Below are 72,089 nucleotides of genomic sequence, written 5' to 3' on the forward strand. Positions count from 1 at the left end.
GACTGGAGTGGGTGGAGTGCAATGCAATGGAATGGAGTGTAATGGAGTGTTGAGGAATGGAGTGGAGTTGAGTGGAATGGAATTGAGTGGAGTGAAATGGTATGGAATGGAGTGGAATAGAGTGGAGTGGAGTGGAGTAGAGTGGAGTGCAAAGGAGTGGCGTGGAGTGGAATGGAGTGGAGTGGAGTGGAATGTAGTGGAGTGCAATGGAGTGGAGTGGAATGGACTGAAATGGAGTGGAGTGGAATGGAATGGAGTGCAGAGGAATTGAGTGGAATGGAGACGAATTGAATGGATTGGTGAGGAATGGAATGGAGTGGAGTGGAATGGAGTGTAGTGGAGTGGAATGGAGTGGAGAGGAGTGGAATGGAGTGGAGTGGAGAAGAGTGCAGTGGATTGCAATGGAATGGAGTGTAGTCGAATGGAATGGAGTGGAGAGGAATGTAATGGAGTGGAGTGGAATGGAGTGTAGTGGATTGGAAATGAGTGGAATTGAATGGAGCAGAGTGGAATGGAATACAATGGAGTGGAATGGAGTGGAGTAGAGTGGAATGGAGTGGAATGGAGTGGAGTAGAGTGGAATGGAGTGGAATGGGGTGTAGGGGAGTGGAATGGAATGAAGTGAAGTGGAATGGAATGGAATGGAGTGGAATGCAATGGAGTGGAGTGGAGTGGAGTGGAGATGAGTGGAGTGCAATAAAATGGAATGGATTCGAATGGAGTGGAATGGAATAGAGTGGAGTGGAATGGAATGGAGTGGAGTGGAGTAGAGGGGAATGGAGTGAAGTGGAATGGAGTGGAATGCTGTGGAGTGGAATGGAATGGAATGGAGGGAAAAGGAATTTAATGGAATGGAATGGAATAGAATGGAATGGAATGGAATTGGCTGGATTGAAGTACAGTGGAGTGGATTAGAGTGGAGTGGAGTTTAATGGAGTGGAATGGAGCGGAGTGGAAAGGAATGGAATAGAGTGAAGTGAAGTGTAATGGGATGGAATGGAACGGTATGGTTTGTAGTGTGGTGGAGTGGAAAGGAATGGAGTGGAGTGGAATGGAATGGAGTGGAATGGAGTGCAATGGAGTTCAGTGGAATGGACTGGAGTGGACTGGAATGGAGTGGAGTGTAGTGGAGTGGAATGGAGTGGAGTGAAGTGGAAGGAAGTGGAATGGAGTCGAATTGAAAGAAGAAATGTGTGCTGAGATTGTGCTACCGCGCTTACACCTGTGTGACAGAATGAGATCCTGTAGAAAGAAAGGAGTGGAATGGAAAAGATTGGAATGGAATGGAATGGAACAGATTGGAGAGGAGTGGAGTGGAATTGAATGGAGTGGAGAGGAGTGCAGTGGAATGAAATGGAATGGAATGGTGAAATGAAATGTGAGCTGAGATTGTGCCACTGCACACCAAGATGGGTGACAGAGAGAGATCCTATCAAAAGAAAGGAATGGAATGGAATGGAGTGGCATGGAATGGAATGGAGTGACATGGAATTAAATGGAGTGGAGTAAGGTGGAGTGGAAAGGAGTGGAGTGGAATTGACTTTAGAGGAGTGAGAAGGAATGGACTGGAATGTAGAGGAATGGAATGGAGTGGAATGGAGTGGAGTGGAGTGTATTGGAATGAAATGGAGTGCAGTGGAATGCAATGGAGTGGATTGGAATTTAATGGAATGTGATGCAATGGAAAAGAGTGGAGTGGATTGGAATGGAGTGGAGAAGAGGGAGTGAAATTGAATGAAGTGGAGTGAAGTAGAATGGAATGGAGTGGGACGGAGTGGAGTGGAGTGGACTGGAATGGAATGGAAAAGAGTGGAATGGAATGGAGTGGAATGGAATGAAATGGAGTGGAGTGGAATGGAATGTAGTGGAGTGGCATGGAGTGGAGATGAGTGTAATGGAATTGAGTAGTGAGGAATGGAGTGGAGTGGAAAAGAGTGTAGTGGGGTGGAGTGGAATGGAGTGGAGTGGAGTGGAGTGGAATGGAGTGGAGTGAGTGGAGTGGAGTGGAGTGGAATGAAGTGGAAAGGATCTGAATGGAGTGGAATAATGAAATGTGAGCTTTAATTGTGCCACTGCACTCCAGGCTGGGTGACAGAGTGAGATAGTATAGAAAGAAAGGTTTGGAATGGAATGCAGTGGAATGCAATGAAACGGAGTAGACTGGAGTGGAGTGGAGTGGAGTGAAGTGCAGTGGAGTGGAATGGAGAGGAATGGAATGCTACGGAATTGGATGGCCTGAAATGGAATGAAGTGGAGTGGAGTGGGGCGGAGTGGCAGGCAGTGGAATGGAGCAGAATGGAATGGGATAGAGTGGAATGGAGTGGAGTGGAGTGCAGTGGAGTGGAGAGGAGTTGAATGTAGATAAATGGAATCAGATGTTATGGAATGAAGTGAGTGGAGTGGAGTGGAGTGGAACGCAGAGGAACAGAATGGAATGGAAAAGAATTGAATGGAATTGACCAAAACGAAATGGAGAAATCTGCATTGGGATTTGCCACAGAGCTACAGCCTGTGTGACAGAAGGAGATCCTGTCAAAAGAAACGAGTGGAATGGAATGGAATGGATTGTAGTGGAATGAAGTGGAATTCAGTGGAATGAAATGGAATGGAAATGAATGGAATGCAGCGGATGGAGCAGAGTGGAGTGGAGTGGAATGGAACGGAATGGAATGTGAGATGAGATTGTGCCACTGCACTCCAGGCTGGGTGACAGAGTGAGATACTCTCGAAAGAAAGGAATGGAATGGAGTGCAGTGAAATGGAATGCATTGGAGTGGAGTGGAGTGGAGTGGATTGGAATGGAATGGATTGGAGTGGAATGGAGTGGAGTGGAATGGAATGGAGCGGTATCGAATGGAAAGGAGTGGAATGAAATGGAGTGGATTGGAATGGAATGCATTGGAATGGAATGGAATGAAGTGGAATGGAGTGGAATGGAATAGCATGGAGTGGAGTGGAGTGGAATGGAATTTAGTGGAATGGAGTGGAGTGGAGTGGAATGGATTAGATTGGATTGGAATGGATTGGATTGGATTGGAATGGAAAGCAGTGGAGTGGAATGTAGTGGAGTGAAATGGAATGGAGTGGAGTGGAATGGAGTGGAGTGAAATGGAATGGAGTGAAGTGGAATGGAATGGAATGGAGAAGAATGGAATGGAGTGGAGTGGAATGGAATGGAGTGGAGTGGAGTACAATGGAATGGATTGGAAAGGAGAGGACTGGAGTGTCATGGAGTGGAGTGGAGTGGACTTGAATGGAGTTGAGTGGAGTGGAACGAAATGGAATGGAATGGAAGGAAGAAATTTGTGCTGAGGTTGTGCCACTGCGCTTCAGGCTGTGTGACAGAGGGAGATCTTGTCAAAGAAAGGAGTGTAATGGGAAAGACTGGAAAGGTACGGAATGGAATGGATTGGAGTGGAGTAGAGTGGAATTGAGTGGAGTGGAGAGGAGTGCAGTGGAATGGAATGAAATGGAATGGTGAAATGAAATGTGAGCTGAGATTGTATATCTCCACACCAGCATGGGTGACAGAGTGAGATCCTGTCAAAAGAAAGTAATGGAACGGAATGGAGTGGAATGGAATGAAATGGAGTGGAATGTACTGAAGAGGAATGGAAGGGAGTGGAATGGAGTGGATTGGAATGGAAAGGAATGGAGTTTCATGGAATGGAAAGGAGTAGAGTGGAATGGAATGGAGTGGAGTGGTATGCAGTGGAGTGGAAACGACTGGAGTGGAGTGGAATGAAATGGAGTGGAGTGGAATTGAATGGAGTGGAGTGGAATGGTATGGAAAGGAGTGGAATGGAGTGGGGTGGACTGGAGTGGAGTGGTGTGGAGTGGAAAGCAGTGGAGCAGAATAGAACGCAGTGGAGTGGCATGGAGTGGAGTGGCATGGAGTGGAGTGGAATGGAAAGGAGTGGAGTGGAATGGAGTGGAGAAGAATAAAGAGAAGTTGAGTGGCATGGGACGGGGTCAAGAGGAATGGTGTGGAATGGAGTGGAATTGAGTGGAGTGGAGTAGAGTGGACTGGAAAGGAGTGGAGTGAAATGGAATGGAACGGAGTGGAATGGAGCAGAGTGGAACGGATTGGAGTGGAATGGAGCAGAGTGGAACGGATTGGAGTGGAATGGAATGGAGTGGAGTGGATTGGAATGCAGTAGAATGGAATGGAGTGGATTGGAATGGAATAGAGTTGACTGTAATGAAGTGGAGTGGAGTGGAATGGAATATGACAGAATGGAATGGAATGGAGTGGAGAGGAATGGAGTGAAATCAAGTGGAATGGAATAGAATGGAGTGGAATGGAATAGAATGGAGTGGAATGGAATAGAATGGAGTGGAATGGAGTTGAGTGGAGTGCAGTGGAATGGAGCTGTATGGAATGGAGTGGAGTAGAATGGAATGGATTGTAGTGGAATGGAGTGGAGTGGAACAGAGTGGATTGGAGTGGAATGGAGTGGAGTAGAATGGAATGGATTGTACTGGAATGGAGTGGAGTGGAACAGAGTGGATTGGAGTGGAATGGAGTGGAGTGGAATGGAATGGAGTGGAGGGGAATGGAATGGAGTTGAGTGTAACGTAATGGAGTGGAGTGGAATGCTATGGAATGGAGGGGAATGGAGTGGAGTGGAGTGGAATGGAATGGAGTTGAATAAAATGTAGTGAAATTTATTGGAATGGAATGGAGTGGAGTGGAATGGAATGGAGTGGAGTGGAATGGAGTGGGGTGCAGTGGAATTGAGTGGAATCAAAAGGACTGGATTGGAATGGAGTGGAGAGGAATGGAATGGAATAGAATGGAGTGGAATGGAGTATAGTGGAATGGAAAAGAATGGAACAGAATGGAAAAGAGTGGAGTGCAGTGGAGAGGAGTGGATTGGAATGGAGTGGAGTAGATTGGAGTGGAATGGATTGGAGTGAAATGGAATGGAGTTAAGTGGAATGGAGTGGAGTGGAGTGCAGTCTAATGGAGTGGAGTTGAGTGGAATGGAATGGAGTGGAGTGGAAAGGAGTGGACAGCAGTGAAATGGATTGGAGTGGAAGGCAGTGTAATGGAATGGAACAGAGTGGTGTGGAATGGAATGGAGTGGAGTGGAAAGGAATGTAGCGGAGTGGAATGGAATGGACAGGAGTGGAATGGAGTGGAGTGGAGTGGAGTGGAATGGAATGGATTGGAATGGAATGGAATAGAGTGGATACAAATGGAATGGAGTGGAGGGGAATGGAAAGGAGTGGAGGGTAATGGAGTGGAGCGTAGTGGAATTAAGTGTAATGGAATGGAGTGCAGTGGAATGGATTGGAGTGGAGTGGAACGGAATAGAATATAGTGGAAGGGAGTGGAGTGAAGTGTAGTGGAATGGAGTGGAGTGGAATGGTAGGGAATGGAGTGGAATGGAGAGGAGTGTAGTGGAGTGCAGTGGATTGGAGGGGAAGGGAATGGAGTGAAGTGTTTTGGAATGGAGTGGAGTGGAGTGGAATGGAATGCAGTGGAGTGGAATGGAGTGGAGTGTAGTGGAATTGAGTGGAATTGAATGGAGTGGTTAGGAATGGAATGAAGTGGAGTGGAACGGAATAGAATGGAGTAGAATGGAGTGAAGTGAAGCGGAGTTGAATGGAGTGGAGTGCAATGGAATAGAATGGAGTGGAATGGAGTGGAGTGGAATTGAATGGAGTGGAGTGGAGTTGAGTGGAGTGGAGTGGAAGGGAATAGAGTGGAGTGAAGTGGAGTGGAATGCAGTGGAGTGGAATGGAAGAGAATGGAGTGGAATGTAGTGGAGTGGAATGGAATGGAATGGAATGGAATGGAGTGGAGGGGAGGGCAGAGGAGTGAAATGGAGTGGAGTGTGGTGGAGTGGAGTGGAATGGAATGGAATGGAGTGGAGTGTAATGAAGAGGAGCAGAGTGGAATTGACTGGAATCGAATGGAGTGGAGTGGAGTGGAATGGAATAGAATAGAGTGGAATGGAGTGGAGTGGAGTGGAATGGAGTGGAGAAGAATAAAGGGAAGTTGAGTGGAATGGGATGGGGTCAAGAGGAATGGTGTGCAATGGAGTGGAATTGAGTGGAGTGGGGTAGAGTGGACTGGAAAGGAGTGGAGTGAAATGGAATGGAATGGAGTGGAATGGAGTGGAGTGGAACGGATTGGAGTGGAATGGAATGGAGTGGAGTGGAATGGAATGCAGTAGAATGGAATGGAGTGGATTGGAATGGAATGGAGTGAAGTGTAATGAAGTGGAGTGGAGTGGAATGGAAGTGGAGTGGAGTGCAGTGGAATAGAATGGATTGGAATGGAATGGAGTGTAGTGGAATGGAGTGGAGTGTAGTGGAATGGAAGGGAGTGTAGTGGAATGGAGTGGAGTGGAAAGGAGTGGAGTGGAGTGCAGAGGAATGGAATGGAGTGGAGTGGAATGGTAAATTGTGGAATGGAATGGAATGGAATGGAGTGGAGTGGAATGGAGTGGAGCAGAGTGGAATTGGGTGGAATTGAATGGAGTGGAGTGGAATGGAGTGGATTCGAGTGGAATGGAATAGAATGGAGCGGAATGGAGTTGAGTGGAGTTCAGTGGAATGGAACAGTATGGAATGGAGTGGAGTAGAATGGAATGGATTGTAGTGGAATGGAGTGAAGTGGAACAGAGTGGATTGGAGTGGAATGGAGTGGAATACAATGGAGTGCAGAAAAGTTGAGTGGAGTGGAACGGAATAAAATGAAATGGAGTGGAATGGAGTGGAATGTTATGGAGTAGAGTGGAATGAATTGTAGTGGAGCAGAATAGAGTGGAGTGGAGGAGAATGGAGTAGAGTGAAGTGCACTGGAATGGAGTGTAGAGGAATGGAATTCTATGGAGTGGAAAGGAGTGGAGTGGAATGAAGTTAAATGGAATGGAGAAGAGTGGAGTGGAGTGGAGTGGAGTGGAGCCGCATGGAATGGAGTGGAGTGGAGTGTAATGGAATGGATTGGATTGGAACGGAGTGAAATGGAATGGAATGGAAGGGAGTGGAGTGGAGGGGAATGGAGCAGAGTTGAGTGGAATGGAACGGGGTGGAGTGAAAAGGAATGTATAGGAGGGGAATGGAGTGGAGTGGAGTGGAATGTAATGGAGTGGAATGGAATGGAGTAGAGTGGAGTGGAATGGAATGGAGTGGAGTGCAATGGAATGCAGTGGAGAGGAATGGAGTGGAGTGGAGTGGAATTGAGTGTAATGGAATGGAGTTGAGTGGAATGGAGTGGAGTGGAGTGCAAAGAAATGAAATGGAGTAGAATGGAATGGAGTGGAATGGAGTGGAATGGAGTGGATTGGAAAGGGTTGGAGTTTAATGGAATGGAGTGGAGTGGAGTAGAGTGGGGTGGGAAGGAATGGACTAGAATGTAGTGGAGTAGTAGAGTGAAGTAGAGTGGAGTGGAGAATATTGGTGCAAAAAATTGCAAAACGCCTAGCAAACTGAATTGAAAAATACATAAATAGGTAATTCATAACGACCAAGTGGGATTTATTCCAGGGATGCAAGGATAGTTCAATATGCAAATCAATGAATGTGATAGGTCACATAAAGAGAATGAAGGGGCCAGGAACAGTGGTTCACACCTGTAATCCCAGCAATTTGGGAAGCCGAGGTGGGTGGATCACCTGAGGTCAGGAGTTTGAAACCAGTCTAGCCAACGTGGCGAAGCTACGTCTCTACTAAAAATACAAAAATTAGCCAGGCATGGTGGTGAGCACCTGTAATCCCAGCTACTCAGGAGGCTGAAGAAGGAGAATCACTTGAAACCGGGAGGCAGAGGTTGCATTGAGCTGAGATCATGCCATTACACTCCAGCCTGGGTGACAGAGGGAGACTACATCTCAAAAAAAAAAAAAGAAAAAAAAAACAAGGACAAAATACATATAATCATTTCAATTATGCTAAAAAATTTTGATAAAATTTAATATTCTTTAGTAATAAAAAGCCCTTTGAAAACTGGGTATGGAATGAACATACCTCAACATAATAAAGTCATATATGACCGACCCACAGCTAGTATCACACTAAGTGCAGAAAAACTAAAAGCCTTTTCTCTAAAATCTGGAAGATGACAAGAATGTCCACTTTTACCACTGTTATTCAACATAATGCTGAAAGTCCTATCTGGAGCAATCAGACAGGAGAAAGCAATAAAACGCATCCCAATTGGAAAAGAAGTCAAATTACCTTTTTTTTTTTTTTTTTTTTTGCCAATGTTATAATGTTATATTGGAAAAGGCATAAATACTCCTCTGATAGGGTTTGAATGTTTGTTCCCTCCCGAATCTCATATTTAAATGTAATTCTCAATGTTGGAGATGGGGCTGTTGAAAGGTGATTTAACCATTGGGGTAGATTACTATAAACGGCTTAGCACCATCACATTTGGTGCTATCCTCATGATAGTGAGTGAGTTCCCATAAAATTTGGTTATTTAAAACTGTGTAACAACTCGCCCCTCTGTTTTTTGCTTCTGCTTTTTGCCCTGTGTTGTGCAAGATTCTGCTTCAACTTCTGCCATGACTGTAAGCTTCCAGAGACCTCCCCAGAAGCATATACCAGTACTATGTTTCCTCTACAGCCTGTAGAATCATAAGCCACTTAAACCTACTTTGTAAAAAATAAATTATCCAGTCCTACTCTCATAGTGTTGCAAAAGCATATTCCAGTACTACGTTTTCTCAACAGCCTGCAGAATCATAAGCCACTTAAACCTACTTTGTAAAAAATTAATTATCCAGTCCCACTCTCATAGTGTTGCAAAAATAACTTAATACAAAAAATTGGCACCAAGGAATGGAAAATAGTTATAAGAATACCCCACAATGTGGAATCAGCTTTGTAACTGGGTAAACAGGCAGAAGTTGGAAGAATTTGTGGGATTCAGAAGACAGAAAAATGAGGGAAAGTTGAGATTTTCTTAGAGACTGGTTGAATGTCTGTGATCAAAATGCTGATAGTGATCTGGACAGTGAAGGCCGGGCTGAGAAGGTCTCAGATGAAAACTAGAAACTTATTGGGACTGAAACAAAGGTCATGCATGTTGTCTTAGCAAAGTGGTTGGCTGAATTTCTGTCATGCACTAGGGATATAAAAAAGTTTGAATTTGAAATTGATGATTTAGGGTTTCTGTTGGAAAAATGTCTAAGCAGCAAAGCATTTGAGATGTGACCTGGCTGCCTCTAACAACCTATGCTCACATGTTCTAGCAAAAAAATAAAAATAAAATAAGCAGTAACTTATACTTACAAAAGAAGCGTAGTGTAAAAGCTTGAAAATTTTGCAGCCTAGTCATGTGGCTGAAATATAAAAAGCTTTTATAAGAGAGGAACTCAAGCAGCATATGGGTCAACCACTTGTTAGAGATATTTGTATAACCTAAAAAAAGCAAGTGTTGATAGCCAAGACAATGGGAAAGAGGAATTGAGGGCATTTTAGAAATCTGAAAGGCAGCAACCTATCACAGGCCCTGAGGCCTAAAAGAAGAGAATAGTTTCTGGGATCAGGTCTAGGACCTGCTGCCTTGGGTAGCTTTGGAACAAGGCTCACTGCATCCTTGCCACTGCTTCAGCTCCAGGTGTAGCTCATATTGACCCAGTTGCAACTCCAGTCACTGCTTCAGAGGGTGCAAGCCATAACCTTGGTAGCGTCCATGTGGGGTTAGGGCTGTGTGTTTACCAAATGCGAGTAGTTGAGACTTGGGAGCCTCCAACTTTATTTCAAAGGATGTATGAAAAAGACAGGGTGTGCAGGCAGAAGCATGTTGCAGGTGTCGAGCCCTCATGGAGATCCTCTACTAAAACAATGCAGAAAAGAAACGTGGGGTGACAGTCCCCAGGAAGGCTCCCCACTGGGTCATGGCCTAGTAGATCTGTGAGGAGAGGATCTCTGTCCTCCAGACCTCAGACCCCAGAATGGTAGATCTAGCTACAGCCTGCACCTTGCACCTTGAAAAGCCAGAGGCATAGTATGCCAGCCCATGAGAGCAGCTGTGGTGGCTGAACCATGCAAAGTCACAAGGTAGAACCTTCCCAAGGCATTAGCATGCCCTGGAAATGGGACACAGAGTCAAAAATAATTATTTTGGAGCCTTACAATTCAATAACTGCCCTTCTGGGTTTCAGACTTTCATAGATCCTGTGACTGCTTTCTTTTGGCTGATTTCTTCCTTTTAGAATAGGAGTATTTACCCAGTGTCTCTGCCTCATTTGTATCTTGGAAGAAACTAATTTGTTTCTTTATGTTACAGGCTTATAGGAGGAAGAAATTAGCTTTGTCTGAGATGGGACTTTTGACTTGTGAGTTAAGGCTGAAATTAGTTAAGACTTTGTGGATTATTGCGAAGTCATGATTGTATTTTGAAATATGAGAAGGATTTGAGATTTGGAACGGCCAAAGGCAAAATGATACAGTTTGGATGTGTATTCCCACCAAAATCTTATATTGAAATATAATCCTCAATGTTGGAAGTGGGCCTAGAGGGGAGGTGATTGAATCATGAGGACAAGATATCCACAGACAGTTTGGCATCATTTCCTTTGGTGCCATTCCCACAATAGTAACTCTTTATCAGAGCTGGTTATCTATAAGTGTGTGTAACACTTCCCCCCTGCCCTCACACTTACCATGTGATGTGCAAGCACTGGATTTATTTTTCACCTTGTCAGTTGTCAGAGGCTTCCCCAGAAGCAGAAGCCAGTGCTATGCTTTCTGTACAGCCTGTAGAAACATGAACCAATTAAACCTATTTTCTTTATAAATTAACAAATCACTGATTACTTTTTATAGCAATATGAGAATGGCCTAATACATCCACCAAAATCTATTAGAGGTAATAACTTGAGTAAATTTGCAGAATACAAAATCAACACATACAAATCAGTAGGGTTTCTATATGCCAACAGTCAACAAACTGAAAAAGAATTCAAAAATGTAATACTATTTGCAGTAGCCACAAATAAAACAAAATATGTGGGAATTTACCAAGGAAATAAAAGTTCTCAACAATTAAAACTGTAAAACACTGATAAAAGAAATGAAAAAGGACCCAAAAATTGGAAAGATATTTTTATTTTCACAGATTGGAAGAATCAGTATTTTTTTAAAAATGTCCATACGACCCATAGCAATCTATACATTTCATGAAATCTCTATCAAAATAACAGGCCAGGGGCAGTGGCTCATGCCTGTAATCCCAGCACTTTGGGAGGCCAAAGTTGGTGGATCATGAAGTCAGGAGTTCAAGACCAGCCTGGCCAACTTGGTGAAACCCCACCTCTACTAATAATACAAAAAATTAGCCAGGTATGATGGTGGGTGCCTGCAATCCCAGCTCTTCAGGAGGCTGAGACAAAGAATTGCTTGGACCCAGGAGGTGGAGGTTGCACTGTGCCCAGATCACATCACTGCACTCCAGTCTATGTGACAGAGCAAGATGCCACCAAAAAAAAAAAAAAAAAAAAAGAAGAAGAAGACATTCCTCACAGATATAGAAAAAAAATTCTGAAATTTATATGGAAACATCACAAAACACCATAATAGTCAAAGCTATGCTGAGTATATAAAACAAAACTGGAGGAATTCCATTACCTGGTTTTAAATTATACAACTAAGTTGTAGTAATTAAAACAACATGACACTAGCATAAAAACAGACATAAAGACAGATGGAACGAAATAGAGACCTGAGAAACAAACCCATACAGGTAAATTAATTTTCAACAAAAGTGCCAAGAACATACAATAAAAAATAAGACAGTTTTTGTAATAAATATGGCTGGTAAAACTGGCATTCTGTGTGGGGGACAAACATTCAGACGCTCATAGCAGTGTTCTGGAATCCTATGTGAGGGACAAACATTCAGACCACAGCAGGAGTGTTCTGGAATCCCCTGTGAGGAACAAACATTCAGACCCTCGTAGCAGTGTTCTGGAATCTTATGTGACAAACGTTTGGAACCCAGCAGCAGTGTTCTGGAATCCTATGAGAGAGACAAACATTCAGACCCTCATAGCAGTGTTCTGGAATCCTACGGGAGGGGCAGCTAAATTAATTTTCAACAAAAGTGCCAAGAACATACAATAAAAAATGAGACAGCTTTTGTAATAAATAGGGCTGGGAAAACTGGCAAGCCATAGGCAGAAGAATAAAACTAGAACCCTATTTCTTGCCACTTACAAAAATCAAATTAAAATGAATTAACGACTTAAACCTAACACCTCAAACCATCAAACTTTTGCAAGAAAACATTGGGGAAACTCTTTAGGGCATTGGTTTGGGCAAAAATTCCTTAAATAATGCCCCAGAAGCACAGACAACTAAAACAAACATGGACAAATCGGATTACAGAAAGTCAGAAAGCCTTTTTAAAGTGAAAGAAACAAGAAACAAAGTGAAGAGAAAATCCACAGAATGGGAGAAAATATTTGTAAATTATCCATCTGAAAAGCAATTAACAGCTACATGATATGGTTAGGATTTGTGTCCCCACCCAAATCTCATATTGAATTGTAATCCCCAGATGTTGAGGGAGAGGTTGGTAGAAGGCGATTGGATCATGGGGGTGGTTTCCCCCATGCTGTTCTTCTGATAATGATTGATTTCTCATGAAATCTGATGGTTTTATAAGGGACTCTTCCGCCTTTGCTTCACATACATGCTCTCTCTCCTGCTGTCATGTAAGAGGTGCCTGCTTCCCCATCTGCCATTATTGGAAGTTTCCTGAGTCCTCCTCGGCCATGTGGAACTGTGAGTCAATTAAACCCATTTCCTTTATAAATTAACCAGTCTTGCCAGGTGCCAAGGCTCATGCCTGTAATCTCACCACTTTGGGAGGCTGAGGAGGGTGGATCACGAGGTCAGGAGTTCAAGACCAGCCTGGCCAAGATGGTGAAACCCTGTCTCCACTAAAAATAAAAAAATTAGCCAGGCATGGTTGCAGGTGCCAGTAATCCCAGCTATTCAGGAGATGAGGCAGAGAATTGCTTGAATCAGAAGGTGGAGGTTGCAGTGAGCCGAGATTGCACCACTGCACTTCAGTCTGGGCAACAGATCAAGACTACATCTCAGTAAATAAATAGATAACACAGTCTCACGTATTTTTTTATAGCAGTGCAGGAAAAGACTAATACACTACAATATATTGAGTTCAAAAAATTCCATAGAAAAAAACAATAACCCAAATAAAGAGTGGACAAAAAATTTAAATAGACATTTATGAAAAGAAGACATACAAATGTGAAACAGGCAAATGAAAGGGTGCTCCAGATTACTGATCATCATGGAAATGCAAATCAAACCCAAAATGAGATATCATTTCACCCCAGTTAAGGTGGCTTTTATCCAGAAGTCAGTCAAAAACAAATGCTGGTGAGTATGTCGAGTGAAAGTAACCCTTGTACACTGCTGTTGGGAGCACATTTAAGGACAGTTTGGATGTTCCCGATATAACTAAAACTAGAGCTACTATATGGTCCAGCTATCCCACTGCTCATTATATGCCTACAAGAAAAAAAATTAGTAAATCAAAGACCTATTGGCACTCTCATGTTTGCTACAGCAAGGTTTCTTATAACCAAGATTTGGAAGGAACCTAAATGTCCATCAACAGATGACTGGATAGAGAAAATGTGGTACGTATACACAATGGAGTGCTATTCAGCTGTAAGAAAGAATGAGAGCCTTCCATTTGCAATAACATAAATGGAACTGAAAGTCTTTATGTTAAGTGAAATGTCAGGCAGAGAAAGACAAATGTCACATGTTCTCACTATTTGTGGGTGCTAAAATTCAAAACAATTGGTGTCATAGAGGTAGAGAGTATAAGGATGGTTACCAGAGGATGGGAAGGGCAGGGAGGGAACAAGGGGATAGTGGGGATGCTAAATGGGTAAAAAAACAATTGTTAGAAAGAATGAATAAGACAGCATTTGATAGGACAACACGGTGATTATAGTAAAAAATAATTTAATTCCACATTTAAAAAAACTATAATAGTATAATTGAATTGTTTATAACACAAGCTATAAATGCTTGAGGGGACAGATACCCCATTTTTTATTATGTATTACTCATTGCATGACTGCATCAAATTGTGTCATGTACCCCCATGAATATATACACCAACTATGTACCCACAAAAATAAATTAAAAATTGAAATTGAAATTAAAATTAAAACAAAAGGGAGGAGAGTATAATGAGGCATGTGTGACCCGTGGCTTGAACTAGCTTTTCAGGTTAACTTTGGAAAGTCCTTATCCAAGACGAGAGGTCCATTTAATCAACAGGGGATTAGAAATTTATTTTTAGTTTATAAATGGAAAAAAGAAGGATTTTAAATCTTGAGCCATAGTTCTCAGTCAGTCAATCATTGCAGGGAACTCTGTTCTTTACTCTGGAGATAAACACTAGTTTTCTTTTCCATGGAATAACATCGCATTTCAAAATGTGGGGAAACATCTTGCAACTAAGAGGTGTGGCCTTACTAAATTTGATTTGGTTTCCATTGTAATTAATTTAATCACATGTGTTCTAGAGATTTTTCTCAGTATTCCCCTAATATAGGCCCATGATCTGTTGAATTTTCTCAGCTCCCTGCTCAACAGCAGGAAATCAGAATTATTTAAAAACCTCATTGTGACTGGGAGTGGTGGCTCTCGCCTGCAATCCCAGCTATTTGGGAGGCCAAGGTGGGCAGATCGCTTGTTGTCAGGGGTTTGAGACCAGCCTGGCCAACAGAGGGAAACCCCATCTCTACTAAAGATACAAATATTATCTGGGTGTGGTGATTCATGCCTGTAATCCCAGCTACTTGGGAGGCTGAGGCAGAAGAATTGCTTGAACCAGGGAGGCACAGGTTTCAGTGAGCCAAGATAGTGCACTGCATTGCAGCCTGGGCAACAGAGCAAGACTCTGTCTCAAAATAATAATAATAATAATAATAATAATAATAATAATAATAATAATAATAAATAACAATAAAAATCTCATTTTGTTTCAAACAAAATTTCTTTTGAATATCAACTGTATCAAATTGCATATTAACTGTAATCATTTTGTTTATTTGATATCCAATCTTGAGAAATCTTTGAGGAGTAATTTCACGCTTTTCTGCCATTTTGGTAAACATACCAAATTCCATTAAACAAAATGCACAAAATTCCTGAGAAATACATTTTCTCCTTGAGGAGTAGACTTGCTGTGTTAGAGGAACTCATGGTTACCTAGCTTCTAGTTTAATAAATATGACTAGAATATTCTATCTTAATATGAGTAGCTAGGTACTCACAGGGCACCTAGAAGATTAATGTTCATGGTCTGAAAATAGCCACATTTTTTAACTGGCCACAAATTACAATTGCAGAATATTTGTGGTCATACAAGACATCTTCCACCAAGCCTGAAAAATGTATAAATGTTCTAGGAGTGCAGCATTTTTTGTAAGGATATTATTAATGAGCTAGCTTAGGTCAATGGGTTAATGGTTATTGTTAAAACGAATAGCCACGACTTTAGTGACTACATCTGCACCTTCCAAGTTTAATTATAACGCTTTATCTTTATAGTTACTTCTAAGTAGAGACACTAACAAAAGACAATGCATTCCTGCTCTTGTTTTCTGAGGATGTCCAACTCTGTAATGGCGTAATTTCTAATAAACTTGCTTCTTTCACTGTGCTCTCTAACTCACCTCAAATTTTTTCCTGCAGAAGATCTAGGAATCCTACTTTGTGATCTGTATCAGGACCCTCTTTTCCAGCAACATCTTTCAGCAACACCATGAACGGACAACAAGACAAGACCCCCACTCCAAGGAAAACCATCCACACAGAATCAATCAGCTGACACCTGGCAAGTGGGCTGTCTTTTAGAGTCGTGAAGCCATTCTGGTGGGCAAGAATGATTATCCACTATTATCAAACTCAGATTAGAGCCCAAGCCCACACTGTTAGAGACCCTGGGGAATATTGAGAAGAATGGATTTGGCTAAACAAGATGTTTGCCACTTTCTCTTTTTGGACTGTCTACCTTGTGCTTTCGGTCCCTCAACTGAGTGCTCTACATCTTGTCACCTTTCTGCTCATCGCATCTGTTTTGCAGTAGCCTGGAGGCTGCCCCAGGGCAGAGGCCCCAAACAGTTTAGCTTTTACTTTCCTCAGCGATTCTCTGACTCTGAACTGACTGCTTGTTTAATTTGCCACTTGTCCAAGTAACACTGAAAAAAATAATTGTCTTGGAACCTAGAATTTTTTTTACCATAATTATCAGAAAAGATCAGCAGTAACCTCGCCATCATGACTGAAGTTGAAATGTGGTATTTAAGAGCTCTACATGATAAGATCAGATATGCCTGTTTAGTGACAGCCTCTTTTATGACAACCCTTTGCAAACAATTACCCTCAAGATGGAGAACATGAGACTTTTTCTTAACAGTTTTCTCTCATTTCTTAACCATATCACCATCTTTGATGAGCTGGTATAGGGCAGCTGGAACTGCTTTCTTAACCCAGCAGGTCACTTTTTCCTGAGAGAGTTTTGTCAGATTTGTCGTAGCAGTGTGAAAATGGACTAATACCATCAGAGTGAACAGACAACCTACAAAATTGGAGGAAATTTTCGCAACCTAGTCATCTGACAAATGGCTAATATCCAGTATCTACTATGAAGTCAAACAAATTTACAAGAAAAAAACAAACAACCCCATCAAAAACTGGGCAAAGGATATGAACAGACAATTCTCAATAGAAGACATTTATGCAGCCAAAAGACACATGAAAAAATTCTCATCATCACAGGCCATCAGAGAAATGCAAATCAAAACCACAATGAGATACCATCTCACACCAGTTAGAATGGAGATCATTAAAAATTCAGGAGACAACAGGTGCTGGAGAGGATGTGGAGAAATAGGAACACTTTTACACTGTTGGTGGGACTGTAAACTAGTTCAAGCCTTGTGGAAGTCAGTGTGGCGATTCCTCCGGGATCTAGAACTAGAAATACCATTTGACCCAGCCATCCCATTACTGGGTATATACCCAAAGGACTATAAATCATGCTGCTTTAAAGACACATCCACACGTGTGTTTATTGTGGCACTATTCACAATAGCAAAGACTTGGAACCAACCCAAATGTCCAACAATGATAGACTGGATTAAGAAAATGTGGCACATATACACCATGGAATACTATGCAGCCATAAAAAATGATGAGTTCATGTCCTTTGTAGGGACATAGATGAAGCTGGAAACCATCATTCTCAGCAAACTATCGCAAGGACAAAAAACCAAACACCGCATGTTCTCACTCATAGGTGGGAATTGAACAATGAGAACACATGGACACAGGAAGGGGAACATCACACTCTGGGGACTGTTGTGGGGTGGGACTGGGTGGAGGGATAGCATTAGGAGATATACCTAATGCTAAATGACGAGTTAATGGGTGCAGCACACCAGCATGGCACAGGTATACGTATGTAACTAACCTGAACTTTGTGCACATGTACCCCAAAACTTAAAGTATATATATATATAAAAGAAAATGGACTAATATATTACAATATACAAGTTACAGTCTTCCTATTTCCCCTGTTTGATATGACTCCTATTTTGCAGCTTCATTTGTTTTATAGAAGAGAAACTAAGAGGGAGGAAATACATTATATACAGGCTTCTCTGATGCTTGGTCAGGATAAAAAATTAAAATGGGCTTCTATATGTTTGATGGAGGAAAAGACAAAACAGGGATGGCACATAATTGATTATTCTTTTAATGCTAGTTACTCTTAATATTAGGCTTTTCTTAGCTGAGACTGAACTCCCCCTGCCAGTCCGAGCACCCCATAAGAACACAATCAGATTCCTTCCAGTTCTAGTGAGGTGTGCAACATATTATTAATTTCTTCTAGTTTTCCAGGGTTATGTAGGCTCATCATCTTCTCCCTGCCCTTCGAGTCCTGTCTTACGTACATACCCCACTCTCGAAACACCCGAGCTTCACCAGAACAACATGTAGTGGGGCCTCTTATCAGCTGGCAAAGTTGAATATTTGCCCTCTCTGGGAAGTGACAGATGATAATAGGGACACTATATTGAAGGAGTGGCCTGTCCCTCCACACCTGTGAGCGTTTCTCGTCAGGTAGAACTAGAGTCTTGTGAAAAGGGATGCAGAGACAAAGTATAGAGAAAAAATGGGCCCAGGGGACAAGAGCTCAGCATACGGAGGACCAGCGCCGGCACCAATCTCTGAGATTCCTTAGTATTTATTGATCATTATCGGGCATTTCTCGGAGAGGGGGATGTGGCAGGACAATAGGGTAACAGTGGAGAGAGGGCCAGCAGGAAAACATGTGAACAAATGCTTCTGCAACATAAACAAGGTAAAGAAAAAAGTGCTGTGCTTTTGATGTGTATATACATAAATATCTCAATTACTTAAAGAGCAGTATTGCCTCCAGCATGTCTCACCTCCAGCCCTAAGGCAGTTTTCTCCTATCTCAGTAGACGGAATATACAATCGGGTTTTACACTGAGACATTCCATTGCCCAGGGACGAGCAGGAGACAGATGGTTTTGTCTTACCTCAACTGCAAAGAGGCTTTCCTCTTTTACTAATCCTCCTCAGCACAGACCGTTTACAGGTGTCGGCCTGGCGGATGGTCAGGTCCTTCCCTTCCCATGAGGCCATATTTCAGACTATCACATGGGAAGAAACCTTGGACAATACCTGGCTTTCCTAGGCAGTTGTCCCTGTGGCATTCCGCAGTGTTTTGCGTCCCTGGGTACTTGAGATTAGGGAGTGCTGATGACTTTTAACAAGCATGCTGCCTTCAAGCATTTGTTTAACAAAGCACATCCTTCATATCCCTAAATCCATTAAACCTAGAGTCGACACAGCACATGTTTCTGTGAGCACAGGGTTGAGGCTACGGTTACAGACTAACAGCATCTCAAGGCAGAAGAATTTTTCTTAGTACAGAACAAAATGGAGTGTCTTATGTCTACTTCTTTCTACATAGACACAGTAACAGTCTGATCTCTCTTTCTTTTCCCCATACTATATAGGTAAATGTACACTTTTCTATATCTGAATTAGCCATATGCAAGGAAAAACTAAAACAGTTTTCAGAGGTTCTGGGAAAATTCATAGACAAATTTAAAAGGCTAACCTTGACGTATGATCTGACCAGGCAGGATTTGCATATATTTATGTTCGCCTGCTGCATGGTAGAAAAGCAGTGCATTATGGGAGTGGCTAGAGCACATGCTAATAGGGTGGCAACCTGCAACCAGGGGCATGACACCTATCAAGTAGGAGGCACAGCAGTGCCTGACTAGGACCCAAAAGAACTAGAATCTAGAAAAAACAAATGAATTAGGAAGAAAGTAGGATATAGAGAGAAAAAATTATGATTGACTCCGTGAAGGAATAAAAAAAGAATGTGATACAGCTTTTTAATTTTTATAAAGTCTGGAAAATTACTCAGGGAAAGATGAAAACCTAGTATTATTAGAAGGGTGGATAATTTAGTCCTTGAGGAAATACACTAACACTGACCGTGACTCCAAAAAGGGACCAGCATTTCTAGGAGTTTAATTTATAGCATGGTCTCCTTCTTATATCTGCAGGAAGCTGCCAAAAGCAGCCTTAGGCTTCCAGACTCCCATGGATCAGATTTTAGACTTGGATTTTGCAGTTTTCCATCACAGGAATTGAGCAGAGAAAACATAAAATAAAGCAAATCTTCCAAGAGGCCCAGCTTCTAGCTGCAGCCTTGTGCTCTCCACCACTTCAGAGGCAGCCCCTTAACCCCTGGCCTTCACAGAGGAAGTGAGAAAGTGAAAATCGCAGTCTCTGCCTCTGGGCCACTGCGCCTTGGGTATAAATCTGTGTGCCTTCTGTAGGACGGTAAGACTCTGCCGAAGGAAATGCATTGTGCTTCCAAGGGAGCCATCATCAGAGCCCAGCAGACTCAAAAGTGGCGGGGCCTGATACTTCCTACCTCCACTCCCATTGGACTACTAGCTGTCGATAGATGGAGGAGCCTCAGGTGACTCTTGAAGAAGCAGGTAGGAGTATTAACTTCGTATTAGGTGTGGGAGCAGATTACTCTGTACTGATTTAATTCAATGGTCTTCTGTCTTCTCATGATGGACAAGCCCCAAAACACTCCTTTTTGTATGTTCTAAGTTGTCCTCCAGAGCCTCTAGGTTTCTCGCCTGCCTTTTCAGTATTGTCTGATTCCCTGACCTCTTACTGGGGAGAGGTTTATTGACTGAGGAGACCAAGTCATGGTCACCTTCACAGATCATAAAGCATAGAAACTGTTACTTTTGTTCCTGACCCATCAGGAGAAAAAATAAGTTAAGAATGAGCTGTCACATTTACCACCTGAGGTGTTGTCTTAAGTAAATCTTGAGGATTGGGCCACACAGGCTCTGGGAAACGCACTAAACACCTACCCCATTGAAATCCAACTTCAGCCTAGTACTCCTCGACCTCAGAAGAAACAATATATTTTAAGGCAAGAAGCATGAGGGGAAATTCAACCCCTTATTGCCAAATTCTTGCCTTATGAGTTATTAAGCCCATGAGAGTCTCCTTACAATACTCGCATGTTACCAGATAAAAAGCCTAATGGCAAGTACAGATTTGTCAGAACCCTTAGAGCATTAAGAAATGCAGTTGTCTCCATACACCTCATTGTCCCCAATACTTACCATGTCCCAGGGGATGCAAGCTCGTTTACATTCTTAAATCTGAAAGATGCACTTTTCTGGATCTCAATGCATCCAGATTCATAATATGTTTGCCTTTGAATGGACTGATCCAGATATGCATTCAGCCACAAAACTAACCTGGACAGTCATCTCTGAAGGGTTCAGGGATAGCCCCCAATTGTTTGAAAATACTCTAGCTAAGGACTTAACAAATCTATAATTGGAAAGGGACACAATTATTCAGTATGTAGGTGACTTGCTCATTGCTAACCCAAATAAAGAAGACTCATAATAATAATGTTAAGTGGGCAAATTTCATGGGAACTTGCAGATATAGGGCATCACCACACAGAGCTCAGATTTTGACTGAAAGACTTAAATATTTGGAATCTGTTTTAACCTCTGGAACTGATCAAACTCCCTAGAAGATAAAAAGTTATTTTAGTAACCCAGCAGTCCCTGTCCAAAAAATGACTGTGGGCTTTTTTAAGAGATGGCTGGGTACTGCTGCTTATGGGTGCCCAGATTTGGGCATGTAGTCAAGTCTTTATATGATATACTAAACGGAAAGATTTAGAGCTCCTAGAATGTAATGAGAACTGCAAGCAAACCTTCAATATTCTCAAGGAGAAATTGGGCTCTGCTGCAGCCATGGGAGTCCCCAAGTTGGATGAACCATTTTTTCTTTATGTGACCAAAATCAAGGCATAGGCCTTGGGTAATCTTGTCCCAAAACTGGGGGACATTCCAAGGCCAGCAGCCTAATTTTCTAAGCAGATTGACCAGGTCGCCTCAGGGTGGCCTTGATGTCTTAGAGCTATTTCCACTACCACTTTTCTAGCAGGCAAAGCTAGTAAACTAACATTAGAACAGCACCTACAGGTTTTTGACCCCACACCAAGGGAAGGTGGTCTTAGAAGCTAAAGAGCAGCAGTGAATAATAAGGGAACATTTATGAAAGTATCAGGGCTTATTGCTAGACACTCCAGACATATCCCTTAAAGCCTGCCAAACCATAAACCCAGCTACTTATCTGCCAGAGTCCACAGGTGCTTCTAGCCTTTCTGGCGTACAGGTTGTATTAGTGTGTTCTCATGCTGCTAATAAAGACATATCTGAGGCTGGGTAATTTATAAAGAAAAGAGGTTTAATTGACTTACAGTTCCACATGGTCAGGGAAGCCTCACACTCATGGCAGAAGGCAAATGAGAAGCAAAGTCACATCTCTTACATGGCAGCAGGCAAAAGAGCTTGTGTAGGGAAACTCCCCTTTATAAACCCATCAGCTGTAATCCCAGCACTTTGGGAGGCCAAGGCAGTGGATGACCTGAGGTGAGGAGATCGAGGCCAGCCTGGCCAACATGGTGAAACCCCGTCTATACTAAAAGTACAAAAATTAGACAGGCATGGTGGTAGGCGCCTATAATCCCAGCTACTCGGGAGGCTGAGACAGGAGAATCGCTTGAACCCAGGAGTCAGAGGTTGCAGTGAGCCAAGGTCATGGTAATGCACTCCAGGCTGAGCAACAGAGCAAGACTATGTCTCAAAAATAAATTAATAAATAAACCATCAGATCTCATGAGGCTTATTCACTGTCACGAGAACAGCATGGGAAAGACTCATCTCCCGATTCAATTGTCTCCCACTGGGTCCCTCCCACGAAATATAGGAATTATGGGAGCTACAATTCAAGATAAGATTTGACTGGGGACACAGCCAAAGCATGTCACAGGTTATGAAACAAATTTATTCTAGCAGGCCAGACTTTAGAAGGATGAGCCCCTTGACCATCCCAAGGAAGATTGGTTAACAGATGTAAGTTGTTTTATGCATCATGAAAACAAGAAGGGTAGGTATGCTATTAGTAGTAGGCACAAGTCTTGCTGGCCTCGACCTCGGCTCAAAAAGCTGAGTTAATTGAACTTACTCAGCCCCTGCAATTGGAAAAGGATTTAAAAGTTAACATTTACCCTGATTCCAAGTATGACTTTTTAGTGCTTCACGCTTATGCTGTAATTTGGAATGGATAGGGACTCCTGACCCCCAAGGGCTTTTCCATACAACATCATTCAAATTTTGAGCTTGTTAGAATGCTGCTTTGCTGCCAAAAAGTGACTATAATTAATTGCAGAGGATATCAAAAGAGAGACTGACCATGTAAAAGGAAATGCCCTTGTAGATGCCACAGCCAAGGCCCCTGCACTGAAAGGGCCAATGAAGCTTATGGGCGTGCTGGACAGCATACATAGAACTGGGCCAGAACACTCTGAAGAAGAACAAAAATGGGCCAGGGTTTGCATTTCAGTCCAGGGCCCATCTGGCTAGCTGAAAGATGGTAATAAATTACTAATGCCAACTACCAATCATAGGAATATAATTCAGCACTTTCATTATTCTTTTCACCCTAGAAGGGATTCTTGGTTTCTGTTAATGTCTCATTTGTTTATAGGGGTAAATCTTTTCAAGACACCAAAAGAGGTGACTCAGCTCTGTGAGCTATTTGCCTGACATGACCCAAATTGTCAGCAATTTTCTCCTTCTCCATGTAAACCTGTCCAAAATTAAGGACCCTATCCAGGTGAGAACTAGCAACTCTAATTTACTCAGATACCTTTCTGCAGGAGATTCAAATATTTGCTAAAGCTTACTGATAACTTCACTGGTTAGATCGAGGTATTCCCCACCCCATCTGAAAAATCTTTACCAGAAGAAATATCTCCTCAGTTTGGGTAATCTAAAAGCCTGCAAAGTGGCCATGGCCCGTCTTTCACAGCAGGTGTATCCCAACACCTATCCTCAGCTTTAAGAATCCAATATTACCTTCAGTCTGTGTGCAGACGCAGTCCTCTGGAAAGGTGAAAGGGCTAATCCTACTCTAAAGAAGACTGTAGCTAAATCAGACGCCTGACTATCTCTAACACCCATAGCTTACTGTGGGTTTGAACTATTCCAAAGTAAAACTTATAATTAAATCCTGTTGCGTTAACATTTGGAAGACCTTTCCTAAGCCCAGGTCTCCTAATAGATGAAAAGACTCATCAATTACAACAATATGTTATCAATCTAGGACAGGTGCAAAGGCACTCTGTGAATATGGAAACAAGAGTCTTCCCCTCCCACATGGGAGGAAAATTCAGTTTCAGCTCAGCTAGGGATTTAGTCTTACTAAAGATGTGGGAGGAAGTTCTCCAGCTGACCAGCTTTCCCTAACGTGGAAAGGACCACAGCAAGGACACCTGAGTTTTCCAACAGACGTTCAACGGCAAGGGATTCACAGGTGGGTACACCTGTGTGGAAGTAAAGCTGTTGCTTATTCTGGGAGCCGAATCCGAGGCTGAGGGAGGTGGGCGCCGGGCGATTTCAGCGTCGGTGGAGGGCGGGCTGGGTAGCTATGCGTCTGTTTCTCCTTCTCGCGTTTCTCCTGCCGCTGTAATCACGCCTTGGCCATGAGGGAAATCGTGCTCACGCAGGCCGGGCAGTACGGGAACCAGATCGGCGCCAAGGTTGTATTTGACTCCATAAAAATTAAAATTTTGTATGAGAGAAAATTGCCTCAAAGTCAAAAGTCAAAAGACTGGGGAAATAGATCTGCAACATACATGACAGACAAAAAGCTAATTTGGGATAGATAGATAGATAGATAGATAGATAGATAGATAGATGTAAATATCCGTTTTTAACACCATTTTAAAAAATATCATCCTTTCCCCATTGAACAGTGTTGACGCCCTTGTTAAAAATCATGACCATATTTTTTGGTTCTTTATTTCTATTGCATTGGTCTTTGCGTCTGTCTCTATGCTGGTACAGCATTGTTTTGCATACTGAAGTTTGAAACCAGAAGGTGTTAGTCCTCTAACTTTGTTAGTTTTTAAGATTGATTTGGGTGCTTGGGGTTTTTTGAGATTTCATCTGAATTTTAGAATAGGTTTTTCTATTTTTGCAAATATTGGAATTTTTGTAGTGATTTTATTGAATACGTAGAAGACTATAGATAACAATGGCACCTTGACAAGATTTTGTCTTCCAGTCCATAAACACATGATGTCTTTTCGTTTATTTGTGTCATCTTTAATACTTTCATGCCATGTTTATAGTTTTTGCTCTACAGGTTTTTCATTTCCTTGGTTAAGTGGGTTCGTAAGTATTTCATTATTTTGATGCTATCATACATGACCCTGTTGTCTTGACTTCTTCTTCAGATAGTTTATTATTATTGTAGAAATACAACAATTTTTGTGTATTATTTTGTTTCATGCAGTTTTGATGAATTTTATTTATTGCATCTGACAGTTTATTTCACAGAAACTAAAATATTTTTATAAAGTATTTTTATAAAGTATTTTGAGTATTTTTATAAATATAAAAATATTTTATAAAATATTTTTATATAAGGTTATGTCATCTGCAAACAGATAATTTTACTTTTTAAAAATTGGAATATCTTTAGTGCTTTTACTCACCTTATTGTTTTAACTAACCAGAACCTTCAGTACTATATTAAATAGAAGTAGTAAAAGCAAGCATCCTTGTTTTTGCTCTTAGGGTAAAAGCTTTCAGTCTTTCGCCATGTTAGCTGTGTTTTTTTGTTTTGTTTTGTTTTTTTGTATACCATTATGTTAAGGTGTTTACTTTCTTTTTATAGTTTACTAACTATATTTTATCATGAATGTGGGTTAAATTTGGACAAATGCTTTGTCTTCTTTGATTAATATGATCACATGAGGGTTTTTTCCTTCTTTATGTTAATGTGATATTATGCTGATTTTCATGTGTTGGAACATACTTTTATTTCAGGAGTCAATTATACTCATTCATAGTGTATAATCCTTTTAAAGTACTGCTAAGTTTGAGTTGCTGGTATTTTGTTGAGGATTTTTGCATCAGCATTTATAAGGGATTTTTTTTTGTAGTTTTCTTATGGTGCCTTTTTCTGGCTTGGTGTCAGGGTAATCCTGGACTCATAGAATAAGTTACAAAAAATTACCGCCTCTTCAAAATTTTGTAAAAGTTTGAGAAAAAGTGGTTTTAATTCTGCTTTAAACTTTGGGTAGAATTCAACAGTGAAGCCATCTGGTCCAGGCTTTTCTTTGTTGCTGGGTTTTTGATTACTGATGCAATCTTCCTGCTGAATCTCCTTGCTGAATAGGTTTATCCAACTTTTCTGATTCAGTATTAGTAGGTTTTTTCTTTCTAGGAATTTGTTCATTTTATTTAGTCTATTCAATTTTTTAGTGTATACTTCCTTATGTTACTCTCCTACATCCCTCTTTTACTCCAAAAATTTGTTAGTAATGTACCCATTTTATTTTTGAGTTTAGTAATGTGAATATTCACTGTTTTTCTTAGTCAATATAAATAAAATTTTGTCAGTTTTGATCTTTTTCAGGGAACAAACTAGGCTTTGTTGATTTTTGATATTGTTTTTCTATTCTCTATTTCAGTTATTTCCACTGCTATCTTTATCATTTTTTCAATTTTGCTAGTTTTAGTTGTCCCTCTTTAGTAGTCCCTCTTTTTCCCTCTGTTTTTAGTTCCTTAGGAGTAAAGTTGTTGATTCGCTATCTTATTTTTTATAATCACTTATAGCTATAAATTTTTCCCTTATGGTACTGTTTTTGATGTATCTCTTTACTTTTGGTATTTCATGTTTTTAATTTGTCTCTACATATTTTCTGTTTTCTCTTGTGATTTCTTTTATCCATCCTTGAGTGTTTCATACCTATATTTTTAGACATAAAATGTATAACCTACAAAACTTTCTTGATTTGTTAGTTTTATTTGTTGTAAGTTTTTATTTCAGAATTAAATGTATGTATCAATATTTATTATGTTCTCATAAACTTTGTAATACCTGGAGATTTCTGGTCCACATATGTAAGTCTCTACATGAGTATTATTTTGAAGCATTTAACCTTCTGTTTTAATATTTCAAAAATCTAAATGAAACTGAGATTTTGGTTTCTGAGATGAAATCATGGTAGGTGACTGAGAAATGCTTAAAAATTAGCCAAAACTTAAAATTAAGTTAAAGTTTACCTTCAAGATTCAACCTGAATAAGTCACCCTGTATTGCTGGTAATAAAGAATAAGTCCTTAATGGTATAAAAGGAAACTTCAGAGAATGTTTCTCTTTCCCCAGTTGACATATAAATTAAAAGATGTAAAAAATTTTTATGGCCTTATGCATTTTTTACTTTAGAATTCCAAATTTTTCTGGTTAAAATTTTTCCAAACAGATTCCTGTGTATTTGAAAGACAAATAATTTTTTAGTTGAAATGCTTAAGCAGTTAAATAAGACCATGAAAGTTTCTTTAACTTGTGGGAATCTGTGAGAAAATCTGACAATATGTTCTATTCTCTTAGAAGGTAGGAATAAAGTTTGACTTCTGCTTTGCGGACAAGAAATGTCCTGAGAAAGACTTCCTGGGGCAATGACCTCACACATGGAAAACGCTGGAGCCCGTGTGTTTCCAATCTGCTTTTTTCCAAAAATTAGGGAAGTTTAGTTTTCCCTTTGATACTCTCTGTTACTGCCAATCCCAATGCCAGGGCTGTCCTGCTTCTACAAGTGACAATGACAAATATAGGCCTGAAGAAAGATGAGCTGATGGCATTCCCAGCTTATTGCCTCTCCTTGGGGGTCTTATCTCACATACATGGATTCAACTCATAGACTCAGCTGGGTGAGGATCTATTATTCAGCTACATTAGAAGTGACTGCTTAAGACTCAGGTGTATGGTGAAATGAGGCAGAAATTTCTCAATGGAGTGTTAGGAGAATTTTTTCCTCATAATTACCTTCTTACTGTCACTAAATCATAGCTAAAATGAGGAAATTATTGAAGAAGAAATAGAAATGTAATGTTATGAGGACATAAATTTAGAGATTTGTGGAGAGCTCTTCATAATTTCATGGTGTTCTCTTTGAGCTGAGATTATAGTTGACTTTTCATTATAATATATTAGCTGTTCTAGACTTTTTGCATTTATGTAAAGTTTTCTTTGTTGTACTTTAAGTTCTGTGATAAATGGGCAGAGCATGCAGGTTTGTTACATAGTTATACACATACGATGGTGGTTTGCTGCACCCATCAACCCGTCCTCTACATAGGTATTTCTCCTAACGCTATTCCTCCCCTAGCCTCCCACCCCATGACAGGCCCGAGTGTGTGGTGTTCCCCTCCCTGTGTCCATGTGTCCCCATTGTTCAACTCCCACTTATGAGTAGGAACATGCAGTGTTTGGTTTTCTTTTCTTTTTTCTTTTTCTTTCTCTCTCTCTTTTTTTTGGACAAAATTTCACTCTTGTTGTCCAGGTTGGAGTGTAATGGCATGATCTCGGCTCAACACAACCTCTGCCTCCTGGGTTCAACCGATTCTCCTGCCTCAGCCTCCCAAGTAACTATGATTACAGGTATGTGACAACATTCCTGGCTAATTGTTTGTATTTTTAGTAGAGACGGGGTTTCTCCATGTTGGTCAGGCTGATCTCAAACTCCCCACCTCAGCATCCCAAAGTTCTGAGACTACAGGCATGAGTCACTGCTCCTAGCCTGGTTTTCTTTTCTTGTGTTAGTTTGCTGAGAATGATGATTTCCAGCTTCATCCATGTCCCTGGAAAGGACATAAATGCATAGTATTCCATGGTGTATATGTGCCACATTCTCTTTATCCAGTTTATCATTAATGGGCATTTGTGTTGGTTCCAAGTCTTTGCTATTGTGAACAGTGCTGACATAAACATGCATTGCTGAAATAAACATACAGTGCATGTGTCTTTATAGTATAATAATTTATAATGCTTGGGTATATACCCTATAATGGGATTGCTGGTTCAAATGGTATTTCTGGTTCTATATCTTTGAGGAATTTTCATACTGTCTTCCACAATGACTGAACTAATTTACACTCCTACCAACAGTGTAAAAGCATGCCTATTTCTCCACAGCCTCATCAGCATCTGCTGTTTCCTGATTTTTTAATAATCGCCATTCTAACTGGCGTGAGATCGTATCTCATTGTAGTTTTAATTTGCATTCATCTAATGACCAGTGATTATGAACTTTTCTTCATGTTTGATGGCCACGTAAATGTCTTCTTTTGAGAAGTGTCTGCTCGTTTCCTTTGTCCACTTTTTGATTGGGCTGTTTTTTTCTTGTAAATTTGTTTAAGGTCTATGTAGATTATGGATATTAGCCCTTTGTCAGACAGATAGATTGCAAAAATTTTCTCCCAATCTGTAGGTTGTCTGTTCACTCTGATGATAGATTATTTTGCTGTGCAAAAGCTCTTTAGTTTAGTCTGATCCCATTTGTCAATTTGGGCTTTTGTTGCCATTGCTTTTGGTGTTTTAGTCACAAAGTCTTTGCCCGTGCCTATGTCCTGAATGGTATTGTCTAGGTTTTCTTCAATGGTTTTTATGGTTTTAGGTCTTATGTTTAAGTCTTTATTCCATCTTGAGTTATTTTTTTGTATAAGGTATAAGGAACATGTCCAGTTTCAGTTTCTGCATATGGCTAGCCAGTTTTCCCAACATGATTTATTAAATAAGGAATCTTTTCCCCATTGCTTGTGTTTGTCAGGTTTGTCAAAGATCAGACGGTTGTATGTGTATGGTCTTATTTTAGAGTTCTCTATTATGTTTCATTGGTTGTTTTTGTACCCTGTACCATGCTGTTTTGGTTACTGTAGCATTATAGTGTAGTTAGAAGTTGTGTAGTGTGATGCCTCCAGCTTTGTTCTTTTTGCTTAGAATTGCCTTGGCTATTTGGGCTCTTTTTTGGTTCATGAGAATTTTAAAATACTTTCTTCTAATTCTGTGAAGAATGTCATTGGTAGTTTAATGGGAATAACATTGAATTCTTTTATAAATTACTTTGGGCAGTATGGACATTTTCAGGAATGAATTCTTCCCTATCCATGAGCATGGAGTGCTTCTCCATTTGTTTGTGTCCTATCTGATTTCTCTGAGCAGTGGTTTGTAGTCCTCCTTGAAGAGGTTCTTCACTTCTCTTGTTAGCTGTATTCCTATGTATTTTGTTCTCTTTGTAGCAACTGTGAATGAAGTTGATTTATGATTTGGCTCTCTACTTGCCTGTTGTTTGTGTATAGGAATACTAGCAATTTTTGCACACTGATTTTGTATCCTGAGATTCTGTTGATGTGGTTTATCAGCTTAAGAAGCTCTTGGGCTGAGATGATGCGGTTTTCTAGATACAGGACTATGTCATCTGCAAACAAAGATAATTTGACTTCACCTCTTCCTATTTAAATACCTTTATTTCATTTTTCTACCTGATTGCCCTGGCCAGAAATTCCAGTACTACGTTGAATAGGAGCGGTGAGAGAGGCCATCCTTTTCTTGTGCCAGTTTTCAAGGGAAATGCTTCCAGCTTTTTCTCACTCAGTATGATATTGGCGGTGGTTTTGTCATATACGGCTCATATTATTTTGAGGTGTGATCTTTCAATACCTAGTTTATTGAGAGTTTTAACATGAAGGGATGTTGGATTTTATTGAAGGCGTTTTCTGCATCTATTGAGATAATCGTGTTGTTTTTGTGTTTATTTCTGTTTATGTGATGAATTACATTTATAGATTTGCCTGTGTTGAACCAACCTTGTATCCCAGGGATGAAGCCATCTTGATCGTGGTGGGTCAAGGTACTCTTATCTGTCTTAAGTTCAGTCTTTTTACATAATCCCATAATTCTTGAAGGTTTTGTTGTTCTTTCTTTTTTATTCTTCTTTCTCTATTCTTCTCTTCCTGTCTTATATCAGACAGATAGTTTTAAAGCTCTGAGATTCTTTCCTCCACTTCGCCTATTCTGTGAGTGATAGTTGTGGTTGTGTTGTGAAGTTCTCATGTTGTGTTTTTCAGCTCCATCATGTCAGTTATGTTCCTCTCTAAACTGAATATTCTGGTTATCAGCTACTGTGTTCTTTTATGATTTTTAGCTTCTTGCATTGTTAGAACGTGCTCCTTCAGCTCAGAGAAGTTTTTTATTATCCACCTCCTAAAGCCTAGTTTTGTCAATTCATCCATCTCAGCCTCTGGTCAGTTCTATGCCTTTGCTTGTGAGGTTTTGTTGTCATTTAGAGGAGAAGAGGCATCCTGCCTTTTTGAGTTTTCATCGTTTTTGTGTTGATACTTTCTCATCTTTGTGGGCTTATCTACCTTTGACGTTGCTGACATTTGAACGGAGTTTTTCATGGGGTGTTTTTGTTGATGTTATTGTTGTTACTTTCTGTTTGTTTTTAAAAGTCAGACCACTCTTCCCTAGGGCTAGGGCTGCTGTGGTTTTTGGGTTTCCACTCCAGACCCTAGTCACATCAGTCTCTCCTGCACCTGGAGGTATCACCAGTGAAGGCTGCAAAACAGCAAACATGGCAACCTGATCCTTCCTCTGGGAGCACAAGTCCAAGGGGCTACAGAATTGATGCCAGCTGGAACGCTCCTGTAGGAGGTGTCTGGAGACCCCTGTTGGGAGTTCTCACCGAGTCAGGAGGAAGAGGATCAGGGACTGCTTAAAGAAGCAGTCTGGCTGCCCTTTGGCAGAGCAGTTGTGTTGTTCTGACCACCAGGAGTCTTCAGAGCCAGCAGGCTGGAAAATTTCAGTTGGCTGAACTGGGGAGACAGTAGCTACTTCTCTCCCTGGGGACTTCATCCCAGGGAGAAATCAGAGTTCTGTCCATAGAACTCTAGCTGGAGTTGCTAAAATTCTGATGGGGAGGCCCTGTCCAGTTAGGAAGGATGGATTTCAGTCTCTCTTAAAGAAGCAGCCTGGCCACGATCAGTCACAACAGCTGTACTGTGTTATAGGGGACTCCTCCTGATCCCTGGTGCTAGCAGGCTAGAGCAGCCAACTCAAACCACAGATAGAGCAGCTGCCCCTCCCCCTGGGAAATCGGTCCCCCTCCAGCTTTCTCCAGCCTGCTGCCACTGGCCAGCTGGAATTCCAAGCCAATGGGTCTTGTGAGGTGCTGTGTGAGTGGGGCCTCAGAATGATGTCACTTGGCTCCCTGGATTCAGCCCCCTTCCTAAGGGAATGCACAGATGTATCTCCCAGTTTGCTGGAATTCTCAGGGCAGAGTATGCAAAATTCCTGGGTTTCCATGCATGCCGCAGTAAGCCAGCAAGCACTCCGCTGAGACTCCACACAGCTCTGTGCTTTAAACCTGAGGCCGTGGTTGCTGAGCTTATGAGGGTACCTCCTGATTTGCAGGTTGCAATGATCCATCAGAGAAGCATGGTTTCCCAGGCAGGGTTGCAAAATCACTCATGGCCTCCCTTGTCTGCAAGTGGGGACTCGGCTAGCTCCGTGCCACACCTGGGTGGGTCACTGACCCACTTGCTTTTCCTGACTCTCTGTCGGTCTAGCTGTCTGCCTAGTCAGTCCCAATTCAAGAACCTGAATACATCCGTTGAAGGAGCAGAATTCACTCGCAGTTTTTATTGCTCTCTGTGAGAGCCACGGGCCACAGCTGCTTCTAATCGGCCAGTTTGGCCCCATCTAAAGTATGATTTCTTGATACATGAGATGTTTTAAATACCTAACAATAATGATATTTATCACAAATATATTTTGTCTCAATGTGATATACAAATTGCTTATAAATCAATTCTTTTTTTGGTTACCACAAAGCTATCTGGAAATGTAACATCTGCCATTTATAAAATTTTTGTAGAGTTAATAGAACTTTACTTGAAGGGAGGCTGGCAATATGCATTGTGACTTCAAGCACTGCCAGGGAAGTTGTGGAGTTTGAAGTGTTACTGACGTCTTGTTACTGGGATTTTAAATTAGTACAAACTATATCAATTGTGATTAAACAATATATACCAAAATTATAAATGAAAATACTCTCTGATTCAGCAATTTCATTTTCAGAAATTTACCCTACAGACATACTCATGATGCCTAGAACTATGTATGAATGGGAGGAAATATTATACCATCTTTTTAATTAAAAAAAAGTCTAGAAATCACCTTAATGTTTATCAATCCCATTAATGATTATCAGCTTACCGTTTATTGAAATTATCGTTATTCATATGATAGAATACTATGCAGCTAATTAAAAAAATAAATTTTAAAAGGATGCTCAAAAATGATGTCCAAAATATGTTACAAAGTAAAAAACCTGGGTGCGGAGCCAATTGTCTGATATGCCTCCATTCCTATAAAATCAGAGTGTATAAAAATGCATAGAGTATATCTATTAACTGGTAACTCTTACAAAATTCAAAGTTAATGCAAGCAAGTCCTTTCTTTTTTAATGCTAAAACTCCAAGGAACTGCACAACATTTGAGGATTTCCAACACATGCCAATCTACCTTTGAACCTACAGATTTTAGGAAATGAAGCTCTTGAAAAATCAAGCATTAATATTCCTAGCTATAGTTGTTTGGGACATAATTAGAATGATCTATTCTTTGAAAGTCTGTAAAATTTGCTCATACAACCATCTGTGCCTAGTCCTTCCTTTGTGAAAGATTTTATTTTACTAGAGGTTTTATGTTATTCATGTTATAGTACTTCTTAGGTTTTCTATTTCTTCTTGATTCTTGAGTCAATTTTGGTACCACTTAGTACGCCACAGGGTGCTTGGGCTCAGAATACATCAGTCAAAGATAGAGAGAAGAAAGGAAGGCAGGATGGAGGGAGGGAAGAAGGAAGGAAGGGGACAAAGAAGGAAAGAGAGAAGAAAGGAAAGAATGAGAGAAGGAAGGATGGAGGGAGAGAAAGATGGAGAGAGAAAGAAAGATTGAAGGAGATGACAGGGAGAAAGAAGGAAGGAGGGAGAGAAAGAGGGAAAGAGAAAGAAGGAAAGAAACAAGGAAGCAGGGAGGGAGAGAAAGAATAAGGTAGAGGAAGGAAGGAAGAAATGAAGGAAGGAGGGATGGAAATGAAGGATGGAAAGGAGAGAGAGGGAGGGAAAGAAAGAGAGAAAGGTGAAAGGTAGGGATGGGAAGAGAAGAGGAGCCAGCCACAGGCTACATGCTGTTTGTTCACTCTTTTAGTTTACCCAGGCAGTTCTGCCTTTTAAATATTCCACCTTCTGCCATGAGTTACAATGTTCAATATTCATTCCTCAGAGCATTCAAAGGTTTATGTGTGCTCTGCCATGATGGTGCATGGCTTCAGCTCCCAAACACAACTCTCAGCTAAAATATTCATGACTGGTCACTCCCATATACTCATCAATCCCCCATGTATGGTCTGCATGTGTCCCCCAGAGCTCAAGTGTTGGAAACTTAATCCTCTATGTGATAGTGTTGAGAGGTGGGGCCTAATAAGAGTGATTGGGTTATGAGATTCTGCCCCCATGCATGGATTAATGTCACTATCTCAGGAATAGGCTAGTTATCTTGGGGGTGGGTTAGTTATCTTAGGAGTGGGCTTGTATTAAAAGAAAGTTCAGCCCCTTTTGCTCTCTTTCTTTCTCAAAGTCTTGCTCTGCTGCCTTCAGCCATGAGATAACACAGCAAGAAGGCCCTCACCAGATGCAGACCCCTGATCCTTGGACTTCCTAGCTTCCAGAACTCTAAGAAATAAATTTCCTTTATTTATAGATTCCCTAGTCTTTGGTATTCTGTTATAGCAGCACAAAATGGGTTAAGATGTCCCATTACATGGAGAGTGCTGATCCACAGGGTTGAGATCATTGACTTAGAAATTGGAGTCGTATACAACATCCCTACGGGAGTTGGCCTCCATATTCCGTAACTTCCAGGAATCTCAAATGGTGATCTCAGACCAAAATATAGCTCAGGTTTTCTGCGTTTGGCAATATTGCCCACTTTTCCACTTTATCATGGCAGCTTTGATGTGTTCACTTCTATGATCCCTAAAAGGATATGAGTCAAAGATCCTGCTATGTTACAATCAAAGGATAGGAGAACCTAGACAAGAGTCTCATCACCTGGGTGATCAGTGCAGAGATATGTCACAAAACCCCCGTAGACAGAGCCTAGACAAGAGTTACATCACCTGGGTGACAGGCAAACAACAACGTCAACTTATTTTCATCCCCACTTCAGTCTTTGAGGTTAGACAGACCTGGATTCAAATCCAAGCTCCACCCCTCGCTGTGTGACCTTGCTCATGCTGCTAACCTCTCTGAGACTTGACTCTTCATTTGTGAAATGAGGATAAAGCCCCTTCTCTCAGGGGCTGTGCCAAGGATGAGATGAGTCATGCATTGGTCAGGACAGGTGATGCAGTGTGACAAAAATGTCCCCAAACCTCAGTGGCTTCAACAGCAAAGTTGACTTCTTTTCTTTGCTTTTTTTTCAGGGCGTGGGGTGCGGTGGATGGAGTCTCGCTCTGTGGCCCAGGCTGGAGTGCAGTGGTGCAATCTCAGCTCACTGCAACCTCCGCCTCCTGAGTTCAAGAGATTCTCCTGCCTCAGCCTCCTGAGTAGCTGGGACTACAGGCGCCTGCCACCACGCCCGGCTAATTTTTTGTATTTTTAGTAGAGACTGGATTTCACCATATTAGTCAGGATGGTCTTGATTACCTGACTTCATGATCTGCCTGCCTCAGTCTCCCAAAGTGCTGGGATTACAGGTGTGAGCCACCGCACCCAGCCTTGACTTCTCAATTGATTTCACATCCATCATGGGTCAACAAGAGGCCTCTGGTGGTCGTAGTCATTCAGAGACTCAGAAAGATAGACCCTTATCCCAGAAGATGCTCCCACAGTTCCAGAAACAGAACAAAGAAAACACAATCAGCCATGAGCCACTTCTTAAATCCCCTGCCCGGAAGGGATACACATTTCTTCTGTCACAGCTGTTGCCCAAAATGTCTCAGGCGGCCGGGCACACTGGCTCACATCTGTAATCTCAGCATTTTGGGTGGCAGAGTTGGGAAGATCACCTGAGGTCAGGAGTTCAAGACCAGTCTGACCAACATGGAGAAACCCTATCTCTATTAATAATACGAAAATTTTCCAGTCGTGGTGGTGAGTGCCTGTTAGCCCCAGCTACTCTGGAAACTGAGGCAGAAGAATCACTTGAACCCGGGAGGTGGAGATTGCAATGAGCCGAGACCAGGCCACTGCACCCCAGCCTGAGTGACAGAGTGAGACTTCATCTAAAAAAAAAAAAAAAAAAAAAGTCTCAGGCTATGTCTGAACTAGGAGGGAAAAAAAAATCGTCATTTTGGTTGCCACAAACCATCGAAACAAAGATGCAGATTGTTGATGTAAAATTACAGTTAGTTCTTTCCCACTCCTTTTCAGCTTCTCTTCGTTGCTATGAGCCAGCGTCTCCAGTGTCAGTTTTCAGTCTGTTGCCTCCCAGCTCCGAGTGCACCTTTCAATACGTGCACTGTTTTAAACTGGGAAATACTATTCAATATACCCTCTGGAAGTGAACATTCTGCAGGCATCTAGGTAGAGGATGGAGAGACTGCAGGGGGCAGGAGCTCTCTGCCTGGGCCTTGATCATGTTCAAGCCCCAACAACAGACCTAGACCTGGTCCCTCAGCCACCTTGTAGCCTTGGGTTGCAACATCTTGACGTGGAAACCAAAACGTAGCAGGGCCCATGTGGTCTGAAAGTTCCTGAAAAGTTTCCCAGAACCCCTCTTGTACCCCTTGTACAACCTGCACACAGTGAACTGTATTCTAGAGGGTCCGCACAGAGCTGCCATTCCTTCTGAAAGACCCTGCGGGACTCAAGCATTCTGGAGACTTCCTGCCCTACAAAAGCAGCCAGACTCCCGCCATGCATCCCTGCACCAACGGCTTATGGCCAGCTCCCTCACCTGCACTCCAGTGGCTCATGGCCAGCTCCCTCACCTGCCCCAACAGCTCACGGCCTGCTCCCTCCCCTGCACACCAGCGGCTCATGGCCGGCTCCCTCCCCTTCATTCCAGTGGCTCACGACAGGCTCCCTCACCTGCACTCCAGTGGGTGGCCTAGTGCTTGTGCAAAAGCTGCTGACGAGCTCCAGCCTGCCCAAATCCACAAACGTCTCTTATGTGGTGGCTGAACCACATTTTATGACATCCGAACACCTTTCAAATCTGTGCTTCCTTGGGTACCTCCCTCTGCAGGCAGAATTGCTTTATGTCTTACAGTGACTCTTTTATCATAGTTGCAATCCTTTATACTACACTTCCCCATTAGACCCACTATGTGGTTTCTATGTCTTGATGGGACCCAGGCTGCTACACAACTTAACCCATGCACATTGCACTTCATTAGTTCTTCACCATTGGCCCAAGATCATGCTCCACCACCCCTCTCTGCCCCCTGGCTTTCTTTCCTTAAGTGAAACCCCTAAACGCCCTCTTTGGGCCCAAAGCTTACCTGCTCTTCCTTCCCTATATTCTTGGCCAGACATAAAAATCTGATGCTCCGGCAAATGCAGAAATGGGGAGAAGGCAGGGGAATCATTTCTCCTCCCTTAGGTAAGTACTGAGGGTTATGTTATTCCACTGTGTGAGGAATAAAAAAATGAGGCATAGAGAGCTGCCATGATTTGCCTGGACCAAGGAAGTTGTCCTGGCAGAAGTGTAACAAAGGTTTAGGTGTCCCAAATGTCAGTCCAGCTCCTATGCCTTCAGAACGTGCCGTGGAGGGAGACACGGGGGGACCCCACTCATGCTGAGCACTCAGGGGTACCCAGGTGCTGAGAGTGGGGACGTGACAGGCTGAGTTGACTCTGTCCAGTCCTCCTACACCAAATGAGGATGGAAACCCTCACATAATAGAAGTGAAGAGAAGGAACGAAGCCAGGAACTATTAAGAGGCTGATGCCTGGAAGGCCTGGGCAGAATGACAGGGAGATAGGAGCAGAACAGAGGCCATAGATGGGGACAAGGGGAAGGAAGTGGCCTCAGTGGCCAAATGGCACCTTCCATCTAGTCTTCGTGAACTACAATCATTCTGCCCTATGGTTCAACGAGTCCTGGAGAAAATGTGTTTTCTGCAGTCTGGGGAGGTGAGAATAAAACAATTCAGCCTTAAGAAGTTGAAAGCCCAGGAAATCATAGCACATGGAGATGGGATTCATACTTAAACTTCCTGCCCTTGACTTCTGGTTTGGCCACGTGACTCACTTTTGCCAATGGATGTGGTAAAGTGATAGTCTGCCCATTCTCAGCCTGTGTAGTAAGATAAGAGACCTTCACATTTCCCTCTGTTCTTTGCACTCCCGCCATTGTCATGAGAAGAAGGCACCCTGGCAGGCCCCAAACCCAGGAGGATCAGAAACACTTGGAGTAGATCCAGCTCAGCCACCACAGGTCGAGCTGAAACCTCCCAAGCAACCCATGCTCAGGAGTGAGAAATGGTGGCCTATGGTCGTAGGCCTCTGAGGTGTGGGGTTACTTGTTACCAAGCAAGAGTTAACTGATAGAGATTTCTACCTCACATCACTACGAATCAAAGAACAAAGGAAATAAAGCAGAATGTGAGAAACAGATTTCCAATTTTTAGAAGAAAACAGAGGACAGAGTTTATGACACTAAGCAAAGAAAAACTTTCTTTAATATGACACAAAACACACACACCATAAAAGAAATTACTGATAAATTCAATCGTATTAAATGTAGAAGTTTTGATCTGACAAAAAAGGCAATGAATAAAGTTAAAAGACAAAGACAGTGCATGATATGGTTTGGCTGTGTGTTCCCACCCAAATCTCATCTAGAATTGTCCTCCCATAATTCTCCTGTGTCGTGGGAGGGACCTGGTGGGAGATAATTGAAATCATGGGGTCGGTTCCCCCATACTGTTCTCCTGGTAGTGAGTAAGTCTCATGAGATCTGGCGGTTTTATCAGGGGGTTCCACTTTTGCATCGTCCTCGTTTTTCTCTGGCCACTGCCATGTAAGAAGTGCCTTACACCTCCCTTTATGATTCTGAGGCCTCTTCAGTCATGTGGAACTGCAAGTCCAATTAAACGTCTTTTTCTTCCCAGTCTGTGGTATGTCTTTATCGGCAGTGTGAAAATGGACTAATACAGTGCACCAATAGGGAAAACATATTTGTAAGGTATTTGGCCAAAAAAGCATTGATATCCAGATCATTAAAATCGAAATTGGCCAGACGTGGTGGCTCATGCCTGTAATCCCAGCACTTTGGGAAGCTGAGATGGGTGGATCACCTGAGGTCGGGAGTTCGAGACCAGTCTGACCAACATGGAGAAACCCTGTCTCTACTAAAATACAAAATTAGCTGGACGTCGTGGCACTTACCTGTAATCCCATCTATTCAGGAGGCTGAGGCAGGAGAATCGCTTGAACCCGGGAGGCAGATGTTGTGGTGAGCCGCGATCATGCCATTGCACTCCCACCTAGGCATCAAGTGCAAAACTCCATCTAAAAAAAAAAAAAAAAAACACTTACAAGTCAGCAAGGAGAAACCAAAGACCCAACAGACATATGGGCCAGGAGCTATTCACAGAGGAGGAGACCCGAAGGGCTGGGAAACACAAGGCACGCATTCAGCTGCACAGCAAAATCTAGGAACAATATCAGAAAGTGTGATAACAAATATTGATGAAGATGAATGAAGCCGGATGTGGGCACTGCTGGCGAGGGGCATAGTGAGGTCTCCAGCCCCAAGGTCATCTGGCTGTGCTTCCTAAGAAGGAAGGGCTGACAACAGACCTGTCCCAAGACCGCAAGCCTCACCAGGCTATGTGCACGCCTTGGACCAGAACATCAGCATCACCTTGGGGTGGAGGTTGAAGGGGGCATTGCACATCCTCTGCTAACCAGAAATGCAGGATTCTAGATTCATCTGGAAGATATTGTTGAAGGAAAAAGCAGCTTTCAGGAGAGTATGTACAGACTGATATTTGTATAAAATGGCAAAAAACAGACCAAAGAGCACTATCCATTCTTCATGGACAGGCACACTAGGTATTAATCATGGATGGGAAGACACATATTGACTTCAGAACGGTGGGGAGGGAGGCGGTAGCTGGACTGGAAAAGGGATATATAACTCGAGTGTCAGCGTGAACATTATGGCTGAATCTGTAGTTTTCTTCCCTTAAACTCCGGAGCAAATGCATCCAAAAGCTACCACGTTTGAATTTTAACTGGGAGGTACATGAAAGTTTGATGTCATTATCCCCTACATAGTCCTGTGTGTTTGTAATATTGAGCCATATTTTTTAAACACTTGACACAGCATGAAAGGAAGTTTGCCTACATGGTAACAATGGTTATCTTTAGGTAGCAGAATTCAAGACTGCTTCTTTTTCTTTTTTTCCTGCTTGTATATTATCTCTATTTCCCTGTGTGAGGATTTAAGACTGTTGTTTTGAAAAGGCTAGTATTCTAACTCCATGCATCATAAGCACACACCGTGCCCTGGCTGGCAGGACAGGGAAGAGGGAGCATGTCTATTCACCTGGCCAGCCCCAGGCAACTCTGCAGAGAAAGACACAGTCACTTCCCCTCTGCAGCCAAAGAGTTAAGAAGGCTTGATGTGAAATGAATCATTCCAGGGGAGCTAAATCCAGGCCTTATCTAATTCTGTATCCTGAGGCTGACTAATTTAAACTCAAAAATAAAATAAACATCATCTTTAAATAGGGATTAAATACTCAGAGTGGTCCCCAGTTGAACAAACTGACATACATTTTATGGTATGGATTCAGGGGGCCCGGGGTAGGGCGAGGGGTGTCTGTGGGGATGCTCTCTGAGCTAAGGTGAGAAAATCAACAGTGCTCCTGGATTCCGGAGTGCATTCACCTTTAGCTTCTTTTCTGGATACCCGCAGAAAACCAAAGAGCCACCCTGTGGCAGGATCTTCACACAGGAAGTGGGCCTGTGCCCTGTGTCCCTGAGGGAGAAGGGTTTAGTGGAGGGAGTAGGTGAAGAGTTTGGAGGAAATCCCTGATGTTCTTAGAAAACAGTAGGAAAGAGATTCACATGCCTGGGCATTGTTCCCAAATAGGAGACAAGAGCATGAACTAAAAACAGAGACTCCCGGCTCCCTCCATGTTCCCTGAGTTCAGAAGGGAACCCAGGGAGGTGAGGCAAGGAAAACATTGAGGGGCTGACATGTGCCTGGAGGGACCCACGAACCTGAGTCAGGCATGAGAGTGGGCAGCTGGTGGATTCTTCCAGGCCTGCATCACAAAGCCATGCGGACGTCCCAAGAACAAGCCATGTCTGCAGAGGCCTCTACTGCATCCCTGCCTCGTGGGCACAATGTCACAGAACAGAATTACATCATGTGGGAGACCATGGGCCGTGTGGTTGTCATAATGGAGCTGGACCCAGAAGGTCCCAGACCCAGGTACAGCTATGTCTCTGCTATAGTCAATGTTTTTGTGCCCCTAAAATCCGTGTGTTGAAACCTAACCCCTGATAGGTTAGGTTTGAATTAGGAGGAGGCAAAGACTTTAGGAAGTGATTTCATCATGAAAGCAAAGACCCCATGAATGGGATAAGTGGCCTTGTAAATGGGAGCCAAGGGAGCTTGTTCTCCCCTTCCACCATGTGAGGACACAGCTAGGAGTTGCCTTCTATAAGGAACAGGCCCTCAACAGACACTACCTTGACCTTCCACTTGCCAGCATCCAGACCTATAAGACATAAATTTCTGCTGCTTATAAGCCCCCTAGGCTAAGGTATTTTGTTACGGTAGCCCAAATGGAATAAGACAGCCTCTGACCATCTTGAGCAACTCACTTATCTGCTGAACTCTCCACAGATTTAACTGTGATGTAATCCCTTCAACAGAGGTATATTGAACACCTACTGTGTATAAGGACACACTCTGTTATTGGATAGGGTATAAAGCAAGTCACAGTTCCCCAGAGGTAAGCCCTGCAATAGCTGAAGAGCAAACCCAAGTTGCTGTGGCCAATGGGGGAAGGGGTGGGTGTCAGAGAAGAGAACATGCTAGAGTCCATGTCTGCAGCAATATTGGAACGTCTAATGGATGGTTACCAAAGTGGTGACTTCTCATCTTCTTACAAAAACTCATAGTTGTCCCTGTGTAAAGTCTTCCCAGAAGTGCAGGGCAGTTGAGAATATGCAGATCAGAAAAGAGAAGAGGACAGACAGAACACATTGTTGGCATCAGCAGCCACGGACTTCTTGCAGAAAGGAAAGCATTTCTCCTGGATCCCTCGGTAGCAGATAAACGTACTGAAATACATTTGTTGGCTATTTGATACACGGACTTTGAACATTTGCAGACCGAGAGGCTGAGAATCTTCTCCAACCAGATGGTGTGGGGCGTGGAAGTACAGAAAGGGATAAAATGAGGAGGAAAACAGAGCAATGAGAAGGGAGCCCTCAGCATGACCAACACAGAGACCTGGGTCTCTGCTACCAACAATACAAGCTAATGTATAATGATTGCAAGTCTGCAAACAGCAGGCTTTCCATATCACATGTGACAAGCTCTGATGACAAACCTGTGTGATAGGTATTGTTGTCAGAGGCAGAGAGTTACTAAATAATCACACGCAACTGGTGGAATGCTGGAGAGTTTCGTTTTAATTGGTCATCTTCCTGTTTGCTTTCTATTTGTCCCATCTGTAGTTTCTTCTCCTTTTCTTCTTTCTCTGACTTCTTTTGAATTTGTTGAGTATTTTTATTTCATTTAATCTTCTTTTTTGGCCTTTTACATCTAACTATTTTTGTTTCATTTGGTTTTGAGTTTGAATCATTGCTCTATGGTTTATGGTATATCATATGGTTTGGATCTGTGTCCCTACCCAAATCTCATGTGGAAATGTAATCCCCAATGCCAAATGTGGGGCCTGGAGGAATGTGATTGGATCATGGAGCCAGTTTCTCATGGTTTAACACCATCCCCTCTTGGTACCACACAGCGAGTGAGTTCTCACAAGATCTGGTTGTTTAATAGTTTGTGGCAACTCCCCCTCTCTCTCTTCCACCTGCTCCAGTCACATAAGATGCGCCTGCTTCCCCTTTGCCTTCTGTCATGATTGTAAGCTCCCTGAGGCCTCCCCAGAAGCCGAGCAGATGACAGAATCACGTTTCCTGTGCAGCCTGCAGAAATGTGAGCCAATTAAACCTCTTTTCATCATAAATTCCCCAGTCTCAGACCTTTTTTTTTTTGAGACCTAGTCTCACTCTGTCTCCCAGGATGCAGTGCAGTGGTGCGATCTCGACTCACTGCAACCTCTGCCTCCCTGGTTCAAGTGATTCTGCTGCCTCAGCCTCCCAAGTAGCTTAGCTGGGACTACAGGCATATGCCACCAAGCCCACCTAATTTTTTTTTTGTATTTTTAGTAGAGACAGGGTTTCACCATATTGGCCAGGATGGTGTCAATCTCTTGAACTCATAATATACCCGCCTCAGCCTCCCAAAGTGCTGGGATTACAGGCGTAAGCCACCATGCCCAGCCCCAGTCTCAGACATTTCTTTTTTTTAATTTATTTATTATTATTTTTAAATTATTATTATTATACTTTAAGTTTTAGGGTACATGTGCACAACATGCAAGTTTGTTACATATGAATACATGTGTCATGTTGGTGTGCTGCACCCATTAACTCGTCATTTAGCATTAGGTATGTCTCCTAATACTATCACTACCCCCTCCCCCCAACCCACAACGGTCTCTGGTGTGTGATGTCCCCCTTCCTGTGTCCATGTGTTCTCATTGTTCAATTCCCACCCATGAGTGAGCACAGGAGGAGTTTCGTTTTTTGTCCTTGCGGTAGTTTGCTGAGAATGATGGTTTCCAGCTTCATCCATGTCCCTACAAAGGACATGAACTCATCATTTTTATGGCTGTGTACTATTCCATGGTGTATATGTGCCACATTTTCTGAATCCAGTCTATCATTGTTGGATAGTTGTGTTGACTCCAAGTCTTTGCTATTGTGAATAGTGCCGCAATAAACATACGTGTGCATGTGTCTTTATAGCAGCATGATTTATAATTCTTTGGGTATATACCCAGTAATGGGATGGCTGGGTCAAATGATATTTCTAGAAGAATCGCCACAGTGACTTCCACAATGGTTGAGCTAGTTTACAGTCCCACCAACAGTGTAAAAGTGTTCCTATTTCTCTGCATCCTCTCCAGCACCTGTTGTTTCCTGACTTTTTAGTGATCCCCATTCTAACTGGTGTGAGACGGTATCTCATTGTGGTTTTGATTTGCATTTCTCTGATGGCCAGTGATGATATTGTGGTTTTGATTCACATTTCTCTGATGGCCAGTGATGATGAGCATTTTTTCATGTGTTTTTTGGCTGCATAAATGTCTTACATTGAGAAGTGTCAGACATTTCTTTATAACAGTACAAGAACAGACTAATACAGTATATGTATTTAAATTAGCATTGGCTGCCATCAACATAATACCACTTCACATAGAGGATAAGAACCTTAAAACAGTGTCTGTTCATTTCCCTCCTTTTGGGTTTTGTGTTATTGTTTTCATGCATTTTACTTCTATAAGTGCTGTAAACTCACATTAATTTGTTATAATTTTTTGCCTTAGACCGTCAATTATCTTTTAAAAATGATTTTTAATGTTGTATTTTTGCTCACACATTTGCTATCTCTGGTGCTCTACATTCTTTTGTGTGAGGAGCGCCTCTGCCCGACCGCCATCCCGTATAGGAAGTGAGGAACGTCTCTGCCCGGCCGCCCATCGTCTGGGATGTGAGGAGCGCCACTGCCCGGCCAACCCGTCTGGGAGGTGAGGAGCGCCTCTGCCCGGCCGCCCTGTCTTGGAGGTGAGGAGTGCCTCTAGCTGGCCGCCACCCCATCTGGGAGGAAGTGAGGAGCACCTCTGCCCGGCTGCCCCGTCTGGGAGATGAGGAGCACCTCTGCCCGGCCGCCCCGTCTGGGAAGTGAGGAGGGCCTCTGCCCGGCCGCCCCGTCTGGGAGGTGAGGAGTGCCTCTGCCTGGCTGCCACCCCGTCTGGGAGGAAGTGAGGAGTGTCTCTGCTCATCTGCCCATCGTCTGGGATGTGAGGAGCGCCTCTGCCCGGCTGCCCCGTCTGGGAAGCGAGGAAAGCCTCTGCCCGGCCGCCCCGTCTGGGAGGTGAGGAGTGCCTCTGCCCGGCTGCCACCCCATCTGGGAGGAAGTGAGGAGCACCTCTGCCCGGCCAGCCTGTCTGGGTGGTGAGGAGCACCTCTGCCTGGCCGCCATCGCGTCTGGGAGGAAGTGAGGAGCGCCTCTGCCCGGCTGCCCCATCTGGGAAGGGAGGAGCGCCTCTTCCCGGCCGCCACCCCATATGGGAAGTGAGGAGCGCCTCTGCCTGGCCACCCTGTCTGGGAGGTGAGGAGCGCCTCTGCCCAGCCACCCCGTCTGGGAAGTGAGGAGTGCTTCTGCCCAGCTGCCATCCCGTCTGGGAGGAAGTGAGGAGCACCTCTGCCCGGCTGCCCAGTCTGGGAGATGAGGAGCACCTCTGCCCGGCCGCCCCATCTGGGAGGTGAGGAGCGCCTCTGCCTGGCCGCCACCCCATCTGGGAGGAAGTGAGGAGTGCCTCTGCCCGGCCGCCCCATCTGGGAAGGGAGGAGCGCCTCTGCCCGGCTGCCCCGTCTGGGAGGCGAGGAGTGCCTCTGCTCGGCTGCGACCCCGTCTGGGAGGAAGTGAGGAGCACCTCTGCCCGGCCGCCCCGTCTAGGAGGTGAGGAGTGCCTCTGCCTGGCCGCCACCCCGTCTGGAAGGAAGTGAGGAGTGCCTCTGCCCGGCTGCCCCATCTGGGAAGGGAGGAGCGCCTCTGCCCGGCTGCCACCCCATATGGGAAGTGAGGAGCGCCTCTGCCTGGCCACCCTGTCTGGGAGGTGAGGAGCGCCTCTGCCCGGCCGCTCCGTCTGGGAGGTGAGGAGTGCCTCTGCCCGGCCGCCACCCCGTCTGGGAGGAAGTGAGGTGCACCTCTGCCCGGCTGCCCCGTCTGGGAGATGAGGAGGGCCTCTGCCCGGCTGCCCCATCTGGGAGGTGAGGAGCGCCTCTGCCTGGCCGCCACCCCGTCTGGGAGGAAGTGAGGTGGGCCTCTGCCCGGCTGCCCCATCTGGGAAGGGAGGAGCGCCTCTGCCCGGCCGCCACCCCTTATGGGAAGTGAGGAGCGCCTCTGCCTGGCCACCCTGTCTGGGAGGTGAGGAGCGCCTCTGCCCAGCCACCCCGTCTGGGAGGTGATGAGTGCCTCTGCCCGGCCACCACCCCGTCTGGGAGGAAGTGAGATGCACCTCTGCCCGGCTGCCCCGTCTGGGAGATGAGGAGCGCCTCTGCCCGGCCGCCACCCCTTATGGGAAGTGAGGAGCGCCTCTGCCTGGCCACCCTGTCTGGGAGGTGAGGAGCGCCTCTGCCCAGCCACCCCGTCTGGGAGGTGATGAGTGCCTCTGCCCGGCCGCCACCTCGTCTGGGAGGAAGTGAGGATCACCTCTGCCCGGCTGCCCCGTCTGGGAGATGAGGAGCACCTCTGCCCGGTCGCCCCATCTGGGAGGTGAGGAGCGCCTCTGCCTGGCCGCCACCCCATCTGGGAGGAAGTGAGGAGCACCTCTGCCCGGCTGCCCCATCTGGGAAGTGAGGAGCGCCTCTGCCCGGCCACCCTGTCTGGGAAGTGAAGAGTGCCTCTGCCTGGCCACCACCCCGTCTGGGAGGAAGTGAGGAGCTCCTCTGCCTGGCTGCCCCATCTGGGAAGTGAGGAGTGCCTCTGCCCAGCCGCCACACCATCTGGGAAGTGAGGAACGCCTCTGCCTGGCCACCCCGTCTGGGAGGTGAGGAGCGCCTCTGCCCGGCCGCCCAGTGTGGGAAGTGAGGAGCACCTCTGCCCGGCCGCCCCGTCTGGGAGGTGAGGAGTGCCTCTGCCTGGCTGCCACCCCAGCTGGGAGGAAGTGAGGAGCGTCTCTGCCTGGCCGCCCAGTGTGGGAAGTGAGGAGCACCTCTGCCCGGCCGCCCTGTCTGGGAGGTGAGGAGCACCTCTTTCCGGCCGCCCTGTCTGGGAGGTGTACCCAACAGCTCCGAAGAGACAGCGACCATCGGGAGTGGGCCATGAGGACGATGACGGTTTTGTTGAAAAGAAGGGGGGGAAGTGTGGGGAAAGGAAGGAGAGATCAGATTGTTGCTGTGTCTGTGTAGAAAGAGGTGGGCATAGGAGACTCCATTTTGTTCTGACTAGGAGAAGTTCTTCTGCCTTGGGATGCTGTTGATCTATGGCCTTGCCCCCAGCCCCGTGCTCTCTGAAACATATGCTGTGTCAACTCAGGGTTAAATGGATTAAGGGTGGTGCAAGATGTGCTTTGATAAACAGATGCTTGAAGGCAGCATGCTCTTTAAGAGTCATCACCACTTCCTAATCTCAAGTACCCAGGGACACAAACACTGCAGAAGGCCGCAGGTTCCTCTGCCTAGGAAAACCAGAGACCTTTGTTCATGTGTTTATCTCCTGACCTTCTCTCCACTATTATCCTATGACCCTGCCATATCCCCCTCTCCGAGAAACACCCAAGAATGATCAATAAATACTAAAAAAAAAAAAAAAAAAAAATGCTTTTTAATGTGGTATTTTTGCTCACACATTTGCCATCTCTGGTGCTCTACATTCTTTTGTGTACATCTGGACTTCCATCTGGTTTCACTTTCCCTCTGCCTGAAGGATTTCCTTTAATATTCCTTGTAGTGAGGACTTCCTGGTTATGTATTCCTCAAGTTCTCAATGTCTGAAAGTCTTTATTGCACTATCATCTTTGAAAGATATTTTTTGCTGGGTGTAGAATTCTAGACTGAAAATCGTTTCATCCTTAAGTATTTTATAGAAGTCACTCTTACTATCCTCTGGTTTGCATTGTTTCTTTCTTTTTTTTTTTTTTTTTGAGACAGGGTCTTGCTCTGTCACCCAGGTTGCAGCACAGTGGCATGATTTCAGCTCACTGAAACCTTTACTTCCTGGGTTCAAGAAATCCTCTCGCCCGAGCCTCCCACGTAGCTGGGACTACAGGCATGCGCCACCACACCCAGCTAATTTTTGCATTTTATGTAGAGGCCAGGTTTGCCATATTGCCCAGGCTGGTCTAGAACTCCTGGGCTCAAGTGAACCTCCTGCCTTAGCCTCCCAAAGTGCTGGGATAACAGGCATGTGCCATCACATCCGGCCTTGCTTTGTTTCTAACCAGATGTCTGCCATCTTTTTTTTTGAGACAGAATCTTGCTCTGTTGCCCAGGCTGGAGTGCAATGGCACCATCTCAGCTCACTGCAACCTCCGCCTCCCGGGGTCAAGCGATTCTCCCTGCCTCATCCTCCTGAGTAGCTGGGGTTACAGATGCGTGTCACCATGCCCTGCTAATTTTTGTGTTTTTAGTAGAGACGGGGTTTTGCCATGTTGCCCATGCTGGTCTTGAACTCCTGGGCTCAAGTGATCATCCTGCCTCAGCCTCCCAAAGTGCTGGGATTACAGGTGTGAGCCACCACGCTCAGCCCATTTTCATCTTTGTTCCTCTCTGTATAATGTCCTTTTCCCTTTGGTAACTTTTCAGATTTTCTCTTTGTCACTGGTTTGGGGCAATTGGATTATGATGTGCTTCAGTGTGTCATCCTTAAGTCTCTTGTGCTAAGGTTTCCTTGGTTCTTAGATCTCTGGGATTACAGTTTTTTCTCAAATTTAAATTTTTTCAGCCACAGTTTTTTGAAATATTTTTTCTTCTACTCCTCCCCACCTTCTTCAGGAACTCCAATTACACTTATATTAGTCCTGTTGGTGCTGATTTTCTGTTCAATTTTTTCCATTATTTTCTCCATGTTCCATTTTTGATAGTTTCTACTGCTACATCTTCCAGTTGACTAATCCTCTTTTGTATAACATCTATTCTATTTTAAATGCCATTTATTATATTTTTCATCTCAGACATTGTATTTTTCATCTCTAAAAGTTCAAGCTGGGTTTTCCATGTCTCTACTTCCATGTTCTAGCTTCCCTTTACTTTCTTCTTGTGTAATGTTATCATTACAATAACTGTTTTAATATCATTGCTTACTAATTCCATCTTATTTGCCATTTCTGCATCTGTTGATCAAGTTTTCTTCTCATTATTGAGACATTTCCTTTTTCTTCACAGCCTGGTAATTTTCAGCTGGATGGCAGACAACATGAAATATATCTTATTGTGTGTTTGATATTATTGGGTTCCTATAATATTACTGAGCTATGTTCTAGGATGCAGTTAAATTATCTGGAAAGATTTTGGTTCTTTGAGGGTTTTCTTTGAGGTCTTGTTAATTAGGACCTTAGCAGCCTCGGCCTAGATCCAATCTTCCGCAATGCTGAGGCAATTCTTTTCTGAGTGTTCCATCCAATCATCTGGAAAGTATAAGATTTGTCCACTGTTGCTGGTGGGAACACCAAATATGCCTGGTTCTGTGGGAGGTTCAAGCATTGTTCTTTCTGTTTCCTTCAGGTATTATTTCCCCCAGACTTGTAGTTTACACACATACATGTGCTGATCAATATTTAACTGAAGACTGGAGAGTTTTTGTTTTGTGACTTTGTCCTTTTCATGCCCTGAATACTCTGCCCTGCAGAGTTTATCTGAGCTTCTTTGGTCTCCCCGGACTCCAGCTTCATCTACTCAACTCAGGACAATCACCAGGCTCAGCCTGGGTTCTCCATCCCTGAGCTGTGGCCTAGAAATGGTCTCCACTCCCTGATTCCTTTCTGTTCACTGCACCTCGGCAGCCCAGAGTCACGAGAAACTCTAGGCCATGTGGCAGAATGACCACTACACCACTTCACCACACTGTACTCTCTCCATCCAGTGCTAGCTGCAGCCACGCTGTCTCACAGTCCAGAATGCTAGCCAGAGACCAAGCTTTCTGCAGTGCCTTGGCTGGGGCCCACAGATAAGGATGGCCAAGCAGTGCTCCCAGAAACCAGCAGATGCCATCAATCGGTTTTACATACGACAGGCACTGAGAATCTCTGGACACCAGAAGTGTCTTCTGTTGCCAGAGCTGAACTCTCAAGTGAAGACTCCAGAAGGCCCTGAAATGTGGGCAGGCTCCCATCATTGTCTATCAGTGGCCACAAGGACAAACACTCTTTCCATGGCTGGTGAGATGTCCAGCACACTTGGGACTCTGGAAAGCCCCTTTTCAACTTTATGCCTTAGCTGGTCTCTCCATTTTCCTCAGGCCAGGCAGTGCACATTATGGGGGACACCACTGGGTGCTGGGATGAGAATGGCCCTTGGCATGTGAGCTAGGATTGAGAGCCCACTGCTCTCTTCCCCTGCCAGGCAGTGGCCTGTTACCATCTGTGGCTTCTGTCCCCTTACCAGCCTCCTCTGCTACAATTGCATTTCTGGCAGGCAGTGGATCAGGAAAGCACTGGCAGTTGAGAACCATGTGGAGAACCACTACTGGCCAAGCATTCCAAACCTGAGAGCAGAACAGGAGTACAGCAGTGCTGAGGTGAACTTGACAGAGAACTTTGAGACCGTGAAGGCAGCCAACACTTCCAACTTACCACAACCTGCCTCTCCCATAGATTTATTGTAGACCAACTCAACCATCTCCATGTCAACAAGACATGGTCCTCAATCTAAGCCATCACCCTTGGATTTAGGTCATGGGACTGTCCTGTCTTTAGTATGGAAATGAAAAGGTTTAATTTCCACAAAAATGTAAGGTTTTGGGCTACAGCTTATTAAAACAAAGAAATATGAACATAGTGGTCTACAGATGGAATATCTGGGGCTCTAAACAAACTGCTACTTGAAAGTATAATCGCTGTCTTTTTGTCTGTTTCTTTGGCGTGGTAGGAAAATATCAGAAATTTCTTTGGTCATAGGAAATATAAACCATAGTTTGAACAAAAGCAGCAATAAAGCTACAAACTATTTTTTGGTGTATTTGCTTAAGTATAAGATAGCTGATTGGGTCTTTATCATGTAATGTTAGTTTGCTTAGTTTTCATTAAGTTTGTTAAACTTGAACTGTGAATAAATATATGGCTGATTCATATTGTAATTAAACTGCACATTGACATAAACTGTACATTAAAAGTTGCTGCACATTGTCATCCAAAATAATACTTTAGGTAAAACCAGAAATACTATAAACCAATGTCAAGGAACCTACCCTAAAATAAAAATACAGTTAACATAGAATTGCAAAACCAGAATGGGAGAAATATTTACCCAGAAAATCTTGTTTGGAACATTGATATAACACTAGAAAATAATTTTTGTAAATAACTACAATGTTCAACTGTGACTGTGCATCTGTGAAGACCAGGCATTTTGAATCATTGCCCTGTAGTGTGTGGCAGTACAATCTTACAGAAATACACTACAATAATTAATGAAATTCTCTAATGGGAAGATTTAAGTGAATAAGTATTTACACTATAAATATTTGTAATATTGCTGCTATTATTTCACAAAATAAAAAAGCTGTATTACAGCCTTTAAAAGCAACTAATAGCCTTACATTTCTAAATAAAGAAAAAAGATAAATTTTATGAAATATGGTTAAAAGTAATTGATAAAATAAAAATTGTGGCACAAATTATATTATAGTTTGGACAGAGGTTTAAAATAGTGGACGAAAATTTTAATGAGCCCTTTTTGCCTGCACTAAACTTAATCTTTTGGGGGAACATTATAATATATATAGGGTTCCTACTGGCTATCTAATTTACTTTTCACACAATGTATAAATCCTAGCCTATTGGTCTTAATATTTGAACCTAAAATAACACACAAACATACAAGAGAACAAAATAAGGAAGAAATGTATGGAGACAGTGACATTATCAAGGTGGTGGAATAGGGGGTCTTTACTTTTGTATTCCCTTGCAGCAATAAAAACTAGTCAGCCATCCATCAACCAATGTAACTTTATGAGAGATCCAGGCACAGTGGCTCATAACAGTAATCTCCTCCATTTAAGAGCCTGAGGCAGGAGGACTGCCAGGCCAGGAGTTCAAGAACAGCCTGGGCAATATAGTGAGCTTTGGGATACAGGGCCTTATGAAACCTTGCTAAAACCCAAGATCGAAAATGGTCATTTTGAGAAGGCAGACCCTTTGGGTAATAAGGGGTCATGTTATCCAAAGCAATCTGTAAGTTAACTCAAATCCCTATCAAAATCCCTGTCCCAGTTTTTATAGTAATAGAAAATGTAAGCCTACAATGTAGGCTGAATCACCAAACCAATCATGAGGAATAAGAAAAAAGCTGGGGACATCATACTCGTGACTCACACAAAACAGTTCAAAAGTCACTGTTTGTAGATAAACTGGGGAAAACCTGCTAGGTACTCAGTGGAAGCCACACTCACCCACACATCTGCTATTAGTCCCAGCATATAGCAGAACCTGCCCTAGTGCCTGCTCCACAGAACAAAGCCCTGAAAACAATCCAGCCTGCTGAAAAACATGACAGAACTCACAACCATACGTGCTCCTGGCAACAAGCCCACTAAAGGTAAAACTCACTCCAGATTCGGCAGCGACCTTGTGATGCAGCTACAAGCCTTTTTACTGCAAACCCAGTAAAGATCTCATCAGCCTTGAGACCCAAAAGATGAAGATCTTTACCTACTAAAACCAGTTTATAAAAATGAAAAGAGGTGGCTGGGCACGGTGGCCCAAACCTGTAATCCCAGCATTTTGGGAGGCCGAGGTCAGGTGTTCAAGACCAGCCTGGACAAGATAGTGAAACACTGTCCCTACTAAAAATACAAAAATTAGCCGGGCATGGTTGTTGGCGCCTGTAATCCCAGCTACTCGGGATGCTGAGGCAGAGAATTGCTTGAACCCAGGAGGTGAAGGTTGCAGTGAGCCAAGATCATGCCACAGCACTCCAGCCTGGGTGACAAAGCGAGACTCCATCTCAAAAACAAAACAACAACAACAACAAAAAAATGAAAAGAGGTGTTTGCTCCTTCAAATGCACAAACACCAATGCAAGTCTATATTATGCCCATTCTAACGGTTCTATTTTAACATAGAACTGGAAGTCCTACGTAGAATAATTAAGTCCTACGTCAAAAACTTAAGCAAGAGAAGCTAAAAGATCCAAATTGAAAATAAGAAATAACGTCACTGTTTGTAGATGACATAATATTATATATAAAAAACATAAATAATACATTTAAATAGTGCATTTAATTCATCTATATATAAATAGTGCATCTAATAAATGCACTCAGTAAAGAAGCAGAATATACAATTAACATACAAATATCAGTTTTGTTTCTGTATGCTAGCAACAAACCAATAAAAAAGAAAAAATCTCATTTACAATAGCAACAAACTAATAGATTTCTTAGCAATAAATTCAACCAATGTGGTGAAAGATCTTTACAATAAAAAATAAAATGTATTGATGAAAAAATTTTAAAAAATACAAATAAATGTAAATATATTATATGTTTATGGATTAGAAGAATATTGTCTAAAAGCCATATTATCCAAAGCAATCTGTATATTAATCCAACTTCCTATCAAAATTCCTGTGCCACTTTTTACTGTAATAGAAAATAAATTCTGCAATGTATATAAAACTATAAGAAATATTGAAAGGCCAAAGCAATCATGAGGAATAAAACGAAATCTTGGGACATTATAATTTATTATTTAAAACTACATTTCAAGACTACAGTAAACATAATAGAATGGTATGTTTATAGGAACCCACACAAAAACCAATGGAACAGAATACAGAGCCCAGAAGTAAATCTATGCATCTAAAGTTAATCTTTGATAAGGGCACTATGAATACACAATACAAAAAGTGTAGCCTTTTCAATACTTAGTGCTGGGAAAACTGGATACTCACAAGCACAATAATAAAACTTGATCATATTTCTTATGCCAGACACGAAAATTGACTTAAGACAAATTTAATACATAAATTCTTAAAAGAAAATATTTAAAAAAACATATGAAAAGCCTCCATGATACTGGCCTTGGCAATTTTTTTTAAATATAATATCAAAAGTATAGAAATAAAACCAGACATAAAGTTGTAGTGTATTAAACTATTGTGCACAGCAAAAATTAAGAAAACATTTAAGATGGGATAAAATATTTGCAAATCATATATGATAAAAGGATAGTATTCAAAATATAGCAGAAACTCATACAAATCAGAAGCTAAACAATAATAATTATAATACCCAACTAAAAATAGGCAAAAGACTAAACATTATTTTTTAATATTATTATACTTTAACTTTTAGGGTACATGTGCACAATGTGCAAGTTTGTTACATATGTATACATGTGCCATGTTGTTGTGCTGCACCCATTAACTTGTCATTTAGCATTAGGTATATCTCCTAATGCTATCCCTCCCCCCTGCCCCCACCCCACAACAGTCCCTGGTGTGTGATGTTCCCCTTCCTGTGTCTATGTGTTCTCATTGTTCAATTCCCATCTGTGAGTGAGAACATGTGGTGTTTGGTTTTTTGTCCTTGAGATAGTTTGCTGAGAATGATGGTTTCCAGCTTCATCCATGTCCCTACAAAGGACATGAACTCATCATTTTTCATGGCTGCATAGTACTCCATGGGGTATATGTGCCACAATTTCTTAATCCAGTCTATCGTTGTTGGACATTTGGGTTGGTTCCAAGTCTTTGCTATTGTGAATAGTGCCGCAATAAACATATGTGTGCATCTGTCTTTATAGCAGCTTGATTTACAATTCTTTGAGTATATAAGCAGTAATGGGATGGCTGGGTCAAATGGTATTTCTAGTTCTAGATCCCTGAGGAAATGCCACACCGACTTCCACAATAGTTGAACTACTTTACAGTCCCACCAACAGTGTAAAAGTGTTCCTATTTCTCCACATCCTCTCCAGCACCTGTTGTCTCCTGACTTTTTAGTGATCTCCATTCTAACTGGTGTGAGATGGTATCTCATTGTGGTTTTGATTTGCATTTCTCTGATGGCCAGTGATGATGACCATTTTTTCATCTGTTTTTTGGATGCATAAATGTCTTCTTTTGAGAAGTGTCTGTTCATATCCTTTGCCCACTTTTTGATGGGATTGTTTGCTTTTTTCTTGTAAATTTGTTTGAGTTCATAGTAGATTGTGGATATTAGCCCTTTGTCAGATGTGTAGATTGCAAAAATTTAGTCTCATTCTGTAGGTTGCCTGTTCACTCTGATGGTGGTTTCTTTTGCTGTGCAGAAGCTCTTTGGTTTAATTAGATCCCATTTGCCAATTTTGGCTTCTGTTGCCATTGCTTTTGGTGTTTTAGACATGAGGTCCTTGCCCATGCCTATGTCCTGAATGGTATTGGCTAGGTTTTCTTCTAGTGTTATTATGGTATTAGGTCTAACATATAAGTCTTTAATCCATCTTGAATTAATTTTTGCATAAGGTGTAAAGAAGTGACCCAGTTTCAGCTTTCTACATATGTCTAGCTAGTTTTCCCAGCACCATTTATTAAATAGGGAATCCTTTGCCCATTGCTTGTTTTTCTCAGGTTTATCAAATATCAGATAGTTGTAGAACTGTGGCATTATTTCTGAGGGCTATATTCTGTTCCATTGGTCAAGATCTCTGTTTTGGTACCAGTACCATGCTGTTTTGGTGACTGTAGCCTTGTAGTATAGTTTGAAGTCAGGTAGCATGATGCCTGCAGCTTTGTTCTTTTGGCTTAGGATTGACTTGGTGATGCGGGCTCTTTTTTGGTTCCATACGAACTTTAAAGTAGTTTTTTCAATTCTGTGAAGAAAGTCATTGTTAGCTTGATGGGGATGGCATTGAAGCTGTAAATTACCTTGGGAAGTATGGCAATTTTCACAATATTTATTCTTCCTGCCCAAGAGCATGGAATGTTCTTCCATTTGTTTGTATCCTATTTTATCTCATTGAGCAGTGGTTTTTAGTTCTCCTTGAAGAGGTCCTTCCCATCTCTTGTAAGTTCGATTCCTAGGTATTTTATTCTCTTTGAAGCAATTGTGAATGGGAGTTCACTCATGATTTGGCTCTCTGTTTGTCTGTTTTTGGTGTATAAGAATGCTTGTGATTTTTCCACATCGATTTTCTATCCTGAGACTTTGCTGAATTTGCTTATCAGCTTAAGGAGATTTTGGGCTGAGATGATGGGGTTTTCTGGATATACAGTCGTGTCATCGCAAACAGGGACAGTGTGACTTCCTCTTTTCCTAATTGAATGCCTTTTATTCCCTTCTTCTGCCTAATTGCCCTGGCCAGAACTTCCAACATTATGTTGAATAGGAGTGGTGAGAGAGGGCATCCCTGTCTTGTGTCAGTTTTCAAAGGGAATGCTTCCAGTTTTTGTCCACTCAGTATGATATTGGCTGTGGGTTTGTCATAGATAGCTCTTATTATTTTGAGATACGTCCCATCAATACCTAATTTATTAAGAGTTTTTAGCATGAAATGTTGAATTTTGTCAAAGGTCTTTTCTGCATCTATTGAGTTAATCATGTGGTTTTTGTATTTCGTTCTGTTTATATGCTAGATTACGTTTATTGATTTTCGTATGTTGAACCAGCCTTGTATCCCCAAGGATGAAGCCCACTTGATCATGGTGGATAAGCTTTTTGATGTGCTGCTGGATTCGGTTTGCCAGTATTTTATTGAGAATTTTTGCATCAATGTTAATCAAGGATATTGGTCTAAAATTCTCTTTTTTGGTTGTGTCTCTGTCCGGCTTTGGTATCAGGATGATGCTGGCCTCATAAAATGAGTTAGGGAGGATTTCCTCTTTTTCTATTGATTGGAATAGTTTCAGAAGGAATGGTACCAGCTCCTTCTTGTACCTCTCGTAGAATTCGGCTGTGAATCCATCTGGTCCTGGACTTTTTTTGGTTGGTAAGCTATTAATTATTGCCTCAACTTCAGAACCTGTTATTGGTCTATTCAGAGATTCAACTTCTTCCTGGTTTAGTCTTGGGACGGTGTATGTGTCAAGGAATTTATCCATTTCTTCTACATTTTCTAGTTTATCTATATAGAGGTGTTTATAGTATTCTCTGATGGTAGTTTGTATTTCTGTGGGATCCGTGGTGATATCCCCTTTGTCATTTTTTTTTTTGGCGTCTATTTGATTCTTCTGTCTTTTCTTCTTTATTAGTCTTGCTAGTGGTCTATCAATTTTGTTGATCTTTTCACAAATCCAGCTCCTGGATTCATTGATTGTTCGAAGGGTTTTTTTGTGTCTCTATTTCCTTCAGTTCTGCTCTGATTTTAGTTATTTCTTGCCTTCTACCAGCTTCTGAATGTGCTTGCCCTTGCTTCTCTAGTTCTTTTAATTGAGATGTTAGGGTGTCAATTTTGGATCTTTCCTGCTTTCTCTTGTGGGCATTTAGTGCTATAAATTTCCCTCTAAACACTGCTTTGAATGTGTCCCAGTGATTCCGGTATGTTGTGTCTTTGTTCTCGTTGGTTTCAAAGAACATCTTTATTTCTGCCTTCATTTCATTATGTACCCAGTAGTCATTCAGGAGCAGGTTGTTCAGTTTCCATGTAGTTGAGCGGTTTTGAGTGAGTTTCTTCATCCTGAGTTCTAGTTTGATTGCACTGTGGTCTGAGAGACAGTTTGTTATGATTTCTGTTCTTTTACATTTGCTAGGGAGTGCTTTACTTCCAAGTATGTGGTCAATTTTGGAATATGTGTGGTGTGGTGCTGGAAATAATGTATATTCTATTGATTTGGGGTGGCGAGTTCTGTTGTTGCCTATTAGGTCCGCTTGGCGAAGAGCTGAGTTTAATTCCTGGGTATCATTGTTAACTTTCTGTCTCGTTGATCTGTCTAATGTTGACAATGCAGTGTTAAACTCTCCCATTATTTCTGTGTGGGAGTGTAAGTCTCTTTGTAGGTCACTAAGGACTTGCTTTATGAATCTTGGTGCTCCTGTATTGGGTGCATATATATTTAGGATAGTTAGCTCTTCTTGTTGAATTGATCCCTTTACCATTATGTAATGGCCTTCTTTGTCTCTTTTGATCTTTGTTGGTTTAAAGTCTGTTTTATCAGAGACTAGGATTGCAACCCCTGCCTTTTTTTTTTTTTTTGCATTTGTTTGGTAGATCTTCCTCCATCCCTTTATTTTGAGCCTATGTGTGACTCTGCACGTGAGATGGGTTTCCAGAATACAGCACACTGATGGGTCTTCACTCTTTTCCAATTTGCCAGTCTGTGCCTTTTAATTCGAGCATTTAGCCCATTTACATTTAAGGTTAGTATTTTTAAGTGTGAATTTGATCCTATCATTATGATTTTAGCTGGTTATTTTGCTCGTTAGTTGATGCGGTTTCTTCCTCGCCTTGATGGTCTTTACAATTTGGCAAGTTTTTGCAGTGACTGTTACCTGTTGTTCCTTTCCGTGTTTAGTGCTTCCTTCACGAACTCCTTTAGGGCATTTCTGGTGGTGACAAAATCTCTCAGCATTTGTTTGTCTGTAAAGGATTTTATTTCTCCTTCACTTATGAAGCTTAGTTTGGCTGGATATGACATTCTGGGTCCAAATTATTTTCTTTAAGAATGTTGAATATTGGCTTCCAGTCTCTTCTACCTTGTAGAGTTTCTGCTAAGAGATCTGCTGTTAGTCTGATGGGTTTCCCTTTGTGGGTAACCTGACCTTTCTCTCTGGCTGCCCTTAACATTTTTTCCTTCATTTCAACTTTGGTGAATCTGACAATGTTGTGTCTTAGAGTTGCTCTTCTCGAGGAGTATCTTTGTCGTGTTCTCTGTATTTCCTGAATTTGAATGTTAGCCTACCTTGCTTGATTTGTGAATTTCTCCTTGATAATATCCTGCTGATTGTTTTGCAACTTGGTTCAATTCTCCCCGTCACTTTCAGGTCCACCAATTAGACGTAGATTTGGTCTTTCCACATAGTCCTGTATTTCTTGGAGGCTTTGTTCGTTTCTTTTTATTCTTTTTTCTCTAAACTTCTCTTCACACTTCATTCCATTCATTTCATCTTCCATCGCTGATACCATTTCTTCCAGTTGATCGCGTTGGTTACTGAGGCTTGTTTATTCCTCACGTAGTTCGGGTGTCATGGTTTTCAGCTCCATCAGGTCCTTTAAGGACTTCTCTGCATTGATTATTCTAGTTATCCATTTGTCTAATTATTTTCAAGGTTTTTAACTTCTTTGCCATTGGTTTGAATTTCCTCCTTTAGATTGGAGTAGTTTGTTCTTCTGAAGTCTTCCTCTCTCAACTCATCAAAGTCATTCTCTATCTAGCTTTGTTCCATTGCTGGTGAAGAGCTGCGTTCCTTTGGAGGAGGAGAGGTGCTATGATTTTTAGAGTTTCCGGTTTTTCTGCTTTGTTTTTCCCCATCTTTGTGGTTTTATCTACCATTGGTCTTTGATGATGGTGATGTACAGATGGGTTTTTGGGGTGGATGTCCTTTCTGTTTGTTAGTTTTCCTTCTAACAGTCAGGACCCTCAGCTGCAGGTCTGTTGGAGTTTGCTAGACGTCCACTCCAGATCCTGTTTCCCTGGGTATCGGCAGCAGTGTTTGCAGAACAGCGGATATTGCTGAACCAAAAATGCTGCTGCCTGATCATTCCTCTGGAAGTTTTGTCTCAGAGGAGTACCTAGCCTTGTGAGGTGTCAGTCCAACCCTACTGGGGGGTGCCTCCTAGTTAGGTTACTCGGGGTTCAGGGACAAACTCGAGGAGGCAGTCTTCCCATTCTCAGATCTCCAGCTGCATGCTGGGAGAACCACGACTCTCTTCAATGCTGTGGGACAGGGACATTTATATCTGTAGAGGTTATTGCTGTCTTTTGTTTGTCTGTGCCCTGCCTCCAGAGGGGGAGCCTACAGAGGCAGGCAGACCTCCTTGAGCTGTGATGGGCTCCACTGAGTTTGAGCTTCCCACCCACTTTGTTTACGTACTGAAGGCTGAGCAATGGCGGGCGCACCTCCCCCAGCCTCACTGCCACCTTGCAGTATGATCTCAGACTGCTGTGCTAGCAATGAGCGAGGTTCCGTGGGCATAAGAACCTCTGAGCCAGGTGCAGGATATAATCTCCTGGTGTGCTGTTTGTGAAGCCCATTGGAAAAGCGCAGTATTAGTGTGGGAGTGACCCAATATTCCAGGTGCCATCTGTCACTCCTTTCTTTGACTAGGAAAGGGAATTCCCTCACCCCTTGCAGTTCCCCAGTGAGGCAATGCCTCGCCCTGCTTTGGCTTATGCATGGTGCGATGTAACCACCGTCTGGTACCCACTGACAGGCACTCCCCAGTGAGATGAGCCTTGTACTTTAGTTGGAAATGCAGAAATCACCCATCTTTTGTGTCATTCAAGCTGGGATTTGTAGACTGGAGTTATTCCTATTCGGCCATCTTGGCTCCAACGACCAAGACTAAATATTTTTTACAAACATATTCAAATATCCAACAGGTGTGCAGAAAAATGCTAAACATTAACATTCATGAGAAAATTGCAAATGAAAAGATACCACTTTACAGCAGTTGGAATGGCTAATATCAAAAAAAAGAGATATGACAAGTGTTAACAAGGATGTGACAAAATATTTCTGTACAGTCTTAATGAGTTGTAAACTGGAAGAGTCATTATGAAAATTAGTATGCAGGTTATTTTTAAAAAATTGAACTATCGTACAATCCCGAAATTCCACTTCTGTCTATAAACAAAATAAAATCAGCATCTCAAAAATAATCTGCACCCCTGTATTCAATACAGCATTATTCACAACTGTCAAGAGTACTTTTTTAAAAAAATGACTTATCTGTAGATGCTGAATGGATAAGGAAAATGTGGTAAAATAGACCCATAAAAAAGAATGAAATTCTGCTATTTCAACAACATGAATGGACCTGGGTACATTATGCTATGCAAAATAAGCTGGGCACAGAAAAACAAACACTGTATGTTCTCACTTAAATTGAGAATTTAAAAAACCTGAACTCACAGAAGCAGAGAGTACAATGGTAATGAGCAGGCCTGGAGGTAGAAAAAATGATAAGGTGTTCAAAGAGTACAAACTTTCAGTTATAAGATAAATAGGTTTTGGGGGTCTAATGTATAGCTTTAAAATGTAGTTAATAACAGTGTTTTGTATGCTTAAAATTTGCTACAACAATAGGAGACCTCAAATGCTCTCACTACAAAATCATAACCATGTGAGGTGATATGAATGTTCATCAACTTAATTGTATTAAATATTTTACAATATATATCTATCAAATTATTATAATGTAGACAATGCATAATTATGCAATTTTTATTGGTCAAAAAATCAATGTTATGTACACATGCATATATTCACATAAGTGTGTATATACACATATATAAAACATATAGATATATATCAATTACAGATGTTGTTATATACATACTTGTTTGTGTATATATATATATATATATACACTCATACATATCATTGACAAAATCCTAGTAAGCTTCAAACTAAACAAGAGAAAATTATAAAATGATAACTATTAAAAAATCAGGAAACAAATGGTTATTTAATACATGCTCAGCAATATTCTAAGTTACTCAATGGCAAAGTACATGTTTTAAAAGTAGAAAGTAGATACATTAAACCATATTACAGTTTAGGAATTATGGCACAGAGTGTTTACAGCTTTAGCGTCAATACATACCAAAAACTTAAAATTTTGAAGTAAAATAACATTAGGTTTTATTATATGGGGCAGAGGCTTAGTGTTCTGATAAAATTATTGAGTATGAATTTCTGTAGAATCACATTTGAAACCTTCAAAGGATATGGAATTATAAAGCAGAAAACATACGACATCTGGATGTGGTGTTTCTGCGATTTCTAAACCAAATCCCAATATCCCCACTACTCTCACACATTTTAGACAAGACACAAAATGGAAATTAGAAAATGTTTAACATAGAGTTCCTTAAAAATCACAGACTGTCCCATGTCCTCAAAAGCAATAAAAGAGCAAGAAGCCAGGTCCTCCAGTCCCTTGCAAGCCATGCAAAGTGTTTGATTTTCTTTGTAACTTAGATGAATGATCGTTGAAGGGGAAGTCCAGTCCTAGAAAACTGAAGAGCATGGGGCAGAAGATGTCTGTCTCTAATAAAAGCAAGAGAAAGAAACCAGGGCTTCTCGGAAAAGATTTCCATTGGAGTATAGCTTCGCAAACCACACTTTAAGATCTGGCTTTCTCCTTGACCTTTCGACATCTAATCTGTGTCATCTGCCTTATTCACTCCAACCTCTTTGGATGTTTGGCTACTATCTCCTATCTCCTCACACTCTGGGCTTTTTCTTTTTCTCAACGTAGGTGATCAGGTTTAGCTTAGAGAACAGCCAAGGACTCTGTATTAGAAAAAGTAATATGACTTATGCTGTGATTTTCCAATTACTACTTAGTACTGTGTTCAGTGGAAAAAAAAAAAGAGCATTATAAAAGAGTCTAAAAATGTAATAACAAATACTATTTCCTCACAGAAACGTTATGATATTTAAAAACTTTTCTAAATTTGTGGGTCCTTAGCTCCACGACCCAGTGCTGCTGAATCGAAACTTGGTGGTGGTTGGCGGGGCATGGTGACTCACACCGCTGATCCCAGAACTTTGAGAGGCCAAGGCAGGCATATCACTTAAGCCCGGCAGTTTGAGGCCAGCCTGGGCAACATCGCGAGACCTAGTCTACGGGTTGAGGGTGGTGAGGAGGGGGAAAGTTGATGGTAATGGGAGGTGGTAATGCGATTTTAAGGTGTGGGCAATCATATTTTGTACCTCTAAATTTGTGGAGCTACCACTAATATAAAATTAAGGATACATATCAGCTGAAGAAAGAAAAACATTGATGTCGAGATGAAACCTCCGCGTGGGGGTCCGCAGCTGCAATACTGCCAGGCATCAGCATTCCACCTCTTCTGCCTGGCTGCATCCCCACCGGGAGCCCGGCTCCAGCTGGGGCTCTGTGGCAGGTACTAGACCCCAAAGGCGCAGGCTAGGGTTTCCTGCCCTCCGGTGTGTCTTCTCACTCCCCGGACCCCAGGCAATTCAATTCATTCATCAAGTGCCACTGCAAATGTCCAAGCTGGGACAGCAGGTCCCACAGTCACCAGCCAAGACCTCCGCTCCAGAACACGTGGTCTGCTTTCCCCGGGGGAAGGACATTGTTTTTCCCAGCCACGAATAAATCCGTCCCTGTGCACCCTGTTTGCCATTGCCACTGACTTCGTGTAAACTCAAGTCCTGAGGACACAAGAGAGACCCAGGCCTGGCCCCATGGACACACTTGGTGCCATGGCTTCCACCTGATGGACGGGTGCACTCTACAAATCTCAGGGACCACCACACCTAGGAGACAGAAGGACCCTATGAAACGCAACCCCAAAGCAACCAACCAATCCAAGAAAAAAAAAAAACACGTCTCAGGGCTCCGTTGGTTTTCCCACTTGGGCGGTCCTGACCCCCTGTTCTAGCCTGGCCCAAGCACCCTCCACCTCACCCTGGCCTGCTCAAAGTTGCCCTGTCTACCTGAGCAGAGCCTCCTTCTCCAAGGCTCTGTCTCTCTTGCTCTACAACTCCCTTGCCGTCTCCCTTTCTCTATTTCCCCCTCCACCTCTCGCTCTTCTGTCACCTTCTGTCTCTCTCCTCCTCCACCTTTCTCTCTCTCCCTACATTTCTATCTCTCCATCCCAGTCTCCCTAGCTCTCTTTCAAGCTGTGTCTGTGTCTTTGCCTGTATGTCCTTGTGTGTGTGTCCGTGTTTGTGCTTGTGTGACTGTGTGCATGCACCCATGTGTATCTGTGTGTGCGTCGGGGTGGGTTTGCTCGCGGTGTTGGTGTGGTGTGTCTGGATGTCCGTCAGCCCCTCTTTCCCGGGATCAGGCTGTCGGGGCTCTAGTGCCAGCATGGGGCAAATCAGGGCCTTCCTTTCCCGTTGGCCATGGGCGGGTACTCGTCGGGACAAGCAACGATGGTGTGGGCATTATGAGAAAAAGGGCTGGGCAGGCTGTTCCCCCCTGGGCAGCCCTGGCGGCTCTGGGTGTGTGGGGCAAGAGGGAGCCTTGCAGGAGGGGCAGCAAGGGATCCAAAACAATTCTTCCGCAGTAAGGCAGAGGACTGGAGGGGATCCCAGAACTGTGGGCCCCGGGCCCTGACGCCTCCGAGCACACACTGTCCTGAGCCGGTGCAATGTGTTGGAAGCTCGGGAGCTGGTGAGCCGAGGGAAGGCCTGGAGTGTCAGCGAAAGGGAGGCCTCCCGGTGGGCCTGGAGCCAGGGCAGGGGACTGAGGCATCACAGCCTGATGATGCATTCCTGTTTCCTGCAACATGGGGAGTCTCCAAAATGGCCTGTTTGGAAACTGCAAAGGAGAGCGAAGACACAATGCTGCTTTTCCACGCTTCGCTGGAGGTTTCTGTGTCCCCACAGAGCTCGGGAAACAAACAGTCCACATGGTCACGCTTTCAGGGGCCAGAGACCAGTGAGCAACAGGCCACCTTGCAGAGGGCAAAGGAACGTGGAATCTGGAATCATGGTTCACTCGGCTTGAGTGTGACTCCTGTGTAGATGGGAGTATCTGCTTCGTGCTCTGTTGCAGGCTTAGCGTGGGGATAGGCTATCTGTGAGCCATGTGGATGAAAAACAGAAAACCATTTGAGTCTCGGCTCTGCTCTTTGGGGAATTCGCTCATTCCTTGGGAGGTAGAATTCGTCTGAATCGCTCCCAGATGAAGTAACCCAGGCTGACAATCCTGAGGGCCGATGAGGGCACCGTCGGCCTACACGGCATTTGGCCGAGCACTCAGCCTGCACTGGGCACCCAACATTTTCCCAGAGTTCGAGGTCCTGCTGGTCCTGGAGGCAGAAGACAGCTTTTCTCTTTTCCTTCCCTTCTCTGTTTCTTGCCCCTTTTCTCCCTCTGTCCAACCTTCCCTCTATTCTTCCTTCTCTCCCTCTCTCCCTCCCTCTGTTCTTCTCTCCTTCCCTCTCTCCCTCCATCCATACCTCCATTTCTCCCTCCTTCCCTCCCTCCATTCTTCTCTTTTTCTTTCCCTCCCTCCCTCCATCCCTTCCAAGGTCCCTCCGTTCATCCATCCTTTCCTCCCTCTGTCACTCCCTCTCACTTTGTTTCAGTTCCTTTCCCCATCTCTGCCCAGCTTCCCTCCCACCTAGAAAGAGCAGAACGACAGGTTGTGAGAGATCTCGGGGTCTACATTTAGTGGCCAGGCACTCCACGTGATGCCAGGGAGTATGGCAGGGCACGGGTGCTCGAGTGATGGTAGAGCGGGGAGGCAGTGGAGTTGAGCCGTGGAAAAGAGAGCAGGCCTGGCCACTGCCCCGGCCGGTGTTTCCCAGGGTGGATGTCTCTGCCTACACCACTGAAGAACGCAGGGGCGGTGGGGGGTACAAGGCATAGGGGGGCTGGGGAAGGGTTGAGAGCCCTGCCTGTGCTGGTCCCAAACCCTAGCTGGCTGCCCGCGGACCCGTTCATGGGCAGTAGACGGCCCATCTCTGAGTACCTGTGCTGGCTCTGAAATCCCTGAGATACTCAGAAAAGAATGAGAGCCCTCCTTTCTGTGGAGTCTCTTGCTGGACCTTGACTCAGGAATCCTAGACAGGTCAGCTGGAAAGGAAGACACAGGTCTCCATACCGAGCCAGAGGTTCACCGTGAAAGAAGGGCCACCCCCCTGTCCCCATCCTTTCCCAACCCTGCGTCCTAAAGCTCCTCCAACTGAGCCCAGTGTTCTTCCTGGCTGAGGTGTGGTTCCAGAAAAGTGGGCTCTTCCACGTCCTTCAACTCCCCCAGTGGCTCCGTTGCTAGGAAAGGATGTGCCTTTTGCTGAAATTCTGGGGTCGACAGGAGTTCATATAGCAGGGTGGATGCGAGTGCAGATGAACGCTCCAGCTCCTGGATCGGTTGGGAGGGTGTCTGGATGGCTTACATCTGCTTCTGACATGCAGAGGCCTCCATGGGCGCGAGCTGCGGAGGTAGATGTGCCTCGGCTTCGCATTCCCATGTGCCCTGGTGACTTGGAGACCCTGGCCCCAGCCCCAATACGGACTCATGTGGGACGTGTGCGGTGCAAGCACACCTTGCTCCTGTGACTCAGCCTGAACGGCTCAAGTTGTCCCGCTGAGCAGGTACCCAGAAGGCCGCCTTGCTGTGGACCCTGGTCCCCCTGCCATCTGTTTGACTCAGCATGAGCGGCCCAAGCTGTCCCATTGAGCACACACCCAGAAGGCCACCATAGTGTGGATCCTGGTCCCCCTGCCATCTGTTTGGGTGCTGAGGTCACCCAGGTGTCTGAGGGTGGGTCAGCACCACTTCCGAAGGAGCCAGGACAGCAAACCCAAAATCCCCATGTTCCATGGCAGGTTGGGAGATTCCTTCTGCCTGGGAAGCCTCGCTGGGCTGCAGCAGAGGGGTGACCCTTGCTGCCTGGCTAACGAAATCCCCCTCTACCCTACGCCCTGGTGGGGGTGAAGGCGACCAAGGAGGGAGGGTGGCACCCTTTTGGGCCACATTGCACAGGCCGTCTGCGTGCGTGGGTTCCGTGCCACCCTGGCCTGGATGCCTGAACCTTCGATTCTGACATGAAATCTGAATCCTGGACTCTAAAAGTCAGGTCTCTCTGGCCAGTTCAGGTAAGGGTTCCACTCAAAGCACGCTGGCAGGGCATCTTTTTCGTTCAGGTTACAAACGTGTCCCTTTGCCATCCTCTTCCTCAGGCTTCCGTGGGGAAGGGGCTGTCAGAAGGTGTCGGGAGAGCCATCACAGGGGCACCTGGCCGGAATTTCATGGAGAGACAAGGGCAGAGAGTGGCCGGCAGTGCCCATGTGCCTCAGTTGGCCTTTGCGCTGCAGGCAGGTCCAGTCAGGAGTCTGACCACGCCAGTGGCACTTATAAAGACCCATCAGCTTCACCCCTTCACGAATATGCATGAGTACCCAAGGGCCATGGATAACCCGCCCTCTGAAGCCAGAGACCACAGACACAGAGCCATGTGTGGTAGGTGAAGGTGGGGCCAGATCGGCCAGGAAAGGGGGGCTTCCAGGGCTGGCTCTCTGAGTTCTCCAGAATTCGATGGAAACTAGAAGTTTCTCTCTGGGCTCACACACGATTTCAGGGAGAAACCACCTTGGAAGGGTGGAGTGTAGAACTGAACATCCATGATAGTCTTGAGTTTTCCATGCCCTCTCCGTGAAGGCAGCAATGCCTGTGGGTGTCACTGTTGCCATGATTGTCTCACACACGCAGGTGTGTGGATCGCATTCATTTTCTTTTTTTAATTTTATTTTTTTATTTCTGCCTCTTAAAGTCAATAATAAAGTCACAAGTGTAAAATGAATGCATTTAAAAACATAAAAATACATTTCAATGACAAGAAGTATGCAATGATCATGAAAATCTACTGTACACTTTGCCAAAGTCAAAGAATGAAAGACATTACGGAAAACCCAATCTTCAAATATATCCTTAACAAAAACTCTCTCCTGCATAGTAAAAGCATCATCTAAACAGCAGTTCCAACCGAGAAAAAAAAAAAAACAGCAGGGTAGATGGGACAGACAACTTTCCCCAGGTTTTCCAGATAAAAACATGTGGTCACCAGGAATTCAAGGTAACTTCAAAAGCCACATTTAATTCAGAATAAAATGAACATTTCTGACAGATGACAACAGTATGATACTGATTTTTTTCTTTCCTAGATACAAATCATATGGGGCATTTCTTAGCAGTTTAGTAATCATCTAAGAATAACTGTAGAAATAACCCCAATTCCACCATCCTAGCCACTGGTATAAAACAAATAACCTTCCATTGATACTGCCTTTCACATAACTAAAATATCCTCACTTACGTGGAACAATTTCATGCTTACACAGGATCACAAACACTTGTTTTCAGATGTTGTGGAATTATTGGGGCTGAGATTTTTGAAACAATGTCTTAATCTTAGCAGAGAGATAATAATCCTTTCACTATACTTTGATTGGGCTTCCTTAACCAAATCTGAGCAACTACTGTAATAATAATCCTGGTGGTAATCCATGATACTCTCAAATTTTTCCCTTTAAGAAATATATAATCCATGTAACTCTAGCAAATATGTTACATTGCACACTTTCTTAATAAGGAATGGCTGTTTTCAGGCCTTATTAGGAAAATAAACAAGCAAACAATGGCAATTACTACCTGTTTTTTATCACTGATAAGCTACAATAAAGCTCAAATATGGACAGTTTAATAGTGTGATATTAAGTAAAAAATGAAAACCATAATAGTTTTACCAAAAGAAACATAAAAAATATGGGAAGAAGTCAAATGAGCATGGCATGAGTCCCAAGGATTACACTATGATTCTGAACAGGATTTTCCAAACAAAAGGTATCTAGATACAATTTCTGTGAATATTTCTTGTACTATAAAGATCCAAAGCAAGTGCAGGCTCAGCCCTACCTTGTCAAGGATAAATATTCAGGTAAACTAGAAGTTCCATCTACTAAAGTGCATCCGCTGACCAGGTCTACCATGGCCCTGCTACTTACAGACATCTAAGAAAGTGGTCTCACTCATGCTCATTCACTTGTTCTGTGGCCTATCAAGAGTCACACATAACGATGATTTTGCTTTTTTAAAAAAACCAAATACTTTATTCAGTGAACTATAGAAAAAACAATTCTAAATATAATTTAAAAATTCTAGAGAGTGGGCGCAGCCAAGATACCCAAATAGGAACAGCTGCAGTCTACAGCTCCCAGCATGACTGACACAGAAGACGGGTGATTTCTGAATTTCCATCTGAGGTACCGGGTTCATCTCACTAGGAAGTGCCAGACAGTGGGCACAGGAGAGTGAGTGCAGTGCACCGTGTGCAAGCCGAAGCAGGGCTAGGCATTGCCTCATTCAGGAAGTGCAAGGGGTCAGGGAGTTCCCTTTCCTAGTCAAAGAAAGGAGTGACAGATGGACCTGGAAAATCGGGCACTCCCACCCTAATACTGCACTTTTCCAACGGGCTTACAAAACGGCACACCAGGAGATTATATCTCGCACCTGGCTCGGAGGGTCCTACACCCACAGAGTCTCACTGATTGCTAGCACAGCAGTCTGAGATCAAACTGCAAGGCGGCAGCGAGGCTTTGGGAGGGGAGCCGCCATTGTCCAGGCTTGCGTAGGTAAATAAAGCAGCCGGGAACTTCGAACTGGGTGGAACCCACCACAGCTCAAGGAGGCCTGTGTGCCTCTATAGGCTCCACCTATGGGGACAGGGCACAGACAAACAAAAAGACAGCAGTAAGCTCTGCAGACTTAAATGTCCCTGTCTGACAGCTTTGAAGAGAGCAATTGTTCCCCCAGCACGCGGCTGGAGATCTGAGAATGGGCAGACTGTCTCCTTAAGTGGGTTCCTGACCCCTGAACTCCAAGCAGCCTAAGTGGGACGCAACCCCCAGTAGGGGCAGACTGATACCTCACACGGCCAAGTACTACTCTGAGTCAAAACTTCCAGAGGAACGATCCGACAGCAGCATTTGTGGTTCATGAAAATCTGCTGTTCTGCAGACACCGCTGCTGTTACAAAGGCAAACAGCGTCTGTAGTGGACCTCTAGCAAACTCCAACAGACCTGAAGCTGAGGGTCCTGTCTGTTAGAAGGAAACTAACAAACAGAAAGGACATCCACACCAAAAACGCATCTGTACATCACCATCATCAAAGACCAAAAGGAGATAAAACCACAAAGATGGGGATAAAACAGAGCAGAAAAACTGGAAACTCTAAAAAGCAGAGTGCCTCTCCTGCTCCAAATGAATGCAGTTCCTCATCAACAACGGAGCAAAGCTGGAGGGAGAATGATTTTGACGGGTTGAGAGAAGTCTTCAGATGATCAAACTACTCTGAGCTACAGGAGGAAATTCAAACCAAAGGCAAAGAAGTTAAAAAACTTTGAAAAAAATTAGATGAATGTATAACTAGAATAAACAATACAGAGAAGTGCTTAAAGGAGCTGATGGAGCTGGAATCCAAGGCTTGAGAACTACGTGAAGCGTGCAGAAGTCCCAGGAGCCAATGCAATCAACTGGAAGAAAGAGTATCAGTGATGGAAGATGAAATGAATGAAATGAAGCGAGAAGGGAAGTTTAGAGAAAAAAGAATAAAAAGAAACGAACAAACCCTCCAAGAAATATGGGACTATGTGGAAAGACCAAATCTATGTCTGATTGGTGTACCTGAAAGTGACAGGGAGAATGGAACCAAGTTGGAAAACACTCTGCAGGGTATTATCCAAGAGAACTTCCCCAATCTAGCAAGGCAGGCCAACATTCAGATTCAGGAAATACAGAGAACACCACTAAGATACCCCTCGAGAAGAGCAACTCCAAGACACATAATTGTCAGATTCACCAAAGTTGAAATGAAGGAAAAAATCTTAAGGGCAGCCAGAGAGAAAGGTCGGGTTATGCACAAAGGGTAGTCCATCAGACTAACAGTGGATCTCTCAGCAGAAACTCTACAAGCCAGAAGAGACTGGGGGCCAATATTCAACATTCTTAAAGAAAATAATTTGGACCCAGAATGTCATATCCAGCCAAACTAAACTTCATAAGTGAAGGAGAAACAAAATACTTTACAGACAAGTAAATGCTGAGAGATTTTGCCACCACCAGACCTGCCCTAAAAGAGATCTTGAAGGAAGCACTAAACATTGAAAGGAACAACTGGTACCAGCAACTGCAAAATCATGCCAAATTGTAGAGACCATCGAGGCTAGGAAGACACTACATCAACTAACGAGCAAAATAACCAGCTAACATCATAATGACAGGATCAAATTCACACATAACAATATTAATTTTTAATATAAACGGACTAAATTCTCCAATTAAAAGACACAGACTGGCAAATTGGATAAAGAGTGAAGACCCATCAGTATGCTGTATTCAGGAAACCCATCTCACATGCAGAGACACAGATAAGCTCAAAATAAAAGGATGGAGGAAGATCTACCAAGCAAATGGAAAACAAGAAAAGGCAGGGGTTGCAGTCCTAGTCTCTGATAAAACAGACTTTAAACCAACAAAGATCAAAAGAGACAAAGAAGGCCATTACATAATGGTAAAGGGATCAATTCAACAAGAAGAGCTAAGTATCCTAAATATATATGCACCCAATACAGGAGCACCCAGATTCATAAAGCAAGTCCTGAGTGACCTACAAAGAGACTTAGACTCCCACACATTAATAATGGGAGACTTTAACACCCCACTGTCAACATTAGACAGATCAACGAGACAGAAAGTTACAATGATACCCAGGAATTGAACTCAGCTCTGCACCAAGTGGACCTAATAGACATCTACAGAACTCTCCACTCTAAATCAACAGAGTATACATTTTTTTCAGCACCAAACCTATTCGAAAATTGACCACATAGTTGGAAGTAAAGCTCTCCTCAGCAAATGTAAAAGAACAGAAATCGTAACAAACTGTGTCTCAGACCACAGTGCAATCAAACTAGAACTCAGGATGAAGAAACTCACTCAAAACTGCTCAACTACATGGAAACTGAACAACCTGCTCCTGAATGACTACTGGGTACATAAAGAAACGAAGGCAGAAATAAAGATGTTCTTTGAAACCAATGACAACAAAGACACAACATACCAGAATCTCTGGGACATATTTAAAGCTGTGTAGAGGGAAATCTATAGCACTAAATGCCCACAGGAGGAAGCAGAAAAGATCCAAAATTGACACCCTAACATCAGAATTAAAAGAGCTAGAAAAGCAAGAGCAAACGCATGCAAAAGTTAGCAGAAGGCAAGAAATAACTAAAATCAGAGCAGAACTGAAGGAAATAGAGACACAAAAAACCCTTCAAAAAATTAATGAATCCAGGAGCTGGTTTTTTGAAAGGACCAACAAAATTGATAAACTGCTAGCAAGACTAATAAAGAAAAAAAGAGAGAAAAATCAAATAGATGCAATAAAAAATGATAAAGGGGATACAATCTCCAATCCCACAGAAATACAAACTACCATCAGGGAATACTACAAACACCTCTGTGCAAATAAACTAGAAAATCTAGAAGAAATGGATAAATTCCTCGACACATACACCCTCCCAAGACTAAACCAGGAAGAAGTTGAATCTTTGAATAGACAAATAACAGGCTCTGAAATTGAGGCAATAATCAATAGCTTACCAACCAAAAAAAGTCCTGGACCAGATGGATTCACAACCGAATTCTAACAGAGGTACAAGGAGGAACTGGCACCATTCCTTCTGAAACTATTCCAATCAATAGAAAAAGAGGGAATCCTCCCTAACTAATTTTATGAGGCCAGTATCATCCTGATACCAAAGCTGGGCAGAGACACAACAAAAAAGAGAATTTTAGACCAATATCCTTGATGAACATTGATGCAAAAATCCTCAATATAATACTGGCAAACCAAATAAAGCAGCACATCAAAAA

This window comes from Pongo abelii, chromosome 12 (genome assembly GCF_028885655.2).
Source record: "Pongo abelii isolate AG06213 chromosome 12, NHGRI_mPonAbe1-v2.0_pri, whole genome shotgun sequence".
Lineage (NCBI taxonomy): Eukaryota > Metazoa > Chordata > Mammalia > Primates > Hominidae > Pongo > Pongo abelii.